Source organism: Conger conger, chromosome 2 (genome assembly GCF_963514075.1).
Source record: "Conger conger chromosome 2, fConCon1.1, whole genome shotgun sequence".
NCBI classification, from domain to species: domain Eukaryota; kingdom Metazoa; phylum Chordata; class Actinopteri; order Anguilliformes; family Congridae; genus Conger; species Conger conger.
In genome coordinates, this window is record NC_083761.1 from 77,294,943 (window position 1) to 77,366,366 (window position 71,424).

Sequence of the window (71,424 nt, forward strand, 5' to 3'; positions counted from 1 at the left end):
GTGATATTAGTGAGACAGGCTGATGAATTTACCTGCATCTTTCAGGTGCTGCAGAGGAGAATGGATGGCACTGTGAACTTCTACCGACCCTGGGCTCACTACAAGACAGGCTTTGGAAATATTTCTGGAGAACACTGGCTGGGTAAGGAATTTACACTCCCATTTAAATTACATAATGTGCTCAATGTGTTTCACAGAGAACATTCTGTATATACTATTGCCATAACTATCACTGAAGTCCATGCTAGAATGTTCAGTATTACGACTAAATCCTGTTTGATAACTCAGTATTATCACTGAAACCAGTTTTAACACTATTACCACTGATGCCTCTTCTAGAACTTTCAGTATCCTGTGTTGTTTCAAATACCAGCAGAATATTCCAGTCCTTTGGTTTTGGGTCTGATTACTTTGCTGTTATACAACTGTAGGACTGGAGCACATCTTTGCTATTACCTGGCAAAAAAAGTACATGTTGAAGGTGGAAATGGAAGATTTTGAGGGAGGAAACGTCCATGCCTGCTACACCTCCTTCTCTATCGATACTGAATCTGAAGGATACAGGCTGCATCTTGGCAAATACATAGATGGAGGTGCAGGTAAGCAGTGCAGCTGCTTGTGTGTGTGTGTGTGTGTGTGTGTTTTAGTGCGTGTGTGTGTGTGTGTATGTGCGCGTTGGTGTGTGTGTGTGTGTGTGTGTATGTGTGTGCATTGGTGGGTGTTTGTGTGTGTGAGAGAGAGAGAGAGAGAGAGAGAGAGAGAGGAGGACTACAGAAGAGAGAGGTCTGGCTACTGTGTAGTCTGATGATGCCATAGGAATGAACATGGAGCCTATGGCCTGGTGTGTCGTGTGATCATTATCTTGCTCTGTTTCTCAGGTAATGCTCTGATATATTCCGTTGGGAGTTCATTTTCCACCTTTGACCATGGACCTTATAGCTATTACGCTGAAAAATATCAAGGAGGATTCTGGCTCAACTACTATCCTTATGCAAACCCTAATGGCTTATACAAATGGGGGAGGCACTCAACTTCTAGTACAGGTGTCCTATGGAGCTTTTGGAAGTCGAAGTATTACTCTTTGAAAGCCATCACCATGAAGGTCAGACCTGTGTCTCTGGAAGACCTGACAGGGCAAGCCTCCCTAAACCTCCAAACCTCCTTCCCCTTTTATTAACTATCTCAAGGGGCCCCACTCTGGGTTTGTCAACAAGATTCATGCATTAGATTCCATACTGGGGTTATTTTGGGGGGTTGCAATTAACTTGATAAGATGACTTAATTTCTCTCCTATTTTATAATTATGCTCACCAAGGCCACTCTTGCCTTGGCTTCTGTTGTTGATGTTTAGTTTAGTTTGGCTAGGTAAGCAGTGTTTGACTAGATAAGTGGTTTGTTCATACATTTGCGTGTTGCGGTATTACGATTTAAAAAATTAAATAAAAATTAAATTAAATTCCGATGTTCAAATCCTTATCTTTGTTGTGCAGGTAGCAGTTGAAATTGTACTTCCCTCTAGGGTCTTTCAGCGCACTTATCCCTGGTTATGGGTATGCACTTTGCACTTTGTTGTACGTCGCTCTAGATAAGACCTTCTGCCAAATGCCATTCATGTAAATGTAATGTAATGTAATGTTGTAATCACCTGATCACCTGCTTCCAAATAAACATCATCCTGTTATGTTGTTTCCTGTATTTACTGTGTAGTCTTGCAAACATCATTGCACCTCAGCATTTGTACTTTTGGCCAAGAGAGGTAGCTTAGGATACACCTGTAAAAAGTGAATGCAACCTAAAGGGAACTGGTGAAAGTTATTGTGCTTGTTCCACAGGGGAAGATGATCCACAGGGGAAGATGATACACAGCACACAGAGTGCCACAAAGACCAAGCAACCAAAGACCAACAAAGACAGGAAAGCTTGATGTTTTGTGAGGGAGAAAATTAATCAGGGCTAATAGCAACCCTAGAGGTAGGAGAATAATTCTCAAAAAAACTAAACTGTGAAATCTTAGGACCAATTGTAAACTAATTAAGGGTAAAGACATGAGGATTAAACAATAGGTCTTGGAAGTATGAAAAAACACAAAGCAAAAACCTTTTCCCATATACAGATTTCTGGACCAAACTTGAAATTATCTTTGGAGAAAATGAATGGAGTTTCACATCGTCATCCTTGTCACAGTGATTTAAAAGCATAGCAATAACAAACAGGCTGATTATAACATAAAGAGAAATCAAGAAAGAAAGAGAGAGCGTGCGTGTGTGTGTTCAAGTTCCTTTTTAGTGTGTGTGTATGTGTGTCAGTGTCTGTAATTATATACTGCAAAAAAATAATTGTTCCTGTGGAGGAAGGGGAGGGATGGGGTGTACAGACCCAAAGATTAATCAACAGAGATTTGATCAACAGAGCTACAAACAACTTTTCAATGCTGCATGCCATACGACCAACAGCCAATATTCTCTGCCTGGTCATATTTAACCCCTAACACCACAGATAACAATTTATTTTAGAGACCTTCAGAATTGAATACAATGGTGACCATTTTGTCTTGTTTATGTAGCAATGTTTGAGGAGATCTTCCAATACAAAAAAAAACTGGTGTTCATTACACTTCTTAATTTGACCACAGTAGAAGGGTTATTTATGTTTTTGTTTTTATTTTATTGGGCGAGTGGGAGTTTCCTCAGTCTCCCAAACCCTGGCAGGCCTTCATGTCCTTGGACAGCAGCCCATCACCCCACAGGTGCTCATAGCTGTGGTTGACTAATCAGCTCAGTGTTTCTCAGGCCTGTTGTTCAGGCTTGGCCTGTTGTGTCTTTGGCAAAGGCTCACAAACTCACACAAAGGCTCACATGCTTCTGTTTAATACATACTGTAATAATCGGTATTTTGAATGATAATTAAATGATGACAAACCTGCTCCCTGTGCTAATGAAATGCTTCCTCCTGTGATACTTGTTTTCTTTTCTTCTTCTTTCAACTTAGGACACTCGCATGCAGACAGGTACATGCTATACACACATACACGCACACACATATGCAGACTGGTACATACTATATACACACATACACACGCACACACATATGCAGACTGGTACATACTATACACACACACATACGCACACACATGCAGATAGGAACATACTATATACACACACATGCAGACAGGAACATACTATATACACACACATGCAGACAGGAACATACTATATACACACACATGCAGATAGGAACATACTATATACACACACATGCAGACAGGAACATACTATATACATACACGCACACACATGCAGACAGGTACATACTATACACGTACACACATGCAGATAGGTACATACTAGTCACACAAGAGCGGAGAGACCATGAACAAGGACAACGAGGAAACGGCAGAGACAGCAAAGAGGCCAATGCACAACACATTGCAATTCAGGACTAAGAGATAAAAACTGGAATAAAATAGATAATAAGTAAAAGACAATGTTACATTCTTGGCCTAAAAGGACTAAAAACACCCTAGTCACCATTTAGCGCTAGTTTTTGGAATGGTTAAAAGGGCCCTCCCAGGGATTTAGTTGGTTCATACCTTAAAAGCAAACCGGTGAGTTTAGAGGTGGCAATACTTGCTGTACAGGTTCTTTCCATTATTAACATAACCCATGTCACCGGGACTCTGCATTACATGCCATGCAAATAAATTATATAACATTACATTACATTACAACATAATGGGGGCGTCATGTCTCAGGCAGTAAGAGCAGTCGTCTGACAGTCGGAGGGTTGCCGGTTCGATCCCCCGCCCGGTATCCGTAATCAAGACACCTAACCCCCAAATGTTCCTGACGAGCTGGTCGGTGCCTTGCATGGCAGCCAATCGCCATTGGTGTGTGAGTGTGTGTATGAATGGGAAGCATCAATTGTACAGCGCTTTGGATGAAGGCGCTATATAAATGCCAACCATTTACCATTTACATAACATAACATTAAATACTGTAACATGGAGTTGCATTCATTTAGCAGATGTTCTTATCCGAAGGAGGGGAGGGTAGGGACAGCAATCTGCTGGGTGAAGTGAGTGGACTCTTCCATCTGCGTTGCTATAGCACTCAGGGGCCAAAAAGACAGGCACTATGACTGGGAGAAGTGAGCATGCTGGGAGGGGAGACAGCCAGTTAATGGTAAATGGTTGGCATTTATATAGCGCCTTTATCCAAAGCGCTGTACAATTGATGCTTGTCCATTCACCCATTCATATACACACTCACACACTCACACACCGACGGAAATTGGCTGCCATGCAAGGTGCCGACCAGCTCGTCAGGAGCATTTGGGGGTTAGGTGTCTTGCTCAGGGACACTTCGACACAGCCCGGGCGGGGGAATCGAACCGGCAACCCTCCGATTGCCAGGCGACTGCTCTTACTGCCTGAGCCATGTGCCAAGTTCCCCTTGAGTTTGCAGAACTGACATCTCGCTGGGGTGCGGGGACTGAACTGGAAGTATTGCGTATTGCGTATTGCGTACTCACCAGTTGGCATCCTCGTCACCTTCAAGATGAGTCAGCTTCCACATCCCTCCTGCAGTAAATGTGCACTACATCACGGGACGGGTTCACAATGCGGTTACAGTTTTTGTCAATGGCTTTGGCCCAGTTTATGCACACAGCAACATTATGGTTCAGCTCCGAAAGCGCGTACCTGGCTCAAAATCTTTAACGCATAATTGTTTCAATGAATTTGTCAGTGCCCTCTAAATTAAAAGTCCCTTCATCATTGTTTGAAAGCAAGACAGACAGAATGGTTAGACATATTGTCATTATGACAGTGCACCCCACAAGAACGTTTCCCTGATCTTCAACGTGTTCAAATCTTTGTGCAGTACAATATTTCACACTGAAATATGAAAAAGCCCACTTGCAAGTGGAGAACAATCTTACTTGTTGAGATTCAATTTTATTGATACTCTGACACAATGCAACACAACAACACAAAAAGTAACATTGCAATGTACAGTTGAAATATGCCAATACAAAATGTGGGAACTGAATAACTATCAAGCAAAAATAAAGATACAGGGTTTTAATGTGTATTTAAATGAGTCATCGACTCCACAGGATGTCCTGCCACTCCTGTGCATGTGGCTACAGATTCTCATCCATGAAGTATCAGATATTCTTCTCTGGCAATGCAATGTGGAAAAAAAATCTTCATTCATGCCTCATCCAAGCCCTGTAGGCTTCTGCTGTGATGTCCTCACACACAGCATTATGATGGCTGGATGGACCGTTTGCATGTGATGACATACAGAAAGAGTAGTTGCACAGTAGTTGAGAGTAAACCTATTCAACAAAAACCAGCATAATCTATTTTGATCAACACGATTTATGTGATTGATAATTGGGCCATTTGTAGACAATTGGACTTAATAATTTGCAGGAATGTGCTTCACATTTGCAATTTGTAGAAAGCAAAGAGAAATGTCATTCATTCATTAATTGTCATTTGCAATTGGGCTAAAGCAAAGTTTTTCTCAATCACTTTGGCCCAATTGTCAAATGACAATTAACATTCTCAAAACAGCATGTGAAAACTTCTACACCATAACATCACTTGTTCACACAATCATATGCTGGGTTTTGCTGGGGTTTCAGCCATCAACCTTCTGGGTCCCAGTCAAGCAAGTTAGCCACAAGGATATATGCTACCCCACGAGGCTACCACATAGTAGGATTACTGAGTTAGCTGGATAACTGGAACAGGCTTTTTTTTTTTCTTTTTTTCTTTTTTTTTACTTCCGGCCATATTCCAGATTTGGGTTTTACTCAGTACAGTTATCCAGCAAATTCAGTAATCTTGCTTTGTGATACAGGTGATATAAAGCTCTTTGGGCATGCTTTATAAGAACATGCTCTCATATATGTGAATAAAACACATGTGAAGGTTTTCTTTACAGTTTGTATGTTTCGTATTTGGAGCAATTTCGGGACACATCTGAGTGCAGTCCTGGGAAAACTCATGTGGAATTTCAATGCCTATTGATGTTTTTACCAGTTGATGGCAGTGCGCGTGCATTTGATGAAAAGTGTCATTTTGAGGAAGGACAGAGTGTTACATTTCCGCAGAAACACGCTACTCATAAACACGTTTTCTTCCATATAAATTAAACCTTTCCTTCAGGTGGCACACAAAGGCCATTAGATACATAGACATGACTGAATTCTGAGGTAGTCCAGTTACTTGAGTGGTACAGGCCAGTTGCTAGGGTAATTTGGGTTGCTAGTTCTGAGGTGAGAACACACTTGCAATTTGAGAACACGACCACTCTTGAATTCCAACTTGGCTCGCCAATCATGGATGTAATTACAGCCCTTTAGAGCCCGTCACCATCTCTGGAGGGAATTTACATTTTCTCACATTAGTTGAATCCTTTGTAATGCATGCTGATGCAGTTCTAGATATCTACGACAATATATAGATATTAGGACATGCAACGATACCCACATCAAGTGGAGCTGAATTCAGAGGGAAGGAGAACTCTGACTAAGTCATCGGATGTGTTATTCATCTGTTAAAGGCAAGAAATGAAGCATATCCTACAAACACTCAGTAAGCACTTTATTCTGTATTTATTAGACCTATTTTGTAGACGTATTGAGTTTTCTGCTGCTGTAGCCTATCCACTTAGAGATTTGATACATTGTGTGTTCAGAGATGCTCTCCTGCATACCACTGTTGTAATGCACAGTTATTTTGTGTTACTGTCGCCTTCCTAACAGCTTTGACCAGTCTGGTCCTGCTGCTCACTGGATGTTTTTTGTTTTCCACACCATTCTGGAGACTGTTGTGCTTGAAAATCCCAAGAGATTGGGATTGGGACAGTTGTTCCTAATAAAGTGCTCAGCAAGTGTATATACAGTCAGCTCCAAAGCGTTTGAGACAAGGACATAGTTTTTCTTGATTTGGCTGTGTACTCCACAACTTTAATTCATTCACAATTTGTTCACATATGATTAAATGGCATTTGTCAGGAGACCATACTGTTTGGGACAAATGGCTTCACAGATGCTTCTAATGATTCACGTTTGTTCAATCGCTTCCTTAATGCAGACATGAGAGCTTTCATGCCCCCCAGTGGTATGAAATACAGACAGAGGACTTATCTCTTCAGACTATATGTTGGTTCTCCTCCCATCCCCACCCCCATTCCACTCCCACCTTTATTGCTAATTTGGGTTATGATCTTCTATGGTTTTAGGTTTTGATATTTATGGTTGCGTGTTTCTTTTCTTAGGGCTGAAAATGAATGTAATATGTATGCAAAAATACATTGTATGGTTCTTGGTTGGCATATTTGACTAGTGTTGTTCTACTCATATTACAGTTTGTCTCAATTGTTTGGATGCATTGTTAGAAACAACTGTGCAGGTTTTCAGAATAAGTGACACAAATACCAAATCTGTGTTTCATTTTGCGTAAGGCGGTAAATGCATGCAGAAGTTGACATTTTTTTCATACCATTCACAAAGACACATACTGGTGCCTAAAAATAAAATTTGATCACAAAAACCCCTCACTAAATGTAGTAAAAAGAAAACAGCCCTCTTTTGATTCAATAAACAGTATGAAGTCACACACAAACCGAAACACCAGGTTGGTCACCTACATCAAAGAAAATGGAAGCAGAGGGAGTAGGAGATGCAGCAGTGAGATGTATGGGTAGGGGTGTATGGATATGAGGTGGGAGAGCTGGCCAAGGCCTTGGCAAATTAAATAGCAATGACTTCAAACTGGTCAAATGTTCAGAGAATGCATTTGAATTTGTGATGACTGCATTTGCAGTCTTTGACCACAGTTGCCAAAAAAGCATCTGAACAATGGAGAAATACATCTGAATGCACTTACATTATTCTACAACAGGGAACATGAACAACAGGGAACTCCAAATCCAGCCCTGGTTCTCTTTTCTCCCGGGTAATTAGTGCTACTGATTGGCCAGACTGTCTTCACACCTGACTCCCAGGTAAAGGGAGGGTGGAAAACCAGCAGTTGTCAGCCATCAAGGAGTTGCTGATCCCTGTTCTACAAGGTACAGTTGCTCACTCTGGTTAAATTAATGCAATGTAATGTTATTTAATGTAATGTTATATTATGTAATGTTTGGTAATGTTATGTAATGTAATTGTACATGGTCACACTTTAAAATAAGGTTCATGAAATGTATTTGTTCACATGAATTAATGATCAGTATGTTAGTTAACACCAACATTAGTTATTGTCAATTCATGTGACCTTATTGTCAGGTGTGTCTGTGACATGGGCCACGTGGATGGTGGAGAAAAGCTGGCTTGTGAGTCACGTCACCTCTCAGATAAACTCACCTGGTGAGGGTCTCTTTCTTCCACAGCTCCTGATTATGTCTGGGAAACGCAGTGGAGAAGATGCTGGAGGTGAAGGCAGAGATGATGACGAAGGTGGAGGCGGGGATGATGATGGACGTGGAGGTGGGGATGATGATGGAGGTGGGGGCAGAGACAATGATGGACGTGGAGGCGGGGATGATGATGGAGGTGGAGGTGGGGATGATGATGGACGTGGAGGTGGGGATGATGATGGACGTGGAGGTGGGGATGATGATGGAGGTGGGGGCAGAGACAATGATGGAGGTGGGGGCAGAGACAATGATGGAGGTGGGGGCAGAGACAATGATGGAGGTGGAGGCGGGGATGATGATGGAGGTGGAGCCGGGGATGATGATGGAGGTGCAGATGAAGGCAAAGTCAGAGTTGGAGGTAGAGGTGGAGTCAGTTCTGGAGGTGGAGGCGGAGTACAAGGCATAGTCAGTGCTGTAGGCGAAGGCATAGCCTCTGAGGAGGGGGGGAGTTGTTGTCTCCTTTGCTGCTCAGCTTTTGCCCCGTGCGATTTAGAATGTTGTGTTGAGGCGTCGTGCGAGTTCTGTGCATCATGTTTCGAGGAATTATTATAAGTAAACAGTAACTCTTCGGGTTTGGTCTTTTTAAGTGGATTCATAAAGATTATTATATTTATATTTATTATTATTTATTTATTATATTTATATAACCTACTAGTGCTGAGCGACTGACTGACATTTTGGTGTTTTTTCCATGTTAAAATAATTAATCGATCGGTTCAATATTTGAATTGAATTAACTTGGTGAATAAACTCTATTTCCTCTGAGCTCGTTGTGCTAATTCTTTTCAGTGTCATTTTTAAAAGCCAGCTACTCTACCAGTTTGGAAATTTAGCATTGCAGCACCGAAGAGGTATACTAGTAACTTACTAATGTGTCTTGTGAGGAACACACAAAAAAGGTTGGCAGTGTTTGATGGTGATGGCTCGCTGGCTGCCTGCCATGGATGAGAAAATCAATTTCCTTCCACTCAGATCCCCACGCAGACATAGGGAGAACATGCAAACTCCGCACAGAGAGGCCCCGGCCGACGGGGATTCGAACCCAGGACCTCCTTGCTGTGAGGCGGCAGTGCTACCCACTGCACCATCCATGCCATTATTATTATTATTATTATTATTATTATTATTATTATTATTATTATTATTATTATTATTATTATTATTATTATACTACTACTACTACTACTACTACTACTACTACTAATAATAATAATAATAATAATAATAATAATAATAATAATAATAATAATAATAATAATAATAATGCAACACCTCACAGGTCTTACAGTACTATCTATTACAGTTTCTGGCTCTGTTGGTGTTAATAAAGAACTCTGATGAAGAAAAAGGCTAGAGGGCAGTTTCTGTGTTTTTTTTTAATACAATGTCAGTTTCAGTGAAAGAATGCCAAAGAATGACTCTAGGAAATATGACATGGATAAATGTTGGACAACCATCTCACCTTGAGTTTAAATATGTCAAAACAACAGTGTACCTGTTGGAAAAGAAAAGGCAGCATTGTTCCCATAGGGTAAAAAACTAATTTCAATACCTGAAAAGACAATAAACAACAAAGAATACCCTGTGTAGGAAATATCACATACAGAAAAGTAGGGCAACCAGCTCACTTTGATTAAAAATAAGGAAATAATACTATACCTGGAAAAGAAATGGTAGAATCATTCCCATAGGGCAAACAACACATTAGATGACTGCATTCCAGGAAAAGCTATGTATAAAAGTTCTGGAAAGGAGAGTTGGCTTTAGAGCAGAAGAAAAACCCCATCGCCAAGACGGCTACACAGTGCTTACAGAACCAACAAAGGTGAGCTAGACAATTATTTTTTTTATGTTGTTTTGAAGTCACTGTAGCATAAAATACTTTATTTTTATGTTTATTTTCCTAGTAAATGAGTAATTAATTTGTATGCATTTCTGCAAGGGACCCTTGTCCCAAAACACATTACGGCCTCATACATTTAAAACCACCATGAAATATTTCTCAATAATTCATATGAACAGATCTGGAGTTTAGCTTACACTATTTATCACATACGTTTTGCCACCAGAAACATGGCCTCTGTCTTCACAGGTTCACCGCTCAAACTCGAGAAATCGGAGAGAAATTGGACTGTAAACCATTCAGCAACGCTCTATCTGCATTCTGGCATGATGGTAAGAAGCATCATCCAATTGGAGCATGGTGTTGGTGTGAAAGGATTGGTGTGCTGCATGTTAAGAGATTATTTTCTGTATACCACTGTTGTAAAGTGATTATTTGATTACTTGAACCAATCTAGCCATTTTCATGTGTTTTACACCATTCTCTGTTATTGCGTGCATGAAAATCACTCAGTCTGGCAGCAACAATCATTACATGGTCAAAGTCACTGAGATTACATTTATTCCCTTTGACCATGTCTGCTGTTATGCATTGAGCTGCTGCCAACATTATCAGTGTCTAATGTCTTGCATGGTGCAACAGCTTGAAACAGAGGGAGAACACTGTTTTTTTGAGCTGAAAAAGCTAGCCGTACATTCAAGATGGTGAATGCCAGCTAACATTCACCAACATATTCAAACTTTTTTTTCTGCTCACCATGAACTTTAGCTAACAGTTTGAAAAGGGAATGTGTGGCCAATGTGTGGTTTATACTGGGTTTACAATGATTTGATTGTTTTAGTGTAATATGTGTTCGTACTTTTGTAAAGAAATCTCAGGTAGGCAGCTAATCAGCTAGCTAGCATTATTATACCTATGTCAGTCGTGATTATTGAAATGACAAACTCATTTAAAATCGAGCAACATTAACTGTTTGCCAAAAACATAATTTGCCACAAAACCTTCCCCATCATGAACGCTCGTCAGGGCTCCCTACCTTGACAAAGTGGTCATGTCGAGACTATGAGCTCAAGACGAAATGCTCAAGTAAATAGATCACAATCTCAAGGTTCCTCTCTCCTGTGTTCCAGCATAGTCTCAGTGCTCATTCCGATCCCTTATTTTCCTCCTTTTTCCTTTTCCTTTCTCCTTTTCTTGCCCCTAGCTCCACCCATCGGGAGAGGCGAGGTATAGAAGTAAGACAAATAAGTAAAGACCGGGAAATCGAGAAAGCGTGAATTACACAAATGGAATGCCCTTGCTCCTTCAAACGTCAGTTCAAAGCCACATCAGTTAGACACGTGGCAGGTGTGTGGCAGATGGGGAAAGGTCGATCCACAGGTCATTAATTTATACATCAGGTTTTCCGAATAAAAAACTTAGGAAGCGCTTATATTTTTGTGCTCAAAGGAAAGATTGGGAGTTCCTAACTTCTTCTCCTTACTCCTAGAAGGAACATTTAAGGGGTTGGAATGTCCTTAATGATGGCTGACCTTGAACGATTTCTGGGTCAGGAGCGAGGGAAGGAAAAGTAACCGATTGGAGCCTTCTGTGTTCCTCTCTCCTGTGTCCAGGTCTCAGTGCTCCTACATGTGCTACTTCCTGTGACAGCCCTCTCCGTTCCTGTTGTCCACAAAATCCTTCCTTTGAACTGTGAAGATATCTACAGAAATGGCTCCACACACAGTGGTGTGTACGCAATCTATCCTGGAGGAGACACCAAACCTGTCCAGGTGTACTGTGACATGGGCTGTGAAGATGACAATGAAGTCGATAGAGGAATGTGGACAGTAAGTAAGCTCACCTGCTGAGGGCCCCTCTCTTTTCACAACTGGAAACCATGTGGTAATTAAACTGCTCATGAGGACACCGAGGGTGGCACAGAAGGTGTTTGCGTGGGTTTTCTCCGGGTACTCCGGTTTCCTCCCACAGTCCAAAGACATGCAGGTTAGGCTGATCAGAGAGTATTCCTGCCTTTTGCCCAATGTATGCTGGGATAGGCTCCAGCCCCCCTGCGACCCTGTTCAGGATAATGGATGGATGGATGGATGGATGAATGATGACACCGAATATGGTGCTGGTGGCGATGGTTAATTATGAGGTCATTTCTAATGATGATGATAATGATGATGATGATGATGATATTAGTGAGGCTTGTGAATTTCCCCGCATCTTTCAGGTGATCCAGAGGAGAATGGATGGAACTGTGAACTTCTACAGACCCTGGAATCAGTACAAGACCGGATTTGGAGACCCAGCTGGAGAGTACTGGCTGGGTAAGGTCATAGTGGTCTTAAAAAAAGTGGTCTGACTTGCTATCCCATTTGATCTGCTTTAGCTTATAGTAAATTCGGACCGCCACGAGACGGACAGAAGGGACTCAAAAATGAATGGGGCCAGGAGTCTGAAATACTGTGCCTAATTTCTCCTTTATTTAAACTATTGACATGTCGAGAGCAGGTGCCCTCTTTTGCAAGTCTGCCGAATGTACACATAAATACTACGTATTTTCCTTTCAAATTGTTGTTGTATTAAGTTAAATAAATAAATCATTCTGATTCAAAATGAAAGAATAAAATGATTAAAAAAATATTTAAACTTCAAACTTTCAATTAAAATTATGTAAATGTTTTAAAACACTCACTTAAAACACTCACAAGTGAGGCTAACTAGATTATGTATTGTCACTTTAAATTCATTTATGGTCAGAGAGAGATAAAGCAGGTCGAAAATGAGAGTCCAGGCAATAGTTCGATAACCAGCCAAATGGGTACAACAAGGATGATCCAGAGAATGGTTGATGTCAAAGGGTCGAAAACACACAGACAGCCCAGAAAGAAAAGAAATCCAAAATCAAAATCCGAAAAGAAAAAAAGGGTGCAAGTACAGCAGGAAGGGAAACAGAAGGGGAATCCAGTAAAGAGAAGTCTAAAACAAAATGGGTTGGTACATGGGAAATCAGACAGGAAAAAATGCTGGAAAGTATGGCAAAGGCTCATGCCAATCCAGTAACTAACTACACAAACAGAGGGTTTTTTATTCATAGGTAATGAGAGGGAATTACAATTAATTCAGAAAAAATCAGGAAGTCAGAGACAGGTGAAACGAATGACAGGGAATAAATGAACTGACAAACAGAATACGGTGAGGGTAACAATGAACGAAAACGCTAGGGACTTAGATAAAGCAGATGACAGAAAACACAGAATCTGACACCTAACAGAAATTTATGGGCAGCCTTTCTGGTACTGAGCGCAGTGACGGGTGGCATAAGCATCACCTGTAATAGGCCTGTGGGTGAGCAGCATCCAGAAAATTCAGGCCAGACTCCCACACTTCTGTCTGACTGCAGGGCTGGAGAACATCTTCCTTCTTACTTGGACAAAGAAGTATGAGCTGCGGGTGGATATGGAAGACTTTGAAAGAGGGCGGGTCCATGCCCAGTACTCCTCTTTCTCAATCGACCCTGAGTCAGAGGGATACAAACTGCATATTAGCACTTACATTGATGGAGGTGCAGGTAAGTCACTGTACACTTTTTTTCATTATGGCTCATTTTGAATGTGACAATGTTGTTCTTGTGTAAAATGCATGTAGGGGCTTAATGGTATACTGGTTGCACTATGGAATATCTGCCAAGAAAAGTGGCTAGAAATAACATTAGTATGTTTTACGTAGGTTTGTCACATTCTCATCGTCACAAAATAATACAGCTGAACCACCATGTACTATTTTTTATATTAAGTTCCAAAATCGCTTCCTCAAAGGCCAGAAGGCAATAACCATAACAACCAAGCAATTACACCATATACAGTTGGGTCTAAACTGAGATTGCACTAGTTTTAACAACAGAGGGCCAGAACAGTGGCTGACCACTCTAGGTGACATTTGCCGCATGGCGTAGCCTACTTCAGAGAGAGCGCAGTGAGTTCCGAAATCGGCTACTTATCAGAAGCTCCTACAGCGTTGGCGACGGCACTCCAAGTAGCATATTCAGGGGCCGAGCAGTGACACCGTATGGGCGCCATAAAAGGTTTTGGAATTTGGCACACTCAATAGGTACAGTCCCATGATTCTTTCCACCAAGATTCATATCTCCACCTCGGGCGCTCTAGCGCCACCCATGGGTCAAATTTGTTTGTACGTTTATGCATGTAGCCTAAGAAGTTCTTAAAGCTTTTCTCAACCATCTCTTTATATAGCTTGAAATTGAATTCCATGGTCCTGATAAGGTATTTTAGGGGTCAATTTGTGCTCATCATAAGTTTTGTGCACGTATCTTTTTTTTGAATTTATTTTTTTACAATTGTTTGGTATTTCTCAACATACACATGTGGATATTAAAAATAAGCTGAGTCTATGTGTGTTGTGATCACACACAATATAAAATGAGGCCCATTGTGTCTTGTTTGTTTTGTTGCCGACTTTCAGGAGACTCCCTGGCTTACCACAATGAGAAGAAGTTTTCCACCTTTGACAAAGACCAGGATGCCTGGAGCAGTAACTGTGCCCTGACCCACCATGGGGGATTCTGGTTTGATCGTTGTCTTCATGCAAACCCTAATGGCTTGTACACATGGGGTCAAAGAGTGCGCTCAGTCGCTAATGTTGGCGTTTTGTGGCAAACCTGGAAGGGTACTTTGTACTCCATGAAATCCATCAGCATGAAGATCCGATCTCTGTCTCTGGAACGGTTGGAGGAGTAGAAAGAATCCTCTCCTCTGCCACACCCACTTCCTCACTCCATTTGGCTTACTTCCTGTGCCTGACATGGCAGCTTCCTGTCACTGAAAAATAACTGATTGCTTTCATGGTTTTGTGGCAATTTCTGTTTGGAATAATTTAACTTCAGATGTTCGTTACAAAGGACAACCTTGATTAATCAAGAATTTAATTCAAGAATTAAAGGTATCTTTCATGAAAAAGAGCAAAAATTGCTCCCACACAATGATTCATATGTTGGACTCAAACGTATGTGGGAGCTGTGCACTTTTAATAAACCTATTTTTCAAACACTGAACGTTTTTTTGAGTTGTACATGCTTTCTGTGAAACATAGCTTTCAAATTTGTTGGCTCACCAATGATTAATATTTTGTGAAGCTTCTCCAAAAGAGAATAACAGCACTGAACCTCTTCCTGTATGTCTGTCAAGTCTGGAGAACATCATTCAACAAGGCTGGAGACCACTCCAAGATCCCTCCAATTATTACCTTGACTGTCCATTGGAAAATCTGGTTGCCTCTGCTAGGTAGGTCTTAGATCAAAATGCACACAGAAATGCTGAAGTAAAAACAACAACCATGTTCTGCAATGGCCAACTCAGTCTCAATACTTAAAAACCATGAATAACGTGGTCTGAACTGAAGAGGGAGGTATCCCAAGGATATCAATTATTCTGATATATTATACCAGCCAAAAATGTTATTCTGTCAAAAATCCCTCCAAATGTGTTCTCACAAATTATAGGAAAAAACCTATGGCTGTCATCTTTGCCAGGGGTGTTTGCACAAAGTATTAAACCACGGGTGGTAATAATTGTGGAACCTGTTTTTTGGAGTTATATTTTTTTATTTGGAAAATAAAAGACTGGTTGATTACATTTAATCATGAATAAAGTGCACTACTTTAGGTATGTTGGAAAAATAAGCGTATATAAATAACTGCATTATTTTCTATTCTACAGCACTTTTTGCACAGATTTATCAAGGGTTAGGGTTAGAGTTATGGTTGGAGTCCACTCTAGTTGGTTGGTAGACCCTTGCAACTCGGTCATTACTAGGTGCCAGGTGGTTGCTAAGTAATAATAGGTTGTTGCTTGCGTGCTACTAGAGGGTTGCTAGGTATTCATAACAGCCAATCAAAGAGGTTGGATATGTGGCTTTTTATATGAGTAAGTAATCAGTATGTCTTTGAAGGTCATCTAAAACACTCAATAGATGTAGCTGATGTAATTTAAAATGGGAGGCAGTTAGAGAGCGTGGGGGCTAGAACTGCAAAGGCAGGGTCACCTCTGTTTTTTATTTTTTTTCTTAAAAATTTTTTTCCAGAATTTTCCCTTTTTCTCCCAATTTGGTAGCCAATTGTACCTCGTCTGATTCAATTGGAGGTAGTCGTATTAGATGTACCGCCCGTACCCCGTCCCTCGGCGGCCTGAATGAGAGCGAAACCCCTTCTTCAAGCCATCTCGTCTCGTGCCCGTTGCCGTGATTCCGAGGCGCCCAAGGTGCGGCGATCTAATAACCCTGCCAAGTCCCTCCCTCTGGAGCAGCGAGCCAATTATTGCTGCCCCACGTGAGCCAGCCAAACTTGGCTTTTGGCAGGACCGAGAATCAAACCCCGGTCCCCGGTGTGCAACTGCAGCAAACTGCAACCGCAAGTCTGCTGCGTCTTAGCCTGTTGCGCCACCGCAGCTCCCCCACCTCTGTTTTTTAACCTTGACAAAGGAACAAATAAAAGTCCTTGAGCAGAGAGCCTAAGAGGCATCACTGGGCTATAAGGTGTCAATAATTAAATTATGTATCTGGGAACTAAACCATGCAAAGCCTTGATTAAAAGTATTTTTAAATTAATCCAATAGGCTCCTGGCAACCCCAAATCGGTTGTGACAAATTATAGAGGAAATTAATACTTCTGAAAAAATGACATGATATTGTAGGGTATAAGTAGTATATTTAGGTATAGATGAAGGGTAATGCCTTCATAATCGACATATTTTGCTCTGAACACAATTTTGGGGTTGTAATCAAACAATTCACATGGCGTTAAATGATTTGTGAATGGGCAGGCACTGCTTATTTGTATAAATTTAGTTTAGTGAAGTTTTGTGACCTTAGCTATAGGCATGAGCTACTGGCTGCACGTTGCTAGTTTTTAAGTGGTGGTTATCCAGTTCTGATATGGATCCAATGAAAAAATCAGCGTGATCTAAAAATAAAGAAATTGATGGGAACTGATGGTAAAGCACAAGTATGCGGGTGTGTCTGGGGCTCGTTTTGGATGAATGTGTGGGCGTCTCTCAAACCCTGGCAGGCCTTCAGGTCCTTGAACAGCAGCCCAGCGCCCACACGCACTCATAGCTCAGGTGTTTCTGACAGAATTGTGATGTTGAGTACGTGACAGTATGTGCCCTTGCTTCATTTTACCACTAGATGGCAGCAGACTTCTGGTAATGTGGACACTGTCCATGACAGTTTTAAGTAAGCAAAATGCTGGATGTTTGCATGCCTGTGTATTTGTGTGTGGATGTGTGTGTATGGTTTACATAGGGCACAAAGCAGTGTGTGTATATATCTGCAGTTATTACCTGATCTTGGAGTTGTAAATATATTTGTACACAAGAACAAATCAGTAGCAGAGCAGACTGGTCTGGTAGGTAAGTGGGGTCCGATGATCTTTTGAAGCTATAACAGAGTTGTTCCTCTAGCTGCCCGATAGGCCAGTACCAAGGTTTTGAATGTGATGCAGCTGATATAGCTACCCAGCTGAGAGCGAAGAGAGGGGGAGTGCCGTGGCTGAGAGGGTGAGGCTGTAGTTCAGGTGAGCAGAGGCTCTCTGGAGGAGCTGCACAGGCCAGATGGCAGAGGTGGTTGCAGTAGGCCTAGTCCAGACTGGAAATGATCCGTAGCCTTCCTGGTCTAAGAGCTGGGTCAAGTAGGTGGTGAAAAAGGGGTGGATTCTCCAGATGTTTGAACACAAAATAATCTGCACACATGATTCACAGCAGCTTCAAGCATATTAAGACAAGCTAATATTTAAATTGTATTTAATAGCGGGTCAAAATGGCACCATAGCAATTCCACGCAGGCCAAAGATAGCCCTGGAGCGAACAAGTGCAGAGGACAAGGGTACCAATCCCATAAACAACCATGCAGGAAACGCAAACATCCACTCTCTATGACTAGATATACTGCAGTTCTGCCCCACCGTTTGTAGATACATACAAGCTCGTCTCTTTCACTTGTTCAATTATGACGCTGATAATGGAGAAAAAAAACGGACAATAAAATGTGCTGCATATGTAAAGTAAAAGATAGCATATGCGTTCTCTATGCAAACTTATGCAAACAATGAGCCATAAAGTACTAAAATATAACCCTGACTGGTTTTTATACAGAAGCCAGTTACAGAACAGTCTAAAATCGCTTCGTGACATTGTTCAAAATTTTAAAAGAAATGCGTTCAGCCTTTTAATGTAATTCAAAACCAATATCATCAATGTCCAGTGATTCCACAAAATTCGTAAATGTTGTTCATTACGACCCCCAAGATAAGTCCTAACATACGAGCAACCATAGCATCATCGAAATGATCTTGGAGGTTGGTTCAATCACAGCACGAAACATGCAACGCACACAGAAATACACACGAGAAATGACAGCAAAGACATTTCAATATAATTGGATTTGCACGTTCGTGTCACTTGGAGCTACATGTCCGGCCACACAATCTGCGGATACTGTCGAGTAGCGCCGCGTACAACAAGGGATGGACACACGGGCTGAGAGAGACCAGAGCTTTCGTAACTTGGTAAGGCCAGTACACGGTCCGGTTAAAGGCTGTTTCAGGATCCAGCTTCAGGTACCAGTTCAGGTTCAAGAGTACGTGATACGGAATGAACGAAATCGTATACATTGTCACCACCGTGGCGGCGACCTGAACGAGCTTCTTCTTCTCCAAATCTGTAATTGATGAGTTCTTCGAAGATGACCGGAGAATACCGATATAGGAGAAAAGCGTTGCCAGAAACGGCAGCGCGCACCCAAATGCTGCCAAAAACAGGCTGTAGGGAAAATATTGCATTTGGTTATCCTTTCCAGAGGCAGTTACGCATTCGGTGTAGTTCGTGATGTCGCTCTGTGAAGTTGAAGCAAATTTAAAAACTGGGACACAAATGGCGACGTTTACAATCCATACCACGAAACTCACGACGTATGCGTGCTTGAGGTTAGAGTAGCTATGCGTAAAGAAAGGATGCGCTATAGCCAGGTAGCGGGTGACGCTGATGCAGGCGATGAAAAACATGCTTCCGTACAGGTTACTTGTGAAAGTGAATCGTTGAATTTTGCAAAGTACCTCTCCGAAGACCCAGTGCTTGCCATTGAAGTAGTAGTGAGCCAAAAGAGGAAGAGTCAGAGTGCATAGCAGGTCACTCACGGCGAGATTCACGGAGAACACTAGCCCAGCGTGTCGGTCGTGCTGCCTTCGAGTCAACATCAACCACAGACTCGCCAAGGACCCAGCTAAAGCCAAACAGCATTCAACACTGTAAACTGGGGCTAAGAACGCAATTTCAACAACACCAAAATCATTTTCAGGCCTTTTTGCCATTGCTAGAGGACAATGGAATAGAACACTTTACCTATGCTTTTTCTCGGCAATTTATTGGTTCCCTGTTGAATAACAAACAATGCAAATATGTGGTATTTGTATCCAGCGGCAAGCTGATGCAAACAACTGAAACCATACATACACACCGCTTGGTTTACCTGTCAGCAATGCATGGGCAGGATATTGAGCATAGCTAGAAAGCTAGGAGTTTATTTATTAGGCAAAGAAAGGAAGAGAGTGATAGATGGAGTCAGGGACAGAAAGACAGGGAGAAAAGGAATTAGAAGAAGCAGAAGGAAAGAGAATGAAAGGTTTAAGGAGGGACAGTTAAAGAGCGACCCCAATATTATCACTGACTCTGTTCTCCACAATTTCATTTTTGTCATCAAACAATTCACATGTAGTTAAACGCTGCTGAAAAAAAACAGCACAAGCTATGTTTTGAAAGAGCTGGTAGCTGGTAATTTCAAGATCGTGATAGCTGGATTTTACACCAGGAAAGTCCACTTATACTCATTGGGTTCACCATGTAGGAACTACAGCCTATTTATACAAACAGGCACCAAAATGTTTGGGACATATTAATGTTATGTAATTGAAAGCAGTCATGTTGTTGCATATCCTTGGATTGTAGGGGATATACCTCTATATTTACAGAGGGCACCACTTATGTTGGCGAAGGAGGATAACTGCACAATTAGAAATCAGTCTCATTAAATGTCTATTATCTAGAATATCTAACCATAAATTTGGAACTTCAATGAATCTTTAAAATTACAAATATACGATCAACTGTAATTAAATCAAGGATTAACTAGATCGTCTTCGAGTGCAGAACCAAAATAACAAAAATGTGTCACTGTCCAAAGAATTACGGTGCTCACTGTATATCTTGAACTGTCTGCAGCGGAAAGATGTAGATGCCGTCTATGGCTGTATGTCTTCGTTCGGAAACTTTGCTTTTAAGTACGAGTCGCACATTTTCCATTTCACTTTGTTGTCATTCAGTCTCCCCAAGTACTTTCACATGTTATTTCCATGCCGCGCGCACCAGTATTTCACTCTCTTAATGTACTGTAGGTCATTTAAATCGCCACCAGATGGCAGTGTGAACCATTTGCGGATTATGTATTTTTAAAAAATTAATGCGAACTGGGCATGCTATTCGAATGTTTTAGGTATGTGCTCATTGTCGCAATATTGTGATTGCAGCAAATATATAAAGCATGCAAACATTGTGAAGACGCTTAGTTGTCGTTTGACCAAACATTAAGATTGGGCGAGATGGGTGATCTGAATGGCAGTTCTGTGGCTAAAAACACCAGAGCTTAGAGGAGAAAATGGGCTGACAAACAGGAAGACAATATTTATATTGCCTAAAAAGTATTAATGATGAAAGCTATCCAAAAGGAAATGTATTCATAAAAAAATTACAGTTTGGTCATCATCATGCTCTTCATGCATGATGAGCAATTTGAGTTCTTGTGCTATGATTAAGCTGTAATAGTTTGGTTCTGTTGAAATATTACATTTCATTTTTCGGGGACAGAAGTTGTTCTGTTGGTCATATGTTCTGTTTGGGTTCATATGGAGTTCTTGTGTTCAGGTTGAACTCTGTGCATCATCAGTAAAAACCCGTGGGTGTTTGTAAAAGTCATTACATTACATTACATTACTGGCATTTGGCAGACGCTCTTATCCAGAGCGACGTACAGTTGATTAGACTAAGCAGGAGACAATCCTCCCCTGGAGCAATGCAGGGTTAGGGGCCTTGCTCAAGGGCCCAACGGCTGTGCGGATCTTATTGTGGCTACACCGGGATTAGAACCACCGACCTTGTGTGTCCCAGTCTTTCACCTTAACCACTTACGCTACAAGTCCTCTCTCTTTCTTCACATGGGTGCTATGGGTGCTAATGGGGACCATTTCACCTTTCTGAAATCAACCACCGGCCCAGTTTTCTTTCATTTCCGCAGTCAATACATCCACAAATTAACAAGCACTTCATAACTGTGTCACAATCTCTGACTTTCTCCCTCAGAAACCAACATTCTAGAAAGCTCTCCTGTCTTTGCGACACTGTGTGCTGTGTATCATCTTCCCCTGTGGAACAAGCACAATAGCTTTCACCAGTTCCCTTTAGGTTGCATTGACTTTGATTGTAAGCTGTCTCTTTTGGCCAAAATTATGAATGCTGAGGTGTAATGGTGTTTGCAAAACTACACAGTAAATACAGGAAACAACATATCAGGATCATGTTTATTTGGAAGCTGGTGATCAGGTGATTACAAACACAGAAGCCAAGGCAAGAGTGGCCTTGGTGAGTGTAATTATGAAAAGGAGAGAAATTAAATCATCAAATCATGTTAATCATCTTCATTTGATATCCTAAAATTACCACAGTAAGGACTCCCATGCAATAATCTTCATGACAAAGCCATAGTTGGACCCATTGAGATTAGTTATGAATGTGGATGGGGTTGGAGGAGCGTATGTCTTCCAGAGACAGAGGTTTGATCTTCATGGTGATGCTTTTCATAGAGTAAGAGGACCCTTTCCAAAAGCGCCATATGACACCTGTATCTCGGTATGAGTGACGTCCCCATTTGTACAAGCCATTGGGGTTTGCGTAAACATGGTAGGTGAACCAGAATCCTCCATTATATCTTTCAGCATTATAACGATAATCTCCAAAGTCAAATGTGGAAAATGTTCTCCCGTTGGAAGCTATCAGATCATCACCTGAAAATCAGAGCAAGAGAATGACCATGTGGCACAGCAGATCTTAAAGGGACATCTCACTATAGTAGCACACAAGTGATTTAGTGGACCAGCATTTACTCACATTTTTTCCTTTTCTTTTAGTGAATACTAGCAACATCAGCTGTCCCTGCCAACCGTTAATGGCATCACCATATTTCCCATTTGTCTGGATCCCACTAATCTCCCATTCATTTCTGAGACCTCTCCAAAATCAAAGCACATACTAAGGAGGATGATAGATCATAACGATCATTTGACGTTTGTGCTGTCTTAGCCATCTTTTGTGCTCCGTACTTAGTGTGTGCTTTAAAATACATTTTGCAGAGGTCTCAAAACGTAATTGAAGGTAATTGGGTGCCGGACAAATGGGAGATATGGCGACTCTATTAACGGTTAGCAGAGATGACTGATGTTGCGAGCATTTTCTCAATGCAAACACAATGGGGTGAGCTCCACAAATGTACTAGTGTTGCAGCAAAGTGAAATACCCTTAAATCCCTTTGCTGCCACTTCCACTCTCTCATACACACACAGACACACACACACACACACACACACACACACACAGACACACACACACACACACACACCAGCAGCAACACTGCTCACCTGCACCTCCATCTATGTATTTGCCAATATGCAGCCTGTATCCATCAGACTCAGGATCGATAGAGAAGGAGTCGTAGCAGGCATGGACTCTTCCTCCCTCAAAATCTGCCATTTCCACCATCAACATGTACTTCTTTTGCCAACTAAAAGCAAAGATGTGATCCAGTCCTACAGTTGTATCACAGAAAGATAATCAGACCCAAAACCACATATGTACATATGTATGTAATATTGAATATTCTAGAATGGACTTCAGTGATGATGGCAATGGTATACATAAAATGTTCTCTGTGAAACACGCTGAGCAGATTATGTGGTCAGTTTGTAGATTTAATCATTTAAATGGGAGTGTAAATTACTTACCCAGCCAGTGTTCTCCAGAAATATTTCCAAAGCCTGTCTGGTACTGTTTCCAGGGTTGGTAGAAGTTCACAGAGCCATCCATTCTCCTCTGCAGCACCTGAAAGATGCAGGTAAATTCACCAGCCTGTCTCACTAATATCACCACCAATAACCATCATAATCTCTATCATCAGCAGTAATATCATCATATGTGCATGCGTTCCACACAGGCCTCTGAGCTGTGGAAGAAAGAGACTCTCAGCAGGTGAGTTTATCTGACAGGTGATGTTACTCACTGTCCATGCTCCTTTGTGCTCATCATTCTCACAGTCCATCTCACAGTACACCTGGACAGCCTGGTTGTACCCTCGAGGATAGACAGTGTACACCCCACTGTGTGTGGAGCCATTTCTGAAGACATCATCACAGTCCTCAGGAAGTGGTTGTGCCACGATTTCTTTTACCGTGTGTGGCGTGGCTCTAGTTCGTGCCACGATCGTAGGTATTGAAATGAGCACAAGAAGGAACACTGACACCTGGAAACAGGAGAGAGGAACACTGAGACTATTCTGAAATACAGGAGAGAGGAACACTGACACTATGCTGAAACACAGGAGAGAGGAACACTGACACTATGCTGAAACACAGGAGAGAGGAACACTGACACTATGCTGGAACACAGGAGAGAGGAACACTGACACTATGCTGAAACACAGGAGAGAGGAACACTGACACTATGCTGAAACACAGGAGAGAGGAACACTGACACTATGCTGGAACACAGGAGAGAGGAACACTGACACTATGCTGGAACACAGGAGAGAGGAACACTGACACTATTCTGAAACACAGGAGAGAGGAACACTGACACTATTTTAAAACCCAAGAGAGGAACACTGAGACTATGCTGAAACTATTTTTCCAATGAGTTTGAATGATGCTACCAGTCTTCTGGGAAGTAAATAAGGTTTTATCAGACATTTTTCAGACACAATGTAAATCAACAATCCAATCCAGTAATACACATTTCCCATTCCCTAATATAAATAATAAACATGCAGGCTTGAAATCACCAGTCAATGCAAAATGCATATTCATGATGTATACACTATCCACGTGCATTTGTATTTGCTTGACGTTCTGACTCAAAGCATAACTTCAGCATTAGTACAGCATGTCAGAGTGAGACTTACCATCATGCTGAATTCCAAAAGGTTGTGTTCAGGTGGGATGTCACACAATTAAAGTCAGGTTGAGTGAAAGTGATCTTAAAAAAAAAAAATATGTTAGTGTCCTTTTGCTCAGATTATCATTTGAATCAAGATAGCATGTACATGGTAATTTAATCAAAGCTTTTATCAAGTGTGACTGGGCATTAAGAATTTACTTTAATCAGAGTACATACATTTAAAATGAAAACACAGTGAGCGATAATTGATATAAAAAGAAGTACAGAGACAAATAAACATTCCAGCTCACCAAGCTTTGTAACCTCTTCTGAAGGAGTCTGTGATGTGCTGGGTGTTCCTTTCCTCTGACACTTTTATAATGTGCCTTTTCTGGAAGTAAGCCAGCTGAAAGTTTTTTTCAATGTAATTATGTACACTGATTCTTCTTATTATAATCATCATCATCATCCTCATCATCATCATCTTCAATAATATTAATTAATATTCAATAATAATGTTGGACTTTTTATATTTGCTTAAATATGTTCTTAGAAATGTGACACTTTACAGCACGGTTACACAAAGACCTGCAGATTTGGCTACTTCGGGGGACATTAGCAGGGTGCAGCTGCAAAAGACCATGCATGCTCAGTCTACCTAGTCAGTATATATCAAGGTTTTTGTTTAAAAAATATTCATTTTCCCCCCATGATAGTGCTGCACAATAAGTATTATGAGTGGTACAGTCGTTTAGCTGATGCTTCCATCAAAAGTGACTCGCATTTGATCAGACCAAGCAGGGGACAATCCCCCCGGAGCAAAATATAATGTCACGTAAATGTACGTCACATGTATGTTTAAAATTATTTCAATGTTTTGGCTCATTTGCAGAGTACTTAGCTGGAGTTTAAAACTCAGGTGTAAAGCCCTACTCTACCAAACTTGTTTAAACTGGAATGGCTATCCAAATCTGTGATATATGGATCATTTGTACCAGTTGCACTGCAGTTCTGTGGTCTAAGGATTTAAATCTGAGCAACTGATCGTGTTCACCTGATCACCATTGTGTTTTGCTTGTAATGTCTTGTTCCAGTCACACTTCCAGTCATACAATACGATATGTTAATTGCTATGATTATACTATTTCTAACATGAATTAATTCACAGACAATAATGTTTTGTTGCATACTAATAATGTTTTGACAATAATTACTTAATATATTTGTTATTTGCTTCTAACAAACTAGTTGCTTGAATATTTATACATTAGAAAACCATAGAATGATGTTATTAGGCTAGTTAACTATTAACAGGTACATTAACTGTTCATGCCAGTGTGCATGAAATACAGGTTTGGAGCCAGCCTGTAAAATAATCATACAAATGGGTGCTGTGCATATAGCTCAGTTTTGACCTAGATAAAGCCAAGCTACAGGAAAGCCAGTCAGGAAACATTCACTTTCAGTTTATAGGTGGGCTGGTTGGTAATTTGTTTGATGAAAGAAATCTCGGGTAGTTACATTTTTATGATTGCTTTGAACTTGGTATGTGTGAAATGATCCATAACACGTCATTTAAAAGGTCAAATCATTTAAAAACATAGCTTCCATGCCAAAGAACACAACCCATGTTAACTGGTATGTTGCACCGTATCATAAACAACACTGAGATCTTAACAGCAGAAGAGTAGATTCTTTACTGGTGACCTCACTGTGGAGGCCATTAGCAGTTTTTATTATTTTTTTTAAATCTCTTTTTGCTTTGTGAGGGATTATCTATGTTATTACGCATCTTCTAACATCTATGTGGCAGTCATATTAATTCATAATCTTCTAAAAAAATATGTTTATTATAACAGCATTTAGGCACGAAAGGAGTTAAAGAGAGAGATGCACATTAAAATGAAGAAAATATCCCAAAGCTAATGTCAAGGTGAGATGGGTCTACAACATTTTAACAAAGCCACTGTTTAAATTAGGTTTTTTTTTTTTTTTTTGAGAAACCATATTCAACTTGACAATGGTGAGGTGAGACTAAACTGGACGCCAACTGGGTTTGCCATCAGAATAATGACACTTGTGTGGATAAAGCCTACAATGGCTGGCTACACCATTGGCAGCTAGAAAACTTGTGCATGAAAACCAAATGTAGCCTGTTTTCACCTGACTGCCTAGCCAACATTTCATTTTATACCAAACAAAATGCTCACTGGGTGGCTTCAAAGAGCCTCACTTCACATCTGATTTGCTGTTGACAAGGAAAAAAGACATTCACTGCCAAAGCTCAAGTTGGCTACATTGGAGACACTTGAAGAACAACAAATAGTAGATTTATCATAGACATATACAGTCAATTCCAGCATTATTGCCACCCTTGATACAGCGGGCTCCAGATTATTGGTACCATTGATAAATATTCTGTTAAAAATACTGAAAATAATACTATTATTGAAAGAAACATAATTTGTACATCATGTGCAAAGTAGTTTTGACCATAGACATCAACATGTTTGGTGGCTAAATTGAATGCAGTGGTCCAGGGACACTGTTTAAGATCAATGGCTCAATGAATTAAACAAAGTACTGAGAAATCTTGGCAGAAAATCTGGTTGCCGCAGCTAGGTAAGTCTTGGATCAGAATCCACAAAGAAATGCTGAAGTAAAAGCAACAACCATGTTCTGCAATGACCAACTTAGTCTCAAGACTTAAATCCCATGAAAAACATGTGGTCTGAACTGAAGAGGGGGGTGTCCGAAGGATATCAATTCTGCACGGAGGAATGGTCAAAAATCCCTCCAAATGTGTTCTCACAAATTATAGGAAAAAACCTATGGCTGTCATCTTTGCCAGGGGTGTTTGTACAAAGTATTAAACCAGGGGTGGTAATAATTGTGGAATCTGTTATTGGGGTTATATTTTTTCATTTGGAAAATGAAAGACTGTGGTTGATTACATTTAATCATTAATAAAGTGCAATCCATCCATCCATCCATTATCTGAACGCGCTTATCCTGATCAGGGTCGCAGGGGGGCTGGAGCCTATCCCAGCATACATTGGGCGAAAGGCAGGAATACACCCTGGACAGGTCACCAGTCTATCGCAGGGCACACACACCATTCACTCGCACACTCATACCTACGGGCAATTTAGACTCTCCAATCAGCCTAACGTGCATGTCTTTGGACTGTGGGAGGAAACCGGAGTACCCGGAGGAAACCCACGCAGACACGGGGAGAACATGCAAACTCCGCACAGAGAGGCCCCGGCCGACAGGGATTCGAACCCAGGACCTCCTTGCTGTGAGGCGGCAGTGCTACCCACTGCACCATCCGTGCCATAAAGTGCAATAATAAAAGAATAATAACTTCTGTAGATTGGCCCATATACAGTTGGCTCCATAATCAACATATTTTATTTCATTTTGCTCTGTACACAATTTTAGGTTTGTAATCAAACAATTCATATGGTGTCAAATGATTTGTTAAAGGGTAGGCTATACTTATTTTTATACATTAATTTAGTGAAGTTTGGTGACCCTTGCAATAGGCATGAGCTACTCACTGCATGTTGCAAGTTTTTAAGTGGTGGATATCCATTTCTGATATGCATCCATATCAGCGTTAGCGCGATCTAAAAATGCGGGTGTGTCTTGGGCTGATGTTGGATGAACGTGTGGGCGTCTCCCAAACCCTGGCAGGCCTTCAGGTCCTTGAACAGCAGCCCAGCGCCCACACGCACTCATAGCTCAGGTGTTTCTGACAGAATGTTCAGTATGTGACAGTATGTACTCTCACAGTCATTGCGTAATCATGCCAGTTCATACAAACAACAAGGAAATAAGCAAAGACAGGGCAGGTGGAGCACAGATACTCTTCACTCAATTTTGTGCCAACATATTGTGCCAACATATTTTGCCAACACATAAGCCAAATGTTTCACAACCGAAAAAACTGGTACTGTTGTTGTAAGACTTGTGTGTCGATTCTTAAAGACAATAAATAGTGAAATAATCAACGCACATGTCTTTTTAAGATTTTCGGATTTAAAAATTCAACAATTCATTTGTCGTAATACAATTGTGCAGATAGAGAAAGCTACGGCCAGATCTCTCATTCTGCGAGTGTCAACAACTTGATTACAACATTGGACGGAAGTTAAAGGGCACTTTCCCAGCTTTTATTACACGGTTTTTAAAAGCTAGCTAGCTCCAGGAAGAACCAGTTTTTTAGTGCTTTTAATAGAATTGTTTATGTAAATTGCACGTATGATGAGGACTATATGTTTAGAACAGCATTCCATGTGTATTTTCCTAGTTCTGGATGAGATGCTTTGACTTGTGGTAGAACCTATGCACTTGTAAGTCGCTTTGGATTAAAAGCGTCTGCCAAATGACAAAAATGTAAAATGTAAATGTAGTTATGGCATGCATGGTAATAAACACTAACAATAGCTAGCCATCAAATGGCTAAATTTGCTATTGATAGCTAGCTAGCTAGCGAGTGATGTGAGCAGAAAAACTGATTGACTTAGCTAGCTGCCTAAATCTATCATATGAAAATATTCGTTTGTTTATTTGTAAAAACGACTGCAGGTACACTGCATAGTAAATGAGGAGTAGTGTTAATTATAATTATTATTAACATATTCCTTTGTAAATACAAAAACCAAAAACACTGTTCATTTCGCAAATGATATCAGTGGCGATCTGTCCTTGGAATCATGTTGAGTCTGCGCTCCTTCATGACGACATAGCAACAGTAACTAAGCCGGGGCCCCCACTCTTTGTCACGTCTATCAGTCTCTGGCCACTTACATTACGTTGTTTTTTTGTTTAGTGATTTTCCATTATCTTAGTATGTATATTCATCAAGTCAAATCAAGATTTGTTGTGACCACCCTAAAACTGCACCCATTCTCTTTGGTACACTGTCCTACAGTTCTATAAGAAAATCAGCAGGAAGGTTGTACCAAATGTACTGGGGAACTTGCCACAGTTCTGCACTTTTGGCTTTCTCGTTTGCTTCTCCAAGGTATCCAAGTAATCCAGACAGCCTCAATCAAGTTTACATCTGAAAAGTGGTCTGCTACTTGATACTTTATATAACATTACATTAGAGCGACGTACAGTTGATTAGACTAAGCAGGAGACAATGCTATGCTGGAGCAATGCAGGGTTCTGGGTGTTGCTCAAGGGCCCAATGGCTGTGCGGATCTTATTGCGCCTACGCCAGATTCGAACCCCCGACCTTGCGCGTCCCTGTCATGTACCTTAACCACTACACTACAGGAAAAAAAAGGACTAAAAACAACAGGCAGAGGGTGAGTCAACATGTCAGTGAGCCTTTTTCAATGATAGGAAAGGATTTACAATGGTCTTGTAACAATGTTTTAATACAAAAATCTTACCTATTGTACCTTTAACTAATGTAGTTGTTCACATGAATTAATGATGAAGAAATGCATAAAACATCTGTACAGATGAACTTTTCAGTAGTTAGTTAACAGCTACATTAGTTAGTAACATATTTCTTATTTATTAACCTTTATTTATACACTCATGCTCAATGCCATGTTAATGCTAAAGGGGTGGATTCTCCAGATGTTGAACACAAAAGAGTCTGCACACATGATTCACAGCAGCTTCAAGCATATTAAGACAAGCTAATATTTAAAGTGTATTTAATAGGTGGTCAAAATCGCACCATAGCAATACCACGCAGGCCAAGGATAGCCCTGGAGCGAATAAGTGCAGAGCACAAGTGTACCAATCCCATAAACAACCACACAGGAAACGCAAACATCCACTCTCAATGACTAGATATAGGCTACTGCAGTTCTGCTCCACCGTCTCTAGATACATACCAGCCCGTCTCGTTCACTTGTTGAATTATGACGCTGATAATGGAGATTATATATGCAGTATATTAAATATGCTGCATACGTAAAGTAAAAGATAGCATATGCGTTCTCTGTGCAAACTGATGCAAACGAAGAGCCTAAACTCGACTTTATGTCAACTTCCCTCTTTAGACATACACTACAATTTAGTATTCGCAACAACAAAAAATATTAAGTGCTAAAACATAACCCTGACTGGTTTTTATACAGAAGCCAGTTACAGTTAAAATCGCTTCGTGACATTGTTCAAAATTTTAAAAGAAATGCGTTCACCCTTTTAATGTAATTCAAAACCAATATCATCAATGTCCTGTGATTCCACAAAATTCGTCAATGTTGTTTATTACGACCACCAAGATAAGTCCGAACATATGAGCAGCCGTACCATCATCGTAATGATCTTGGAGGTTGGTTCAATCACAGCACGAAACATGCAACGCAAACAGAAATACACACGAGAAATGACAGCAAAGCCATTTCAATATAATTGGATTTGCACGTTCGTGTCACTCGGAGCTGCATGTCCGACCACACAATCTGCGGATACTGTCGAGTAGCGCCGCGTATAACAAGGGATGGACACACGGGCCGAATGAGAGCAGGGCTTTCGTAACTTGGTAAGGCCAGGAGGCTACACGGTCCGGTTAAAGGCTGTTTCAGGATCCTGCTTCAGGTAACAGTTCAGGTTCAAGAGTACGTGATTCGGAATGAACGAAATCGTATACATTGTCACCACCGTGGCGGCGAACCAAAATAACAAAAATGCGTCACTTTCCAAAGAATTATAGTGCTCAGATGCCGTCTGTATGTCTTCGTTCGGAAAATTTGCTTTTAAATGCGAGTCGAACATTTTCCATTTCACTTTGTTGTCATTCAGTCTCCCCAAGTACTTTCACATGTTCTTTCCATGCCGCGCGCACCTGTCCAGTATTTCACTCTCTTAATGTACTGCAGGTAATTTAAATCGCCACCAAATGGCAGTGTGAACCATTTGCGGATTATATATTTTTAAAAATTAATGCGAACTGGGAATGCTATTCGAATGTTTTAGGTATGTGCTCATTGTCGCAATATTTTGATTGCAGCAAATATATAAAGAATGCAAACATTGTGAAGACGCTAAGTTGTCGTTTGACCAAACATTAAGATTGGGCGAGATGGGTGATCTGAATGGCAGTTCTGTGGCTGAAAACACCAGAGCCTAGAGGAGAAATGGGCTGACAAACAGGAAGGCCACACAATATTTATATTGCCTAAAAAGTATTAATGATAAAAAGCCATCAAAAAAGTCTCTCTTTCTTCACATCCCTGCCATGGGTGCTAATTGGACCATTTCACCTTTCTGAAATCAACCACCGGCCCAGTTTTCTTTCATTTCCGCAGTCAATACATCCACAAATTCACAAGCACTTCATAACTGTGTCACAATCTCTGACTTTCTCCCTCAGAAACCATCATTCTTGAAAGCTCTCCTGTCTTTGTGACACTGTGTGCTGTGTATCATCTTCCCCTGTTGAACAAGCTTTCACCAGTTCCCTTCATGTTGCATTGACTTTGATTGTAAGCTGTCTCTTTTGGCCAAAATTATGAATGCTGAGGTGCAATGATGTTTGAAAAACTACACAGTAAATACAGGAAACAACATATCAGGATGATGTTTATTTGGAAGCAGGTGATCAGGTGATTACAAACACAGAAGCCAAGGCAAGAGTGGCCTTGGTGAGTGTAATTCTGAAAAGGAGAGAAATTAAATCATCAAATCATGTTAATCATCTTCATTTGATATCCTAAAATTACCACAGTAAGGACTCCCATGCAATAATCTTCATGACAAAGCCATAGTTGGACCCATTGAGATTAGTAATGAAGATTGATGGGGTTGGAGGAGTGTGTGTCTTCCAGAGACAGAGGTTTGATCTTCATGGTGATGCTTTTCAAAGAGTAAGAGGACCCTTTCCAAAAGCGCCATATGACACCTGTATCTCGGTATGAGTGATGTCCCCATTTGTACAAGCCATTGGGGTTTGCGTAAACATGGTAGGTGAACCAGAATCCTCCATTATATCTTTCAGCATTATAACGATAAACTCCAAAGTCAAACGTGGAAAATGTTCTCCCGTTGGAAGCTATCAGATCATCACCTGAAAATCAGAGCAAGAGAATGACCATGTGGCACAGCAGATCTTAAAGGGACATCTCACTACAGTAGCACACAAGTGATTTAGTGGACCAGCATTTACTCACATTTTTCCCTTTTCTTTTAGTGAATACTAGCAACATCAGCTGTCCCTGCCGACCGTTAATGGCATCACCATATTTCCCATTTGTCTGGATCCCACTAATCTCCCATTCATTTCTGAGACCTCTCCAAAATCAAAGCACATACTAAGGAGGATGATAGATCATAACGATCATTTGACGTTTGTGCTGTCTTAGCCATCTTTTGTGCTCCGTACTTAGTGTGTGCTTTAAAATACATTTTGCAGAGGTCTCAAAATGTAATTGGAGGTAATTGGGTGCCGGACAAATGGGAGATATGGCGACTCTATTAACGGTTGGCAGAGATGACTGATGTTGCGAGCATTTTCTCAATGCAAACACAATGGGGTGAGCTCCACAAATGTACTAGTGTTGCAGCAATGTGAAATACCCTTAAATCCCTTTTCTGCCACTTCCACTCTCTCATACACACACAGACACACACACACACACACACACCAGCAGCAACACTGCTCACCTGCACCTCCATCTATGTATTTGCCAATATGCAGCTTGTATCCATCAGACTCAGGATCGATAGAGAAGGAGTCGTAGCAGGCATGGACTCTTCCTCCCTCAAAATCTTCCATTTCCACCTTCAACATGTACTTCTTTTGCCAACTAATAGCAAAGATGTGATCCAGTCCTACAGTTGTATCACAGAAAGATAATCAGACCCAAAACCACATATGTACATATGTATGTAATATTGAATATTCTAGAATGGACTTCAGTGATGATGATGGCAATAGTATACACAGAATGTTCTCTGTGAAACACACTGAGCAGATTATGTGGTCAGTTTGTAGATTTAATCATTTAAATGGGAGTGTAAATTACTTACCCAGCCAGTGTTCTCCAGAAATATTTCCAAAGCCTGTCTGGTACTGTTTCCAGGGTTGGTAGAAGTTCACAGAGCCATCCATTCTCCTCTGCAGCACCTGAAAGATGCAAGTAAATTCACCAGCCTGTCTCACTAATATCACCACCAATAACCATCATAATCTCTATCATCAGCAGTAATATCATCACATGTGCATGTGTTCCACACAGGCCTCTGAGCTGTGGAAGAAAGAGACTCTCAGCAGGTGAGTTTATCTGACAGGTGATGTTACTCACTGTCCATGCTCCTTTGTGCTCATCATTCTCACAGTCCATCTCACAGTACACCTGGACAGCCTGGTTGTACCCTCGAGGATAGACAGTGTACACCCCACTGTGTGTGGAGCCATTTCTGAAGACATCATCACAGTCCTCAGGAAGTGGTAGTGCCACGATTTCTTTTACCTTGTGTGGCGTGGTTGTAGTTTGTGCCACGATCATAGGTATTGAAATTAGCACAAGAAGGAACACTGACACCTGGAAACAGGAGAGAGGAACACTGAGACTATTCTGAAACACAGGAGAGAGGAGCGCTGACACTATTTTAACACAAGAGAGGAACACTGAGACTATGCTGAAACAATTTTTCCAATGAATTTGAATGATGCTATCAGTCTTCTGGGAAGTAAATAAGGTTTTATCAGACATTTCTCAGACACAATGTAAATCAACAGTCCAATCCAGTAATACACATTTCCCATTCCCTAATATAAATATGCTGAAGTAAAAACAACAACCATGTTCTGCAATGGCCAACTCAGTCTCAAGACTTAAAACCCATGAAAAACATGTGGTCTGAACTGAAGAGGGGGGTATCCCAAGGATATCAATTATTCTGAAATGTTCTGCATGGAGGAATGGTCAAAAATCCCTCCAAATGTGTTCTCACAAATTATAGGAAAAAACCTATGGCTGCCATCTTTGCCAGGGGTGTTTGCACAAAGTATTAAACCACGGGTGGTAATAATTGTGGAACCTGTTTTTTGGGGTTATATTTTTTAATTTGGAAAATGAAAGACTGTGGTTGATTACATTTAATCATTAATAAAGAGCACTACTTTAGGTATGTTGGAAAAATAAGCGTATATAAATAACTGCATTATTTTCTAGTTTACAGCACTTTTTGCGCAGATTTATCAAGGGTTAGGGTTAGAGTTAGGGTTGGAGTCCACTCTAGGTGGTTGCTTGGGTCTACTATGTGGTTGGTAGACCCTCACAACTTGGTCATTACTAGGTGCCAGGTGGTTGCTAAGTAATAATAGGTTGTTGCTTGCGTGCTACTAGAGGGTTGCTAGGTATTCATAACAGCCAATCAAGGAGGTTGGATATGTGGCTTTTTATATGAGTAAGTAATCAGTGTGTCTTTGAAGGTCATCTAAAACACTCAATAGATGTAGCTGATGTAATTTAAAATGGGAGGCAGTTAGAGAGCGTGGGGGCTAGAACTGCAACGGCAGGGTCACCTCTGTTTTTTAACCTTGACAAAGGAACAGATAAAAGTCCTTGAGCAGAGAGCCTAAGAGGCCTCACTGGGCTATAAGGTGTCAATAATTAAATTATGTATATGGGAACTAAACCATGCAAAGCCTTGATTAAAAGTATTTTTAAATTCATCCAATAGGCTCCTGGCAAGTAGTATATTTATGTATAGATGTAGGGTAACACGTTATAAAAAAATGTTTGGATCAAAAATGCATCCAAAAAATAACTTCTGTAGATTGGCCCATATACAGTTGCCTTCATAATCGACATATTTTGCTCTGAACACAATTTTGGGGTTGTAATCAAACAATTCACATGGCGTTAAATGATTTGTGAATGGGCAGGCACTGCTTATTTGTATAAATTTAGTTTAGTGAAGTTTTGTGACCTTAGCTATAGGCATGAGCTACTCGCTGCATGTAGCTAGTTTTTAAGTGGTGGTTATCCATTTCTGATATGGATCCAATGAAAAAATCTGCGTGATCTAAAAATAAAGAAATTGATGGGAATTGATGGTAAAACACAAGTGTGCGGGTGTGTCTTGGGCTCACGTTGGATGAACGTGTGGGCGTCTCTCAAACCCTGGCAGGTCTTCAGGTCCTTGAACAGCAGCCCAGCACCCACAGGCACTCATAGCTCAGGTGTTTCTGACAGAATGTTCAGTATGTGACAGTATGTACTCTCACAGTCATTGCGTTGCCATGCCAGTTCATACAAACAACAAGTAAATAAGCAAAGACAGGGAAGGTGGAGCACAAAGACCCTTCACTCAATTTCGATCTCATGCACAATTGGCCCTGTTTCTGATGCAAAAGGAACTGTGGATATATTGATAATCTGACTACCTTAAAGTCCTGAAAATAATTAGCCTTCATACCCCAGCCCTCCTGTGGTTTATGAACGGCCTCTCAGATGATCAATACATTCATTGGTAATAGCAAAGATAAAGGTCTCAGCAGCATAGAAACATCTAGGGATTTACCAGATTCTCAAAATTATATATTACTTCAAAGAGTGATGTGAAATAGTGCACCTACTTTAATTCCACCTGTTGTTAATGTTTTTAGGTCATTGTGCTATGATTGACAAAGTATTCCTGTTGGAAGAAAACTAGTGCTGGTGTGCTTGCTAAAACTTTTGTGCCCAAAAATAAGCCACATTTTTCACAACCGAAAAAACGGGTACTGTTGTTATAAGACTATTTCAGTTGGATACACTTGTGTGTCGATTCTGAAATAATCAACGCACATGTCTTTTTAAGATTTTCGGATTTAAAAATTCAACAATTAATTTGTCGTCATACAATTGAGCAGATAGAGAAAGCTACGGCCAGATCTCTCATTCTGCGAGTGTCAACAACTCGATTACAACATTAGACAGAAGTCAAAGGGCACATTCCCAGCTTTTATTACACGGTTTTTTAAAGCTAGCTAGCTACAGGAAGAACCAGTTTTTTACTGTTTTTAATGGGATTGTTTATGTGGCTTTGAATGTATCTCCCTGTTGATAATAAACGCGCTGCTCAGAAGAAAATTGAATTGTGTATTTTTACACTTTGGATGGAAAGTTTGTTAAGGTTAATGCAAGTCTAGTTATGGCATGCGTGGTAAAAAAACACTAACAATAGCTAGCCATCATTGATAGCTAGCTAGCTAGGGAGTGATGTTAGCAGCAAAACTGATTGACTTAGCTAGCTGCCTATATCTATCATATGGAAATATTAGTTTGTTTATTTGTAAAAACGACTGCAGGTAGACTGCAGAGTAAATGAGGAGTAGTGTTAATTATATTTATTATTAACATATTCCATTATAAATACAAAAACCAAAAACATTGTTCATTTCGATATGATGAATTCAGTCCTTGGAATCATGTTAAGCGTCATGCGCTCTTTCATGACGACAGAGCAATAATAACTAAGTGGGGGTGGCCTACGGTTTGTCACGGCTATCAGTCTCTGGCCAGTTTCATTACGTTGTTTTTGTGTTTAGTGATTTGCAATTATCTTAGTATGTATATTTAATGAGACCGGAGGAAGGTTGTTCTACCGGTGAAACCGTGTTTCTCTTACAAGCTTTTGTTTTACCTCTCCTTTGTTAATTTCTTGGAAAGCATTCACAACCTGGGCCAGGAAGGCATACAGTACAATGAAAAGTCTTAGGCATAGGTAAAATCAATAATAAAACATAAATAAATCAAATAAATCAAAGATTCTTTCATGAATAATTCAATTAACATTTTTTATACATCTAACAATTTCTTATAAAAGAGCAGTGAACAGTTAGAAAAACTAAATCAAATCAAGATTTGTTGTGACCACTCTAAAACTCAATCAAGCCTCAATCAAGTTTACATCTGAAAAGTGGTCTGCTACTTGATATGATACTTTATTTAACATTACATTAGAGCGACGTACAGTTGATTAGACTAAGCAGGAGACAATGCTATGCTGGAGCAATGCAGGGTTCTGGGCGTTGCTCAAGGGCCCAATGGCTGTGCGGATCTTATTGCGGCTACGCCAGGATTCGAACCCCCGACCTTGCGAGTCCCTGTCATGTACCTTAACCACTACACTACATGAAAAAAAAGGACTATAAACAACAGGCAGAGGGTGAGTCAACATGTCAGTGAGCCTTTTTCAATGATAGGAAAGGATTTACAATGGTCTTTTAACAATGTTTTAACACAAAAATCTTACCTATTGTACCTTTAACTAATGAAGCTGTTCACATGAATTAATGATGAAGAAATGCATAAAACATCTGTACAGATGAACGTCTCAGTAGTTAGTTAACAGCTACATTAGTTAGTAACATATTTCTTATTTATTAACCTTTATTTATACACTCATGCTCAATGCCATGTTAATGCTAAAGGGGTGGATTCTCCAGATGTTGAACACAAAAGAGTCTGCACACATGATTCACAGCAGCTTCAAGCATATTAAGACAAGCTAATATTTAAAGTGTATTTAATAGGTGGTCAAAATCGCACCATAGCAATACCACGCAGGCCAAGGATAGCCCTGGAGCGAATAAGTGCAGAGCACAAGTGTACCAATCCCATAAACAACCACACAGGAAACGCAAACATCCACTCTCAATGACTAGATATAGGCTACTGCAGTTCTGCTCCACCGTCTCTAGATACATACCAGCCCGTCTCGTTCACTTGTTGAATTATGACGCTGATAATGGAGATTATATATGCAGTATATTAAATATGCTGCATACGTAAAGTAAAAGATAGCATATGCGTTCTCTGTGCAAACTGATGCAAACGAAGAGCCTAAACTCGACTTTATGTCAACTTCCCTCTTTAGACATACACTACAATTTAGTATTCGCAACAACAAAAAATATTAAGTGCTAAAACATAACCCTGACTGGTTTTTATACAGAAGCCAGTTACAGTTAAAATCGCTTCGTGACATTGTTCAAAATTTTAAAAGAAATGCGTTCACCCTTTTAATGTAATTCAAAACCAATATCATCAATGTCCTGTGATTCCACAAAATTCGTCAATGTTGTTTATTACGACCACCAAGATAAGTCCGAACATATGAGCAGCCGTACCATCATCGTAATGATCTTGGAGGTTGGTTCAATCACAGCACGAAACATGCAACGCAAACAGAAATACACACGAGAAATGACAGCAAAGCCATTTCAATATAATTGGATTTGCACGTTCGTGTCACTCGGAGCTGCATGTCCGACCACACAATCTGCGGATACTGTCGAGTAGCGCCGCGTATAACAAGGGATGGACACACGGGCCGAATGAGAGCAGGGCTTTCGTAACTTGGTAAGGCCAGGAGGCTACACGGTCCGGTTAAAGGCTGTTTCAGGATCCTGCTTCAGGTAACAGTTCAGGTTCAAGAGTACGTGATTCGGAATGAACGAAATCGTATACATTGTCACCACCGTGGCGGCGAACCAAAATAACAAAAATGCGTCACTTTCCAAAGAATTATAGTGCTCAGATGCCGTCTGTATGTCTTCGTTCGGAAAATTTGCTTTTAAATGCGAGTCGAACATTTTCCATTTCACTTTGTTGTCATTCAGTCTCCCCAAGTACTTTCACATGTTCCTTCCATGCCGCGCCCACCTGTCCAGTATTTCACTCTCTTAATGTACTGTATGTCATTTAAATCGCCACCAGATGGCAGTGTGAACCATTTGCGGATTATATATTTTTAAAAATTAATGCGAACTGGGCATGCTATTCCAATGTTTTAGGTATGTGCTCATTGTCGCAATATTGTGATTGCAGCAAATATATAAAGAATGCAAACATTGTGAAGACGCTTAGTTGTCGCTTGACCAAACATTAAGATTGGGCGAGATGGGTGATCTGAATGGCAGTTCTGTGGCTGAAAACACCAGAGCTTAGAGGAGAAAATGGGCTGACAAACAGGAATGTAGCGGCCCCTTGTCTTGACTTAGCAAAACGCAGTGTGTTTCAAACGGGTGTTTATTTTTCCTTCTTCTTTTTCTTATTGAGCACCGTGAAAACTACAGAATAAACAAACACAATACTTTCTAATTTCTAATTTCACATTTTACTTATAAATCATATATGAAATCAACTGACAATACAATGTATTGCCTATAAGCCTTTGATATATGCTTCTATACGAAATAACAAACAATGATAATGTAATGCAATGATGAAACGTATTACATATACATTCACAATTAGAAAAATACATCATCTCCAAGCTAGCCAATGTATGCAGTTATATTCCTATAAACAAATTAAAGCAATCAGATGCACTCTTTCCTCGCATGAACATAAATCACATTTCTGACAGCAATGTCCATAAACAATGTTTTCATACCTTGTTCCGCTTACCAAGGGCGCTAATTTAAGTTCAAATGTCAGCCCTCCTGGTTAGTATGCTCGCTAGCTTGTCACATGCATCCTCTGTAAATGCCCAGAAACGGTGTTCACATTATTTGGCTCTGTGTCTTCCCTTCGTGTGTATCAACGTGGTGGCTAAATACTTTATCTTCCAAGTGAGCAGCTGGTGTCCGTAATAACTCCCGAGATGCTCCGATATCCACTCCGACATGCCGTTAGCTAGGCCTGGATGTGTCAGCACGGGCCTCTCTCGTTAATCGGACCTCCATGTCTGCCCAGCCCGTATCGCTACGGTGTGCATCCTAGTTTAGCCGATACGAATAGATACAACCACAAAACAACTAAGTAAATTACAAATAAACTTGTCTCTTACAGGATATGAACAGGATACATGACCAGTTTAGTTTGCATGTTTTTTAACCGTACCTTCGACGATGTCTAAAATGCCCTTATGTCGGGAGAGGAAAAGTTTTCCCCCCAAAATGCACCGGGAAAAGGCGAAGCCCTTTCAAAATGAAACACAGAAACAAAAGAAAACGCCACAAGGGGGCATGGTAACGCTACATCGTCTGGCATGATACACATGTAAACAATCACTATTATTAAGTATTAAATAATTAATGCCCAATTCACCAGCCATTTACAAGGAAGGCCACAAAATATTTATATTGCCTAAAAAGTATTAATGATGAAAGCTATCAAAAAGGAAATGTATTAATATAAAGAATTACAGTTTGGTCATCATCATGCTCTTCATGCGTGTTTTGCTATTTACGGCTTTTACAGTCTAGTTGAGTTCTTGTGCTATGATTAAGCTGTAATAGTTTGGTTCTGTTGAAATATTGCATTTCATTTTTCAGGGACAGAAGTTGTTCTGTTGGTCATATGTTCTGTTTGGCTTCATATGGAGTTCTTGTGTTCAGGTTGAACTCTGTGCATCATCAGTAAAAGCCCTCGGGTGTTTGTAAAAGTCCTCTCTCTTTATTCACCTCCCTGCCATGGGTGCTAATGGGGACCATTTCACCTTTCTGAAATCAACCACCGGCCCAGTTTTCTTTCATTTGCGCAGTCAATACATCCACAAATTCACAAGCACTTCATAACTGTGTCACAATCTCTGACTTTCTCTCTCTTTCTCATCATTCTTGAAAGCTCTCCTGTCTTTGTGAGATGGGTGATCTGAGTGGCAGTTCTGTGGCTGAAAACACCAGAGCTTAGATGATAAAATGGGCTGACAAACAGGAAGGCCACAAATAAAAACAGTAAATACAGGAAACAACTTATTAGGATGATGTTTATTTGGTAGCAGGTGATCAGGTGATTACAAACACAGAAGTCAAGGCAAGAGTGGCCTTGGTGAGTGTAATTATAAAAAGGAGAGAAATTAAATCATCAAATCATGTTAATCTTCTTCATTTGATATCCTGAAATTACCACAGTAAGGACTCCCATGCATTTATCTTAATGACAAAGCCATAGTTGGACCCATTGAGATTAGTTATGAAGATTGATGGGGTTGGAGGAGTGTAGGTCTTCCAGAGACAGAGGTTTGATCTTCATGGAGATGCTTTTCAAAGAGTAAGAGGACCCTTTCCAAAAGCGCCATATGACACCTGTATCTCGGTATGAGTGACGTCCCCATTTGTACAAGCCATTGGGGTTTGCGTAAACATGGTAGGTGAACCAGAATCCTCCATTATATCTTTCAGCATTATAACGATAATCTCCAAAGTCAAACGTGGAAAATGTTCTCCCGTCGGAAGCTACCAGATCATCACCTGAAAATCAGAGCAAGAGAATGACCATGTGGCACAGCAGATCTTAAAGGGACATTTCACTACAGTAGCACACAAGTGATTTAGTGGACCCACATTTACCCACATTTTTTCCTTTTCTTTTAGTGAATACTAGCAACATCAGTTTTCCCTGCTGACTGTTAATGGCATCACCATATTTCCGATTTGTCTGGATCCCACTCATCACCCATTAATTTCTGAGACCTCTCCAAAATCAAAGCACATACTAAGGATGATAGATCATAACGATCATTTGACGTTTGTGCTGTCTTTGCCATCTATTGTGCTCCGTACTTAGTGTGTGCTTTAAAATACATTTTGCAGAGGTCTCAAAATGTAATTGGAGGTCATTGGGAGCCGGACAAATGGGAGATATGGCGATTCCATTAATGGTTGGCAGAGATGACTGATGTTGCGAGCATTTTCTCAATGCAAACACAATGGGGTGAGCTCCACAAATGTACTAGTGTTGCAGCAATGTGAAATACCCTTAAATCCCTTTTCTGCAACTTCCACTCTCTCATACACACACAGACACACACAGACACACACACACACACACACACACCAGCAGCAACACTGCTCACCTGCACCTCCATCTCTGTATTTGCCAACATGCAGCCTGTATCCATCAGACTCAGGATCGATAGAGAAGGAGTCGTAGCAGGCATGGACTCTTCCTCCCTCAAAATCTTCCATTTCCACCTTCAACATGTACCTTTTTTGCCAACTAATAGCAAAGATGTGATCCAGTCCTACAGTTGTATCACAGAAAGATAATCAGACCCAAAACCAAAAGACTGGAATATATAGCTGGTATATGAAACAACACTGGTAAACATGAACATACTTTAGAGATATTGATTCAAACGGAAAGTTCTCGAACAGGATTTAGTTATATGTACATATGTATGTAATATTGAATATTCCAGAATGGACTTCAGTGAGAATGATGGCAATAGTATACACAGAATGTTCTCTGTGAAACACACTGAGCAGATTTTGTGGTCAGTTTGTAGATTTAATCATTTAAATGGGAGTGTAAATTACTTACCCAGCCAGTGTTCTCCAGAAATATTTCCAAAGCCTGTCTGGTACTGTTTCCAGGGTTGGTAGAAGTTCACAGAGCCATCCATTCTCCTCTGCAGCACCTGGAAGATGCAGGTAAATTCACCAGCCTGTGTCACTAATATCACCACCAATAACCATCATAATCACTATCATCAGCGATAATATCATCATATGTGCATGCGTTCCACATAGGCCTCTGAGCTGTGGAAGAAAGAGACTCTCAGCAGGTGAGTTTATCTGACAGGTGATGTTACTCACCAACCATCCTCCTTTGTGCTTAGCATCCTTACAGTCCATCTCACAGTACACCTGGACAGCCTGGTTGTACTCTCGAGGATAGACAGTGTACACCCCACTGTGTGTGGAGCCACTTTTGAAGACATCATCACAGTCCTCAGGAAGTGGTGGTGCTGTGGTTGTAGTTGTATTTGTATTTGTAGTTGTAGTTGTAGTTGTAGTTGTAGTTGGTGTTGTGGTTGGAGTCGGTGGTGTCTTTGGAGGTAATGTAAAGATCATAGTTTTTACAAAATTTGGCGTGGTTGTAGTTGGTGCCACGGTTGTAGTTGGTGCCACAGTCGTAGTTGGTGCCACAGTCGTAGTTGGTGCCATGGTTGTAGTTTGTGCCACGATCGTAGGTATTGAAAGTAGCACAAGTAGGAACACTGACACCTGGAAACAGGAGAGAGGAACACTGACTATGCTGGAACACAGCAGAGAGGAGCACTGACACTATTCTGAAACACAGGAGAGGGGAACACAGACTATTCTGAAACACAGGAGAGAAGAATACTGACACTATTCTGCAACACAGGAGAGAGGGACACTGACATTGTGCCAGAACACAGACTGATTTGGTAGAACTAGTAGGGTAATGGTACATTGATACAGATTGCAGAAGTGGTATGCTATTGTGGTGAGGCACACCCCTCTCGGGAACACAGCAGAGAGGCACGCTGTGACTGTGCTGGAATGTTGAACAAAGACAAGAGAAACACTGAAACGTTTTTGTATCTATAAAACGCTTCCATTGATTTAAAGTATGTCTAATCTACTCAACAAACCAACACGTCTGATGGCATTTTTAATTTTAGAAAAACAAGGAAATACAATATTATCAGAAATTTTACTTATCACACACATTTCAGACACAATCAGTAATCCAATCCAGTAATACACATTTCCCATTCCCCAAAATTAATAATAGAAATACAGGCCTGAAAACATCAGTCAATGCAAAATGCATATTCAAGATGTATACACTATCCACATGCATTTGGATTTGCTTGTCTTTCTGACTCAAAGCATAACTTCAGCATTAGTACAGTATGTCAGAGTGAGACTTACCATCATGCTGAATTCCAAAAGGTTGTGTTCAGGTGGGATGTCACACAGTTAAAGTCAGGTTGGGTGAAAGTGATCTTAATAAATAAATAAATAAAAAAGTTAGTGTCCATTTGCTAAGATTATCATTTGAACCAAGATACCATGTCCATAATGTGTAGTCATTCAGTCAAAGCTTTTATCAAGTGTGACTTATACATTTCATTAAGCAGTCAGTTTAATCAGTGTAGATACATTAGAAATGAAAACACAGTGAGAGATAATTGATATAAAAACAAATACAGAAACAAATTCACCAAGCTTTGTAACCTCTTCTGAAGGAGTCTGCGATGTGCTGGGAGTTCCTCTCCTCTGACACTTTTATAATGTGCCTTTTCTGGAAGTAAGCCAGCTGTCAGTTTTTTCAATGTAATTATGTACACTGATTATTCTTATAATCATCGTCGTCATCATCATCATCTTCAATAATAATATTAATTTATATTCAATAATAATGTTCAACTTTTTTCCTCGGACATCCTTTATATTTGCAAACCAAAGTGCTTAAATATGTTCTTAGAAATGTAACACTTTACAGGTTAGGGTAACCAAAGTATTAGTTATATACTGTTATATTCTAACAAACTAGTTTCTTGAATATTTATACATTAGCAAACCATGGAATATTGGGCGAGTTAAATATTACCAAATACATTAACAGTTTTTTCATGCCAGTGTGTATGAAATAAAGGTTTGGAGCCAGCCTGTAAAATAATCATTCAATGGGTGCTAAACCATGCATATAGCTCAGGTTTGACCAATATAATGTCAGGCTACAGGAAAGCCAATCAGGAAACATTCACTCTCAGTTTATAGTTGGGCTTGTTGGTAATTCTTTTGAATTGCTTAGAACTTGGTATGTGTGAAATGATCCATAACACGTCATTTAAAAGGTCAAATCAATTAAAAACATAGCTACCATACCAAAGAACCCAAGCCAGGTTAACTGGTATGTTGCACTGTATCATAAACAATACTGAGATCTTAACAGCAGAAAAGTAGATTCTCCACCGGTGACAACATTAGCAACATTTTTATTGAAAAAAATATCCATTTTTGCTTTGTGAGGGGTTATCTATGTTATGCTTTGAGACTCGAAGGGCACTGTGACAAAAGCTTCACAAATAAAGAATTGTAGTGAGACGGGTGCGTGGGGGTTGGACCCAAAATGCACGACTCAGAAACAATAGTAATATAAAGACCCCTCAGGGCTTTATTCGGGACGAATCCCAGGAGAGTAGTCAACACAAGCAAAGTCCATCGCGAGCGAGACAGACCTGAAACGTGACAGGACCCCCCCCTTAACGACCGACTCCTGGCGGTCCTTGGAATTTATCAGGGTGGTCACGATGGAAGTCTCTGATGAGTGATTTGTCCAGAATGAGACTGGGAGCGACCCAGGAACGCTCCTCAGGGCCATAGCCCTCCCAGTCTACCAAGTATTGCACCCCACGGCCCCTCTTACGAATGTTCAAGAGTTTGTTAACAGTAAATGCAGGGTGGTTGTCAATAATGCGGGGGGGAGGTGGTGGGGGATCCGGGGGACATATGGGGTGAGAGGATACAGGTTTAATACAGGAGACATGGAATGTGGGGTGAATCTTAAGGGAAGCAGGGAGTAACAGTTTAACAGAGGAAGGGTTGATGATACTGTGGATCTTAAAGGGACCAATAAAGCGGGGTTGCAGTTTGTGGGAAGTGGCTTGGAGGGGAATGTCCTTCGTGGACAACCAGACGGAGTCACCTGGTTTGTAGGCCGGAGCTGGAGTGCGGTGGCGATCAGCAACACGCCGATTACGGTCTGCCGTGCGTAAGAGCGCGGCCTTGGCGTCCCTCCAAATCTTGGCACATCGCTTCATGTGGGTGGCGAGGGAGGGAACAGCGATCTCGGCTTCTTGGTCAGGGAACAGTGGAGGTTGGTAGCCCAGGGAGACCTCAAATGGAGATTTCCCGGTGGCGGCGCAGGGTAAGGTGTTGTGTGCGTACTCAACCCAGGTGAGCATCTTGCTCCATGAAGACGGATTCTGGGCAGAGACACAACGTAGCGCGGCTCCCAAATCCTGGTTGGCCCTCTCGGTCTGCCCATTGGATTGAGGGTGGTAGCCGGATGAGAGGCTGGCTGTGGCACCGAGGGCCAGGCAGAAAGCTTTCCATACTTGAGAAATGAATTGTGGACCCCGGTCGGATACAATGTCTGAGGGAATTCCATGGATGCGGAACACTTCCTTGATAAGTACGTCCGCAGTCTCTTGGGCAGTGGGTAACCCTGGCAGGGGGATGAAGTGGGCCGCCTTACTGAATCGGTTCACCACAGTGAGGATGGTGGTGTTACCTTCGGAAGGGGGAAGTCCGGTAACGAAGTCCACGCCGATGTGGCTCCAGGGTCGGCTGGGCACAGGCAGGGGTTGGAGTAGACCAGCGGGGGCTTGGTGGGAGGCCTTGCTTCTGGCACAGGTGGTACATGCCTTGATGAAGCGCCTGGTGTCAGGGATCATGGAGCTCCACCAGAATCTCCTCTTCAGCACCGCCAAGGTGCGGGTAAAGCCGGGATGGCAGGAAAGGAGGGATGAATGGGCCCATTGCAGCACCTGTGTCCGAGCGGCTGAGGGAACGTATAGGCGTAATCCGGGGTTGGACCTGGGATCGGGATCCTCCCGTAGAGCCCTCTGGATCACCGCCTCGATCTTCCATGTGACAGATCCGATAGTGCAGGAGGCAGGAAGGATGTTCTCGGGAACCTCACGCTCAGAACAGGTGTTAAATTGACGGGACAGGGCGTCGGGCTTAACGTTCTTCGAACCCGGGCGGTAGGTCAGAGAAAAGTTGAACCTCCCGAAGAACAGCGCCCATCTCGCCTGTCGGGAGTTCAGCCTCTTGGCTGTCTGGAGGTATGCCAGGTTCTTGTGGTCGGTCCAAACGATGAACGGCTTCTCGGCCCCCTCCAGCCAATGTCTCCACTCCTCCAGCGCCAGTTTGACTGCCAGCAGCTCTCGGTTTCCAATGTCATAGTTCCTCTCAGCCGGGGACAGCTTCTTGGAGAAGAAGGCGCAGGGGTGTAGTCGGTTGTCCGCGGCCGCCACCTGAGAGAGCACTGCTCCCACCCCTGTGTCGGAAGCATCCGTCTCGACCACAAACTGGCGGGTCGGGTCGGGATGTACCAGGATGGGAGCGGAAGAGAACAGTCTCTTGACCTTGGTGAAAGCCGTCTCAGCTTCGGGGCTCCACCGGAATGGCACCGCAGGGGACGTGAGCTTGGTTAGGGGGGAGACCACTTGACTATAGGAACTATAGTCTACCTTCGGTAGAAATTGGCGAATCCCAAGAAGCGCTGGAGTTGCTTGCGTGAGGTGGGTGTGGGCCAGTCGGTGACCGCCAGAATCTTCTTGGGATCCGCCCTGATCTGTCCCTTCTCAAGGATAAACCCAAGGAACTCAACTGTGTCGGAGTGGAAGACGCACTTCTCCGCCTTGACAAATAATTTGTTCTCTAGAAGTCTCTGTAGAACTTGTCTGACGTGGTTTTCATGATCCTTGGCATTAGTGGAGTAGATCAAGATGTCATCCAGGTAGACGAACACATGGCGGCCCAACAAGTCCCGAAGAACATCATTCACCAGAGCCTGGAACACAGCAGGAGCATTGGTGAGGCCGAATGGCATGACCAGGTATTCGAAGTGTCCGAGAGAGGTGTTGAAGGCGGTCTTCCATTCATCGCCCTCACGGATCCGGACCAGGTGGTAAGCGTTGCGAAGATCCAACTTGGTGAAGATGGTGGCCTCGTGAAGTGGGTGGAACGCGGAGTCCATCAGGGGCAGAGGATACTTGTTCCTCACCGTGATGTTGTTCAGCTCCCTGTAGTCGATGCACGGGCGTAGAGAGCCATCCTTCTTCTGAACGAAGAAGAATCCCGCACCGACGGGAGAGGAAGATGGGCAAATTAGTCCATTAGCCAGGCAGTCACGGATGTATTTCTCCATAGCCTCCCTTTCTGGTCTGGAGACGTTGTATAGGCGACTAGAGGGGAGTGACGAACCGGGAAGGAGCTCGATGGCGCAGTCGTAGGGTCGATGGGGCGGCAGTGACTGAGCTTGAGTCTTGGAGAACACCGTGGCCAGGTCATGGTAAGGTGTGGGAACCCTTTCCAGGGAGGGCCTGGGAGTCTGTGGTGGGGCTAGTGCTCCCTCTGCTGGTGGTGGGGCGGAACACAAGCAGGACAGATGACATTTAGAATCCCAGGCTTGAACTTGATTAGAACTCCAGTTGATCGTGGGGTTGTGTTTCTGGAGCCAGGGTAATCCCAAGATGAGTTGGTCATTGGGGGACTGGATGACGCGGAACTGGATCATCTCCCGATGGTTCCCAGAAATGATCAGTTGTACGGGAATAGTGATGTGCGTCATGCGGCAGAAAGTCCTTCCATCCAGCGACCGCGCATTCTCAGGGTGGGGTAGAGGGAGGGTGGGAATGTTCAGTTCAGACACCAGAACTTCGTCGATGAGGTTGGCGTCCGCTCCAGAATCCACCAATGCGTTAACCCTGGTTGTTCCGTCGGGAAGAATCAGCAGGGTGGTGAGCGTGGGACGATGGTTGTCTCTGTCAGAACCCTCATGCCTGTCGACTGCTCTCACCTCTACTGGTCGCCTGGTCCTGAAGGAGCACCGAGCCTGGGTGTGACCCGGCCTCCCACAGTAGAAGCACGAGCCGGTGGTTCTGCGGCGTGCTCGTTCCTCAGTGGAGATCTTGGTACCGGCCCGGGACAGGTCCATGGGTTCGGGTCCCTCCGACTGCTGCTCCTCTTGTCGAGGATCTGGCCCCTGCCTGGGGTACGGGTTGCCGGGAAGGATCGGTCTCTCCGACCGGCGTTGTCTGGCACGGTTGTCCAGGCGGATCGTGGTGCGCACGAGTTGGTCGAGCTGGGTGATGGGGTCCAGTCGCGCCAACTCGTCCTGGAGAGTCTCACTCAGGCTGGCCAGGAAGAGATTCGCCAACGCCGCATCGTTCCAACTAGTGGCCGCCGCGAGGGTGCGGAAGTCGATGGAGTGGTCTGCCGCGGTCTTCCGTCCCTGGCGCAGAGCAATCAGTCTCTGGGATGGCTCCTGGTCGCTGGATGCATGTTGGAAAACCTTCCGAATCTCCTCGACGAAGGCCGGGTAACGAGGAGGAGATGAACCCCTGGTCCACACCGCAGTAGCCCAGTCCAATGCCCTCCCCTTCAGCAGTCCCATCACACGGTCGTCACTGTTGTAGGTCTGGGGCTGTTGCCTGAATACGAAGTCACATTGGAGTAGGAAAGCCTTGCACCTCTCAGTTTCTCCACCGAACCTCTCCGGGGGGGGTTGTTGGGGCTCCCGGAATTGCCAGGTTTCCATGGGGTTGAACGCTGGGGATGCGGGTGGGTGGGTAGGCTCCTCCCGTGGTTGTAGCAGGACCGCGACAGCAAGCTTCTTCATCTCCGCACACAGTTCACGAATCTCCAGGTGAAGCTCGGAGATTCCTTGTGAATGCTGCTGGACGATGGCTCCTTGTTCCTGGAGGGCGTGGAACATGGCAGTAGAGTCAGCAGGGTCCATTGTGGCGAAATTGTTCTGAGACGGGTGCGTGGGGGTTGGACCCAAAATGCACGACTCAGAAACAATAGTAATATAAAGACCCCTCAGGGCTTTATTCGGGACGAATCCCAGGAGAGTAGTCAACACAAGCAAAGTCCATACACGTAGATCCAGCCAAACAAAAAGTAAACAAACAAAAAGCACGGTGCCGAGGGAAGAGGCAAACTCGTAGTCGGTAGACGAGCAGGGAGGTCCGGTAGCAGGAGAGCTGTCAGCGGGGCAGATGAACAGACGGACGGCAGGCAGAGGCGTAGTCGTGGGCGATGCGGAAGTCAAAACCATAAAACAAACAGCGAGGCAAAAGTACAAAATCGGTAGGCGAGGACGTGGTCAAAAACAAACGATGGTCAACAAAACAGAAATCAATGTTCAATGGTCGGTAAAACAGGCTTGGATCGTAACGTGTAATCAAATAATGTAAATGCTCAAGAGTTGCTTTGATAACAAGAGGCAGACAATTTCGCGAAGAACAGTTGCGCGACTGGGCTATAAATGCGGGTGTAGACAGGTGTAGACAATTAGTTAGAGCGTAGCAAGGAAATGGAAAACAGGTGCGATGGATGACAAGTTTAACAAGGAGATTAGTAATCGTTAGTAATAAACCTATCCTGCCCTAGCATTAGTAAATTAGTAAATGACATGCACGAGAAACGTAAGGTAACATGAACACATGATTAGTCTTGTTAGTTTCTACCCAATCCTGATCTAGCGTTAGTCGTTTTAGTAAATAGACAAATGGAAATAATTAGGGAGTGAATGACAGAAGGAGCGAGAGAGAAAAGGTGGAACGCAAGGTTTGCGGAAAAACATGTAAAAGTGTACGCATAAACCGTGACCAGTTAACGTAACAATAAACATAAATCAAAACATGACACAAAGCGAAACTAAGACGATAACCACTAAACATAACCAGGAATATAATCGTACGAAAACATAACTAGACATGACAAGAAAATAAATCGTAACGAAACATAACTAAACAACATGACGAACCTAGACTAACATAATACATGAAGACACTACGTGACTAAGACAACATGAATAAACATAAAACATGGCGAGACAGACCTGAAACGTGACATGTAGTGAATTATAAAATACTGACTGTGCCATCCATCCATTCATCCATTATCCTAACCCGCTTATCCTGAACAGGGTCGCAGGGGGGCTAGAGCCTATCCCAGCATACATTGGGCGAAAGGCAGGAATACACCCAGGACAGGTCGCCAGTCCATCGCAGGGCACAAACACCATTCACTCACACGCTCATACCCACGGGCAATTTAGACTCTCCAATCAGCCTAACCTGCATGTCTTTGGACTGTGGGAGGAAACCGGAGTACCTGGAGGAAACCCACGCAAACACGGGGAGAACATGCAATCTCCACACAGAGAGGCCCCAGCCAACGGGGATTCGAAATCAGGACCTCCTTGCTGTGAGGCGGCAGTGCTACCCACTGCACCATCCGAGCCCCCTGACTGTGCCAGGAATGACTGTTCTATTGTTGGGGATCTTATAAACCTCGCAATCTTTCACTCAACTATTCAAACTTATGTGCAGCAGTTATTTTAAGGTGATGTATACTGGGGTGTATGGGTGCTATAGGATGCATATAGCTGGAGAAAGCCTACGCTGGCTGGCTACACCATTGGCAGCTAGAAAACTGTATGTAGCCTGTTTTTCACCTGAATGCCTAGCCAGCATTTCACCAACTTTATACCAAACAAAATGCTCACTGGGTGGCTTCAAAGAGCATCACTTCACATCTGATTTGCTGTTGACAAAGAAAAAAGACATTCACTGCCAAAGCACAAGTTGGCTACATTGGAGACACTTGAAGAAGTAGAAATAATAGATTTATCATAGACATATACAGTCAATTCCAGCATTATTGCCACCCTTGATACAGCGGGCTCCAGATTATTGGTACCTTTGATAAATATTCTGTAAAAAATACTGAAAACATGAAAATAATACCAATATTTAAAAAAACATTATGTGGTAAGTAGTTTTGGCCATAGACATCAACATGTTTGGCGGCTAAATTGAATGCATCCCAGGAGAAGCACCTCATACCTACTGTCAAATAGGGCGGTGGGTCATTGATGTTTTAGAGATGTTTTGCTGCTAGTGGTCCAGGAGCACTGTGTAAGATCAATGGCACAACGAATTCAACAAAGTACCGGGAAATCTTGGCAGAAAATCTGTTTGCCTCTGCTAGGTAAGTCTTGGATCAAAGTCAACACAGAAACGCTGAAGTAAAAACAACAACCATGTTCTGCAATGGCCAACTCAGTCTCAAGACTTAAATCCCGTGAAAAACATGTGGTCTGAACTGAAGAGGGGGCTATCCCAAGGAAATCAATGATTCCGAAAAGTTCTGCACGGAGGAATGGTCAAAATCCCTCCAAATGTGTTCTCACAAATAGGAAAAAACTTTTAGGTTTAGGATTGGAGCTCACTTGTCTATTATGTGGTTGCTAGACCCTCGCAACGAGGTCATTGCTCGGATGTGCTAGGTGGTTGCTATGTAATAATAGGTTGTTGCTTGTGTGTTATTAGGGGGTCAGCCAATCAAGGAGGTTGAATTCGTGGCTTTTTATATAAGTAAGTAATCGTCTAAAACATTCAACAGATGCAGCAAATTGACACTTTTTTCCAACCCTCAATTTGCATAACGTCTGTAGATTGGCCCATATATAGTTGGCTCCATAATTATCATATTTTATTTCATTTTGCTCTTTTAGGTTTGTGTTATTTGTTAAAGGGTAGGCTATGCTTATTTTTAATACATTAATTTAGTGATGTTTTGTGACCTTAGCTATAGGCATGAGCTACTCGCTGCACGTTGCTAGTTTTTAAGTGGTGGTTATCCAGTTCTGATATGGATCCAATGAAAACATGGCAGCATTAGCGTGATCTAAAAATGCGGGTGTGTCTTGGGCTCGTTTTGGATGAACATGTGGGCGTCTCTCAAACCCTGGCAGGCCTTCAGGTCCTTGAACAGCAGCCCAGCGCCCACAGGCACTCATAGCTCAGGTGTTTCTGACAGAATTATGATGTTGTGTACGTGACAGTATGTACTCTCACAGTCATTGCGTAATCATGCCAGGTCATACAAACAAACAAGTAAATAAGCAAAGACAGGGCAGATGGAGCACAAAGAACCTTCATTTAATTTCCCTCTGATACACAACTGTGGATATGTTGATAATCTGACTGTCCAGAAAAGAATTAGCCTTCATACCCCGGCCCTCCCGTGGTTTAAGAACTGCCTCTCAGATGATCAATACATTCATTGGTAATAACATAGAAAAAGGTCTCAGCAGCATAGAAACATCTAGGTATTTACCAGATTCTCAATGTGAGTCTTTACTTTTAAGACTTTACTTAAGCAACAAGGTCATTGCTAAGGTGTGCCAGTTGGTTGCCAGCTGGTTGCTATGGTATATTCATATAATGCAAGGCATTAGATGCCACATAAGTACTGGAAGTGCGAAAGCCTGAGGCAGCAACGGAAAGTTAAAAATTAAAAAGTATACTCATTGCTTACACTATCTACCAAAGAACAAAGTAATGCTTAAAATAATAATAATATTTTATTATTATTAACATATTCCATTATGAATACAAAAACCCCAAAACACTGTTCATTTCAATATGATTTCAGTGGTGATCTGTCCGTGGAATCATGTTGAGTCATGCTGGCCAGTTACCTTACGTTGTTTTTGTGTTTAGCGATTGAGTCGAACTTGCAGTTATCTTAGTATGAGTAGTAATATGATATTAGATGTCCGAGTTTATGTTTTTGGACAAAATTCTAGCTGGTGCTTTGGGCCATGGCACCACTAACTTTTTCCCAGCACTCTTTCCGGTGTCGTTGGTCCTGGCACAATTCATTCAGTTATTCCAGTTGAGTTGTGATGGCCACTGCTATTTCTGATGGTGATGTAGTTATGAGGGTGCTATTTAGTTCTGCAGCCCCACAATGGGCACTCTCTGACATCCTGCTCTCAGTTTAGAAACAAAACCATAGACACAGAAACAAAAACAAAACCATTCATGTCAAAGTCAATTATATTGTATTATTGTATTATGCATTTTGAAAAAAATATGTTTGCACCTTTATCTTATGGTGGTTACACAGTGTCTAAGTGAAAGATGCATAATATAGATTCATATTAACACTTGATGAAGTTTAAGAATGAACAATGACTCATTTGATGAGACCGTATGAAGGTGGTTCTACCAGTCAAACCGTGTTTCTCTTGCATGCTTTTGTTTTACCTCTCCTTTGTTTATTTCTTTCAAAGCATTCAGAACTTGGGCCAGGAAGGCATACAGTACAGTGAAAAGTCTTAGGCATGGGTAAAACATTTTTTAAATAAAATTCTTTAGATTCTTTCATAAATAATTAAGTCTGCACTATTCGGGTGTTTACGGTAGTTCCAGGGTTCAACCTTCCTTCCAATCTTGCATTGCTTACTTCCGGCTTCTTTTGATAGTTAAATGTTGTAAAGCAAGTCTTACTAACTACTACTAATCTAGATATTGTACAGTACTAATCTGATTAATACCCTTACTGTCTGTCTAACTAACTAACTAACAGTCACTTTAATTGGGTAGTTTAGATTTATCACGTAACAAACTCACTGACGCAATCTCTTAGTTTTCCGCACTGTTTTATAACTCCGCCTCCCTTTGCTATCCCTGATTACTTGCTGAGTTTCAGCTAAGTGTTTGCATCTGTCTCTGACTATTACTATGTCTTCAATCTATGCTAGTGTATACTCCCTAATCCAGAGCCGTATGTTTTACATGTGTGCTATCGTGCATCCAGTCCGCGTTTTCTTCTCCCCCCGTTATTGTATTATTACCCTATTATGTTTCCCACCTGTTGTCTATTTGTTAGCCCACCTTTCTCTCCTAGATTGTCACCTTCCCTCATGTATTTAAACCTCAGTCTCTGCTTTGTCTCTATGATTGCGATTCCATCCATCCATCCATCCATCCATTCATCCTCTTTGGTATACTGTCCTGCAGTTCTATAAGAAATCATCTGGAAGGTTGTCCAAACGTACTGGAGAACTTGCCACAGTTCTGCAGACTTTGGCTTTCATGTTTGCTTATGGGTATCCAAGTAATCCCAGACAGCCTCAATCAAGTTTACATCTGAAAAGTCTGCTACTTCAGATGATACATTATATTACATTGGAGCGATGTACTGTTGATTAGACTTAGCAGGAGACAATCCTATGCTGGAGCAATGCAGGGTTAAGGGCCTTGCTCAAGGGCCCAATGGCTGTGCGGATCTTATTGTGGCTACACCGGGATTACAACCAGCGACTTTGCGGGTCCCTGTCATGTAGTTTAACCACTTCACTACAGGCCACATGTTAAATTTGAGATGAGAAGTATAACATACGACTTGCAGCATAGTTGTTTTGTCCTGACACATTAATGGAGGAGGGTAAAAAAAAATGACTATAAACACAGGCAGAGGGTGAGTCAACATGTCAGTGAGCCTTTTTCAATAATAGGAAGGGATTTACAATAGTCTTGCAATGTTTTAACATAACAATCTTACCGATTGTACCTTTAACTAATGTAGCTGTTGACATGAATTAATGATGTAGAAATGCATAAAACAGCTGTGCAGATGAACTTCTCAGTAGTTAGTTAATAACTGCATTAGTTAATGCAAATTCATGTAACATATTTATTATTTATTAACTTTTATTTATACAGGGTAGGTAGACTGAGCACGTATACTCAATGCCATGTTAATCAGTCAGGTGCAATTGGGGATTAGGCGTCTTGCTGAGGGCAAACACAGGGCGGGATCGCACCAGCAACCCTCCGACTGCCAGAAAACTTATCGATTAATTTGTTTGTGCTGTTTCTAACTAAGTTTAGTAGTCACTGTAGTGTAGTGCTGTTTATTTTTTAGTTAGTTAGTAGAAGTGGTGTTTATTTAGATTGCAGTGATTAGATTGTGTGTTTATTTCTCTCAGGTGGGCTAGGCTATTGAGTTAGGCTATTGTCTCCAACTGGCTGGCAGGCCACAGCTTTTGTTGTAGGAGAGCCAATAGTTTGCATCCTGTTCAGGGTATAATTACTGGCACAGCTGAGCTCAGTTCAGTGTGTATTAGTGTTCTCCTGTGGGTTTGTAGCATTTTCTGTGATTCAGTATCAGCTAGTTATTTAAGCAGTCGTATAGCGCACCAGCGGCACCTCGTCTACTTGCCTCCGCGAACGAAATCGCAGGCTTACAAAGTCGACGGGTGTCTATCTACGGGTGTCCATCGAGGCCGTCTGAGGCTGCAACTCACCCTCTCGGCCACGGCACTCCCCCTCTCCTCACTCTCAGCCGGGTAGCTATATCAGCTGCATCACATTCAAAACCTTGGTGCTGGCCTATCGGGCAGCTAGAGGAACAACTCTGTTATAGCTTCAAAAGATCATCGGACCCCACTTACCTACCAGACCAGTCTGATCTGCTACTGATGTGCTACCCGTGGTCTAAAGTATGCTATGGTTTGTTCTTGCTTACAAATACATTTGCAGCTCCAAGATGAGGCTATAACTGCAGATATATACACAAACTGCTTTGTGCACTATGCACACAAACACACAAGCATGCAAGCATCTAGCATTTTGCTTACTTAAAACTGTCATGGACAGTGTCCACAATACCAGAAGTCTGCTGCCATCTAGTGGTAAAATGAAGCAAGGACACTAACGACTGACACCTCACCAAGAAAGAAACAAGGCTCAGGAAGTTTTAATTTGACACGTGAGAGAACTTAGGGATCAGTACTCATCTTAAACATATCACAGCTCATGACAGCCAGTAGAATTAAACAGGATCAGCAATAGGACCACCAAGGCAACATTGTGAGCAGGGAGTGGCAACTCTAATCCCCGCAAACTGTTTTCAACCTTCTCCTCTCTTCTTCCCCCCCCCCTCCCCCCCAACTCCCTCATCACGCAGGGCTCAGTTCTTGGTCCTCTCCTCTTTTCTCTATACACCGTGTCTCTTGGTTCTGTTATCTCATCCCATGGCTTTTCTTACCATTCTTACAGTGATGACACGCAACTCTTTCTTTCCTTCCTCCCCAATACCAAGGTCACCACACAGATCTCTGCCTGCTTGGCATATTTCTGCATGGATGACTTCCCACCACCTGAAGCTTAACCTTGCCAAGACTGAGCTTCTCTACATCCCTGCTAAGTCCTCTCCGATAATTGACCTCTCACTGATTGTTGAGGACTTTGTAGTATCCTCCTCCCATAAGGCCAAGAATCCTGGGGTGACTCTTGATAACCACCTCACCCTCGCTCCACAAGTATCCTCCACTGCCAGAACCTGCAGGTTCTTTCTGTATAATATACGCCGCATCCGTCATCTCCTGACAGAGAAAGCCAGCCGGCTCCTAGTCCAGGTGCTCGTCATTTCCGCCTGGATTACGGCAACTCCATCCTAGCCGGTCTCCCAACTTGTGCCATTAAGCCCCTCCAGCTGGTCCAGAATGCTGCGGCCCGCCTGATCACCAGGTCGGCTCATGTCACCCCGCTCCTCATTGGCCTCTACTGGCTTCCTGTTGCCGCACACATCTGCTTCAAGGCCCTAGTGTTGGTATTCCAGGCTGCTAAGGGGTCTGCCCCACCTTACATGCAATCCTTAATCACGCCCTACTCCCCAGCTAGACCACTCTGGTCTGCCAGCTCTGGTCGCCTTATGGTTCCCTCACTACGAGCACCTACACCTGCTAAATGCCACGTAATGTAACCTGGTGGTTGAGCTGCACGTTCACGCCTGTTTTTCATTCTGGTTCCCCCATGGTGGAATTACTTGCCTACCACTGTCAGGACAGCAGAAACCATCCCCCTATTTCAACGCAGACTAAAAACACACCTTTTCAAACTGTGCTTTAGTCCTCCCTCCTGATCCCCCCCCCCCCTTCCGATATCCCTCTTGTCTAACCCCGCCCAAAAAAAAAAAAAAAAAATTGGCACCTATGTTCACTGTATTTTTTGTTTAGAATAGCACTTCATGTGTACTTTACTAATTATGGATTTAATGCTTTAACTTCTGGAAGAACCTATGCACTTTGGATTAAAAGCGTCTGCCAAATGACTAAAATGTAAATGTAAAACAATGTCGCCATGGTGATCTTATTGCTGATCCTGTTTAATTCTGCTGGCTGTCATGAGCTGTGATATGTTTAAGATGAGTACTGATCTCTCAGTTCTCTCACGTGTCAAATTAAAACTTCCTGAGCCTTGTTTCTTTCTTGGTGAGGTCAGTGTCCTTGCTTCATTTTACCACTAGATGGCAGAAGACTTCTGGTATTGTGGACACTGTCCAAAATGCTGGATGCTTGCATGCTTGTGTGTTTGTGTGCATAGTGCGCAAAGCAGTGTGTGTATATATCTGCAGTTATAGCCTCATCTTGGAGTTGTAAATGTATTTGTACACAAGAACAAAGCCACAGCGTGCTTTAGCCCACGGGTAGCACATCAGTAGCAGAGCAGACTGGTCTGGTAGGTAAGTGGGGTCCGATGATCTTTTGAAGCTATAACAGAGTTGTTCCTCTAGCTGCCCGATAGGCCAGTACCAAGGTTTTGAATGTGATGCAGCTGATATAGCTACCCAGCTGAGAGCGAAGAGAGGGGGAGTGCCGTGGCCGAGAGGGTGAGGCTGTAGTTCAGGTGAGCAGAGGCTCTCTGGAGGAGCTGCACAGGCCAGATGGCAGAGGTGGTTGCAGTAGGCCTAGTCCAGACTGGAAATGGTCCGTAGCCTTCCTGGTCTAAGAGCTGGGTCAAGTAGGTGGTGAACACCTCCAGATGTTGAACACAAAAGAATCTGCACACATGATACACAGCAGCTTCAAGCATCCATCCATCCATCCATCCATTATCTTAACCCGCTTATCCTGAACAGGGTCGCAGGGGGGCTGGAGCCTATCCCAGCATACATTGGGTGAAAGGCAGGAATACACCCTGGACAGGTCGCCAGTCCATCACAGGGCACACACACACAGCATTCACTCACACACTCATACCTATGGGCAATTTAGACTCTCCAATCAGCCTAACCTGCATGTATTTGGACTGTGGGAGGAAACCGGAGTACCCGGAGGAAACCCACGCAGACACGGGGAGAACATGCAAACTCCACACAGCGAGGCCCCGGCCGATGGGGATTCGAACCCAGGACCTCCTTGCTGTGAGGCGGCAGTGCGACCCACTGCACCATCCGTGCCGCCAGCTTCAAGCATATTAAGTTAATATAAAAAATCTTAATATAAAATATAGTATATGCGTTCTCTATGCAAACTGATGCAAACAAAGAGCCTAAGCTAGACTTTGTCAACTTCCCTCTTTAGACATACACTGGTAAATTTAGTATTCGCAAAAATTAAACGTGCTAAAACATAACCCTCATTTGCAGAACTGATCACTGCCAAGGGTACCACATGAAGTCTGTTTGCTGATGCAAACAACTGAAACCACACATACAGTGGGAGCAATAATTACTTGATCCCTTGCTGATTTTGTAGGTTTGCCCACTTACAAAGAATGGAACTGTGTAGAATTTTAATCATAGGTACATTTTAACATTGAGAGACAGAATGTCACAAAATAATCCACAGTAACAACATCATATACATTTTATAAATTTATTATCGTATTTTTGCATGAAAAAAGTATTTGATCCCCTACCAATCAGCAATAATTCTGGCTCCCACAGACCAGTTAGTTTTCCATTAAGAAGCACTCCTAATCTCAACTCATTACCCAAAACACCTGTATCAACTCGTTACATCATTATGTAGCTGTATAAAAGACACCTGTCCACACAATAAATCAGATTCCAACGTTTCCACCATGGCCAAGACAAAGGAGCTGTCTAAGGACATCAGGGACAAAATTGTAGACCTGCACAAGGCTGGGATGGGCTACAAGAAAATAAGCAAGCAGCTTGGTGAGAAGTTAACAACTGTTGGAGCAATTATTAGAAAACGGAAGAAACACAAAGTCACCGCCAAGCTCCCTCGGTCTGGGGCTCCACGCAAGATCTCGCCTCATAGGATATCAATGATCATGAGAAAGGTCAGGGATCAGCCCAGTACTACACAGGAGGAGCTTGTTAATGACCTGAAGGCAGTTGGGACCACAGTCACGAAGAGAACCATCAGTAACACACTACACCGTGATGGATTAAAATCCTGCTGCGCGCGCAATGTTCCTCTGCTGAAGAAGGCACATGTACAGGCCCGTCTGAAGTTTACCAAAGAACACCAGGATGATCAAAGGAGGCTTGGGAGAAGGTGATGTGGTCAGATGAGACCAAAATAGAGCTATTTGGCATCAACTCGACTTGCCGTGTTTGGAGGAAGAGAAATGCTGAGTACAATCCCAAGAGCACCATCCCCACTGTGAAGCATGGAGGTGGAAACCTTATGCTTTGGGGGTGTTTCTCAGCTAAGGGGACAGGACGACTTCACCGTATTGAGGGGAGGATGAATGGGACCATGTACCAGGAAATTTTGGGCGACAACCTCCTTCCCTCAGTGAGAGCACTGAAAATGGGTCGTGGATGGGTCTTCCAACATGACAATGACCCAAAATATACGGCCAAGGCAACAAAGGAGTGGCTCAAAAAGGAGCATATTAAGGTCCTGGAGTGGCCTAGCCAGTCTCCAGACCTAAATCCCATCGAAAATCTGTGGAGGGAGCTGAAGCTTCGAGTTGCCAAGTGACAGCCTCGGATCCTTAAGAATTTGAAGAGGATCTGCAATGAGGAGTGGACCAAAATCCCTCCCAAGATCTGTGCAAACCTGGTGAAAAACTACAACAAATGTCTTACCTCTGTGCTTGCCAACAAAGGTTTCTCAAACATGGCACCAAAATGTTTGGGACATATTAATGTTGTCAGGTTCTGTGTTTTTCATTGTCAATTTTTCTTCTAAGTGGTTAGCGTTTCTGTGTATTCATTCCCTCTGTACTTACCATTGTCTGTTTCCTGGTTGTTCCTGTCATTCATTCGTTTAATCTATGTCTCGTTTCATGTCTCCGCCTTTCCACTCCTTATATGTACTTCCTTCCTGTCAACTGTCATCGATTCCACCTCCAGTCTCATTTTGATTCTAGTTCAGTTACGTGTATTTAAAGCCCTTTGTTTCTGTCTTTCATTGCCGCATTGTTATGTGTCCCGACCATACACACCAGCATTATTTTCAGATTGATTTCTGTTATGACCTGTTTTGTCCTAGACTTGCCCTAGACTTGCCTCTTGAATTATCCTTCTGTTCTGATTTGACCCATAGTTTTTCGACCCAGTTTGGCTTCTCATGTTCTGTTTCTGGATTATGTTTTTGTTTGGACTGCCCGTGTGTTATCGACCCTTTGCCTGTGACTTCGACTTCATATTGGATTATCACTGACATATCTGCTTGCTGGTGTACCGACCCATTGCCTGGACTCTCCTTAACAATCTGCCTGATGTCTATTGCTACCATTTGCCGGTTATCGACCTTCACCTGTTTACTGTGCTACAAAGAAAATAAATACTTGAAAACATAGTCCTGTGGTCTCGCTACTATAGTTCTGAAACCTGATGAATGTTATGTAATTGAAAGTAGTCTTGTTTTGTACATTGCATGTCCTTGGGTTGTAGGGGATATACAGCACTGTGCAGAAGTCTTAGGCACCCTAGACTTTATTATATTTATGTTTATTTTTTTGTGTGTGTTAGTATAAAAGGTCACATTTGAGATTTCCAAATATTAATTTTCCAAAAGATTTAATTTTACAGAGACATTTTTGTATTTAATTAAAAAAGTAACATATTACTGTAAGCAATTTACTACTTTTTACATAACTTGATCAAGGCTGTCTGAGATCAGAAGCAAGGAGCCAACCAAAGTCTGCAGAAGAACTGTGAGAAGTTCTCCAACGTGCTTGGAAGAACCTCCCTGCTGATTGTCTTAGCCAACACTGTACTGCAGTTATATATCTCAGTTTTTAACTATTCGGCCAAATTACAAAAATGTAATGTAAAATGTATAGGACATTTATTTAGGACCTTTCATTTAATTATTTTTGAAAGAATCTTATCTCTACAGAATGTTATACAGGTGCCTAAGACTTGCAGAGTACTGTACTCCTATATTTACATAGGGCACCACTTATCTTGGCAAAGCAGGATAACTGCACAATTAGAAATCAGTTTCAGGAAATGTCTATTATCTAGAGCATCTAACCACAAATTTGGAACTTCAATGAATCTTTAAAATGACAAGTATACGATACAAATGTAATTAGATAGTCTGAAGGACGGAGTTATTTGTTGTCAAAACAGACCTCGAAATAAGAGTACATAACCAAAATAACAAAAATGTGTCACATATGTCCAAAGAATTATTGTGCGCACTGCATATCTTGAACTGTCTGCAGTGCAAAGATGTAGATACCATCTATGGCTGTATGCTTTCGTTCGGAAACTTTGCTTTTAAATGCGTTGCTTGGTGAAAGTACCATCTGCCTTCTTCTTGTGGCTCACTGTCGCTCATTTCAGCAAATAATGTGGCTGCATTATTGCCACATTATTATATCTATATGGTCACGCTAGGACTTGGAACCGTACTGTCCTCTAGGGTCCTCATCACACTTGTCTCTGTGTTCGATGTGCACTGTGTTGTACGACACTCTGGATAAGATTCAGCGTCTGCTAAATGCCTGTAATGTAATGTAATATAATGTAATGTGTAATGCTGCAACTCGATATATAAAGAATGAAAACATTGTGAAGATGCTTAGTTATCGTTTGACCAAACATTAAGATTGGGCGGGATGGGTGATCTGAGTGGCAGTTCTGTGGCTGGAAACACCAGAGCTTAGAGGAGAAAATGGGCTGACAAACAGGAAGGCCACAAATAAAAACAGTAAATACAGGAAACAACTTATTAGGATGATGTTTATTTGGAAGCAGGTGATCAGGTGATTACAAACACAGAAGCCAAGGCAAGAGTGGCCTTGGTGAGTGTAATTATAAAAAGGAGAGAAATTAAATCATCAAATCATGTTAATCTTCTTCATTTGATATCCTAAAATTACCCCAGTAAGGACTCCCATGCGATAATCTTCATGACAAACCCATAGTTGGACCCATTGAGATTAGTAATGAAGATTGACGGAGTTGAAGGAGCGTATGTCTTCCAGAGACAGAGGTTTGATCTTCATGGAGATGCTTTTCAAAGAGTAAGAGGACCCTTTCCAAAAGCGCCATATGACACCTGTATCTCGGTATGAGTGGCGTCCCCATTTGTACAAGCCATTGGGGTTTGCGTAAACATGGTAGGTGAACCAGAATCCTCCATTATATCTTTCAGCATTATAACGATAAACTCCAAAGTCAAACGTGGAAAATGTTCTCCCGTTGGAAGCTATCAGATCATCACCTGAAAATCAGAGCAAGAGAATGACCATGTGGCACAGCAGATCTAAAAGGGACATCTCACTATAGTAGCACACAAGTGATTTAGTGGACCAGCATTTACTCACATTTTTTCCTTTTCTTTTAGTGAATACTAGCAACATCAGTTTTCCCTGCCGACCGTTAATGGCATCACCATATTTCCGTTTGTGCTGTCTTAGCCATCTATTGTGCTCCGTACTTAGTGTGTGCTTTAAAATACATTTTGCAGAGGTCTCAAAACGTAATTGGAGATAATTGGGAGCTGGAAAAATGGGAGATATGGCGATTCCATTCACTGTTGGCAGAGATGACCGATGTTGCGAGCATTTTCTCAATGCAAACACAATGGGGTAAGCTCCACAAATGTACTAGTGTAGAAGCAATGTGAAATACCCTTAAATCCCTTTTCTGCAACTTCCACTCTCTCATACACACACAGACAAACACACACACATACACACCAGCAGCAACACTGCTCACCTGCACCTCCATCTCTGTATTTGCCAACATGCAGCCTGTATCCATCAGACTCAGGATCGATAGAGAAGGAGTCATAGCAGGCATGGACTCTTCCTCCCTCAAAATCTTCCATTTCCACCTTCAACATGTACCTTTTTTGCCAACTAATAGCAAAGATGTGATCCAGTCCTACAGTTGTATCACAGCAAAGTAATCAGACCCAAAACCAAAAGACTGGAATGTATGGCTGGTGTATGAAACAACACTGGTAAACATGAACATACTTTAGAGATATTGATTCAAACTGAAAGTTCTCAAACAGGATTTAGTTACATATATACACATTTATGTAATACTCTAGAATGGACTTCAGTGATGATGATGGCAATAGTATACATATAATGTTCTCTGTGAAACACGCTGAGCAGATTATGTGGTCAGTTTGTAGATTTAATCATTTAAATGGGAGTGTAAATTACTTACCCAGCCAGTGTTCTCCAGAAATATTTCCAAAGCCTGTCTGGTACTGTTTCCAGGGTTGGTAGAAGTTCACAGAGCCATCCATTCTCCTCTGCAGCACCTGAAAGATGCAAGTAAATAAACCAGCCTGTCTCACTAATATCACCACCAATAACCATCATAATCCCTATCATCAGCAGTAATATCATCATATGTGCATGCGTTCCACACAGGCCTCTGAGCTGTGGAAGAAAGAGACTCTCAGCAGGTGAGTTTATCTGACAGGTGATGTTACTCACCAACCATCCTCCTTTGTGCTCAGCATCCTTACAGTCCATCTCACAGTACACCTGGACACCCTGGGTGGTCCTTTGAGGATAGACAGTGTACACCCCACTGTCTGTAGAGCCACTTTTGAAGACATCATCACAGTCCTCAGGAAGTGATGGTGCCATGATCTTAATTGGTACCGCGATTTCTTTTACCGCATTTGGCGTGGTTGTAGTTTGTGCCACGATCGTAGGGATTGAAAGTAGCACGAGTAGGAACACTGACACCTGGAAACAGGAGAGAGGAACACTGACTATGCTGGAACACAGCAGAGAGGAGCACTGACACTATTCTGAAACACAGGAGTGAAGAACACTGACACTATTCTGAAACACAGGAGAGAGGAACACTGACACTATTCTGAAACACAGGAGTGAAGAATACTGACACTATTCTGAAACACAGGAGAGAGGGACACTGACATTGTGCCAGAACACAGACTGATTTGGTGGAACTAGTAGGGTAATGGTACATTGATACAGATTGCAGAAGTGGTATGCTATTGTGGTGAGGCACACCCCTCTCGGGAACACAGCGGAGAGGGACGCTGTGACTGTGCTGGAATGTTGAACAAAGACAAGAGAAACACTGAAACGTTTTTGTATCTATAAAACGTTTCCATTTATTTAAAGTATGTCCAATCTACTCAACAAGCCAACATCCATCCATCCATCCATTATCTTAACCCGCTTATCCTGAACATGGTTGCAGGGGGGCTGGAGCCTATCCCAGCATACATTGGGTGAAAGGCGGGAATACACCCTGGACAGGTCGCCAGTCCATCGCAGGACACACACACCATTCACTCACACACTCATGCACTCATACACTCATACCTATGGGCAATTTAGACTCTCCAATCAGCCTAACCTGCATGTCTTTGGACCGTGAGTACCCAGAGGAAACCCACGCAGACACGGGGAGAACATGCAATCTCCGCACAGAGAGGCCCCGACCGACGGGAATTCGAACCCAGGACCTCCTTGCTGTGAGGCGGCAGTGCTACCCACTGCACCATCCGTGCCGCCTTACAAACCAACATGTCTTATGGCAATCTTAATTTTAGAAAGACAGATGCAAATTGAGTTATAAAAATGTAGCAATCAGTTTGAATGATACTACCTGTTTGCTGGGAAGTAAATAAGTTTTCATCAGAAATTTCACTTATTACACACATTTCAGACACAATCAGTAATCCAATCCAGTAATACACATTTCCCATTCCCTAATATAAATAATTGACATACAGGCCTGAAAAGACCAGTCAATGCAAAATGCATATTCATGATGTATACACTATCCACGTGCATTTGGATTTGCTTGTCTTTCTGACTCAAAGCATAACTTCAGCATTAGTACAGCATGTCAGAGTGAGACTTACCATCATGCTGAATTCCAAAAGGTTGTGTTCAGGTGGGATGTCACACGATTGAAGTCAGGTTGGGTGAAAGTGATCTAAATAAAAAAAATGTCCATTTGCTAAGATTATCATTTGAACCAAGATACCATGTCCATAATGTGTAGTAATTTAGTCAAAGCCTTTATCAAGTGTGACTTATACATTTCATTAAGCAGTCAGTGTAATCAGTGTAGATACATTAGAAATGAAAACACAGTAAAGATAATTGATATAAAAAGAAGTACAGAGACAAATAAACATTCCAGCTCACCAAGCTTTGTAACCTCTTCTGAAGGAGTCTGTGATGTGCTGGGTGTTCCTCTCCTCTGACACTTTTATAATGTGCCTTTTCTGGAAGTAAGCCAGCTGAAAGTTTTTTTAATGTAATTAAGTACACTGATTATTCTTATCGTCATCATCATCATCATCATCATCATCATCATCATCATCATCATCATCATCATCTTCAATAATAATATGAATTTATATTCAATAATAATGTTAGACTTTTTTTGCAGAGCATCCTTTATATTTGCAAGTGCTTAAATATGTTCTTGGAAATGTAACACTTTACAGTACGGTTATACAAATACCTGCAGATTTGGCTACTTTGGGGGGCATTGACCCTTGTGTGGCGGACATATTTCTGTTACTCAGGACGTTTTCGCGGGTCTGGTGGACCCATACCATTATTGGGGTCTTAAAACAATACAGTCATAACAATTTATGTAAAAATACTTCACAGATGTTGACCTTAACTTAATTACAAGCAATATAGACCATAACATATAGGATATATGGTTAATATGTGCCATTTACCCCTGCTAAATCACATTCATTAGTATTTGTTTTTTGTGATGAAATGTGATTTTGGTCAAACAAATCAATAATAATCAAAACTGGGAGGAATAAATCATGTTTTTCTTCAACAAATATAAAGGAGAGAAGGCTGTCTTCAATATTGGTGTTTATTAATTTAAATAAAATTGAAATTAGGATACAGAACACAAATTTAACAATGAACACATGCCCACAATAAGGCGGAAAACAGCAAAGCTTTCTGGGGCCCAGCCACAAGGAGGGGGCAAATGCAGTCCAGTCATAAAAAACTGGAGGGCCCTTTCACTGGACTTTTGTTCAGAGACCCAGTCATTACTCAAACGGCCCTGATTGAACACAGTATCTACACACCACACAAGGGGCACAGTCTGACAGTGTGGATCTAAATCTAAATCTAATATTCTAAAAGAGAAAGTACACACGCACGCTGGCAAGCATGCATGCATGCATGCACGCACGCACACACACAAACACACACACACACACAATAGTCCAAGGTAGGAGGAAGACCAGGTAAAGGTACACAGCAAACCTTATACTTATAAAACATATAAACCTCATACTTATAGCCTGTATGTAATGTAAATGTGTAGGGGGGTGCACAGTGTGTACTCAATGAAAATGAGTTCATTTACATGTTCTTCACAGAAAATGAGCCAAGGGTTATGAGTCAAAGGTTGAAAAAAATATTTGTTGTATTATTTTTATTTTAGTAAACATTGAAAACGGGTCCCATAGACCCAAACCTCTTTAGAGGGTTAACAGGGTGCAGCTGCAAAAGACCATGCATGCTCAGTCTACCTAGCCAGTATTGGTTATATACTGTTATATTCTAACAAGCTAGTTTCTTGAATATTTATACATTAGCAAACCATATAATATTGGGCTAGTTAACTATTACCAAATACATTAACCGTTTTTTCATGCCAGTGTGTATGAAATAAAGGTTTGGAACCAGCCTGTAAAATAATCATCCAAATGGGTGCTGTACCATGCATATAGCTCAGGTTTGACCAATATAATTTCAGGCTACAGGAAAGCCAATCAGGAAACATTCACTCTCAGTTTATAGTTGGGCTTGTTGGTAATTATTTTGAATAGCTTTGAACTTGGTATGTGTGAAATGATCCATAACACATCATTTAAAAGGTTAAATCTTTTAAAAACATAGCTACCATACCAAAGAACCCAAGTCATGTTAACTGGTATGCTGCACTGTATCATAAACAATACTGAGATCTTAACAGCAGAAGAGTAGATTTTTTTATTTTTTTTTGAGAAACGCCACATTCAGCTTGACAATGGTAAGGTGAGACTAAAATGGACACCAACTGTGGGTTTGCCATCAGAATAATGACACTTGTGTTGAAAAAGAGGTCATACCAACACAGTGAAATTTGGGAGCTCTTTGGTATTGTGGTGTTTCTTTGCTTTGAGCAGCAATTCTTTTAAGGTGATGTATACTGGGGTGTATGGGTACTATAGGATGCATATAGCTGGATAAAGCCTACGCTGGCTGGCTACACCATTGGCAGCTAGAACACAAGTGCATGAAAACCAAATGTAGCCTATTTTTCACCTGAATGCCCAGCCAGCATTTCATTTTATACCAAACAAAATGCTCACTGGGTGGCTTCAAAGAGCATCACTTCACATCTGATTTGCTGTTGACAAAGAAAAAAGACATTCACTGCCAAAGCTCAAGTTGGCTACATTGGAGACACTTGAAGAAGAAGAAATAATAGATTTATCTTAGCCATATATAGTCAATGATAAATCCAGAATTATTGCCACCCTTGATACAGTGGGCTCAGATTATTGGTACCATTGATAAATATTCTGTAAAAAATACTGAAAACATGAAAATAATACCATTGAAAGAAACATAATTTTTACATCATGTGCTAAGTAGTTTTGGCCATAGACATCAACATGTTTGGCGGCTAAATTGAATGCATCCCAGGAGAAGCACCTCATACCTACTGTCAAATAGGGCGGTGGGTCATTGATGTTCTAGAGATGTTTTGCTGCTAGTGGTCCAGGAGCACTGTGTAAGATCAATGGCACAACGAATTCAACAAAGTACCGGGAAATCTTGGCAGAAAATCTGTTTGCCTCTGCTAGGTAAGTCTTGGATCAAAGTCAACACAGAAACGCTGAAGTAAAAACAACAACCATGTTCTGCAATGGCCAACTCAGTCTCAAGACTTAAATCCCGTGAAAAACATGTGGTCTGAACTGAAGAGTGGGGTATCCCACGGATATAAATGATTCTGAAAAGTTCTGCATGGAGAAATGGTCACAAATCCCTCCAAATGTGTTCTCACAAATTATAGGTAAAACTCATGGCTTTCAGCTTAGCCTGGGGAGTTTGCACAAAGTATTAAACCAGAGGTGGTAATAATTGTGGAACCTGGTTTTTGGGGAAATATTTTTTGTATTTGGAAAATTTGAGACTGTGGTTGATTTCACTTATTCATTAATAAAGTGCACTAGTTTAGAAACAAAACCATAGACACAGAAACAAAAACAAAACCATTCACGTCAAAGTCAATTTGTCTTATGTTTTTTTTTTTTTTAATATGTTTGCACCTTTATCTTGTGGTGGTTACACAGTGTGTAATTGGGAGATGCATAATATATATTCATATTAACACATGATGAAGTTGAAAAATGAAGAACGAACTGTTCAGCCTTTAGAACAGCATGTGCTGCTATGACTCATTTAATGAGACCGGAGGAAGGTGGTTCTACCAGTCAAACCGTGTTTCTCTTACAAGCTTTTGTTTTACCTCTCCTTTGTTTATTTCTTGGAAAGCGTTCACAACCTGGGCCAGGAAGGCATACAGTACAGTGGAAAGTCTTAGGCACGGGTAAAATAAATAATAAAACATAAATAAATTAAATAAGGCAAAGATTCTTTCATAAATAATTAAATTAACATTTTTTATACATTATATCTACCAATTTCCTATAAAGAGCAGTGAACAGTTAGAAAAACTAAGTCAAATCAAGATTTGTTGTGACCACCCTAAAACTGCATCCATTGTCTTTGGTACACTGTCCTGCAGCTCTGTGAGAAAATCATGTCTAATAAATACCTAATAAAGTGCTCAGTGATTTTATATATATATATATATATTTTTAACCAAATTTGTATTTAAAAACATCTAGGGTGCAGGGTACACACAAATACTTTATTGCTTGTAAGCACATACTGTTGAAGCAATGTTTTAGTAAAGTATTTAACTGTAGAAGTACCCAGCTAAAAGTGTCCTGGCATGATTAATTCTGTTTGTTGAGCTGAGTTGTGAAAGCCAACTTTATATATAAAGTTATAAACTTTATCTATTTCTATAAAGTTATGATTGTAAATGGTTTGTTTATGGCACCTTTATCCAAAGTGCTGTGCAATTAATACTTCCCATTCATGCACACACGCACACATAAACAGTGATTGGCTGCCATCCAATCCAGTAATACACATGTCCCATTCGCTAATATAAATAATAGAAAAAAACAAAACACCAGTCAATGCAAAATGCATATTCATGATGTATACACTATCCACATGCATTTGGATTTGCTTGTCTTTCTGACTCAAAGCATAACTGCAGCATTAGTACAGCATGTCAGAGTGAGACTTACCATCATGCTGAATTCCAAAAGGTTGTGTTCAGGTGGGATGTCACACAGTTAAGGTCAGGTTGGGTGAAAGAGATCTTAATACATTTTTTTTAAAGTTAGCGTCCATTTGCTCAGATTATAATTTGAATCAAGATAGCATGTGCATAGTCATTTAATCAAAGCTTTTATCAAGTGCGACTTTTATCAAGCAGTTACTTTAATCAGTGTACATACATTAAAAGTGAAAACTCAGTGAGAGATAATTGATATAAAAAGAAATACAGAAAGAAATAAACATTCCAGCTCACCAAGCTTCGTAACCTCTTCTGAAGGAGTCTGCATTGAGCATGCGTGCTCAGTTTACCTACCCTGCATAAATAAAGGTTAATAAATAATACATATGTTACATGAATTCACATTAACTAACGTAGTTGTTAACTAACTACTGAGAAGTTAATCTGTACAGCTGTTTCATGCATTTCTACATCATTCATTCATGTCAACAGCTACATTAGGTACAATAGGTAAGATAGGTAAGGTAATAGGTAAGATTTTTGTGCTACAACATTGCCCAGGTATCAGCCAGTATTTGAATGCATGTGCACAGTAAAGGCTTCCCACCTACTGTCCCATTCTGAAGACTCACCTTTTAAAATGGTACTTTTCACCCTCTCCACCACTTCTGCCAATGCATCGACAACTGCGGCTGCCATTCATTACAATCAATTGCACTTCTATTCTGTTATTGATATTCTTTGCATTGTTATTATTATCTTGTTATTATTTTGCATGCTCAGACTGAGTGGTTAAGTTGGGCCTTTATAGTCAGATTGAGTGCCTGCGCTTTACTATTATTGCTGTACTATTATGGTTTTATTGAAACATTAGGTTTAGTTCTTGCAGACAGACATTGTTTTGTTGGTCATGTATTGTGTTCGGTTTTATGTGGAGTTCTCCTGGTCAGGATTAGCTCTGTGCGTCATCATTAAAAACCCTTGGGTGTTTGTAGAAGTCCTCTCTCTACCATGGGTGTTTAATGCGGCCTATTTCACATT

General features: G+C 41.6%; 7 protein-coding genes across 8 annotated transcripts in view; 2 read left to right on the top strand and 5 right to left on the bottom strand.

Annotated features, from left to right (window-relative positions):
• The window catches only part of LOC133112484 (microfibril-associated glycoprotein 4-like), a 4,405-nt gene extending 2,724 nt beyond the window's left edge, over positions 1-1,681 (top strand). For both annotated transcript variants that reach the window (XM_061222891.1, XM_061222892.1), the window contains exons 4-6: positions 46-142; positions 432-599; positions 879-1,681. In XM_061222891.1, coding sequence (XP_061078875.1) covers positions 46-142; positions 432-599; positions 879-1,177 — 564 coding nt within the window. In that variant the 3' untranslated portion in view covers positions 1,178-1,681. The remainder of the gene's footprint in view (positions 1-45; positions 143-431; positions 600-878) is intronic.
• Positions 1,682-8,439: 6,758 nt separating this feature from the next.
• LOC133121344 (microfibril-associated glycoprotein 4-like) lies at positions 8,440-15,020 on the top strand. The gene is made up of 6 exons (XM_061230544.1): positions 8,440-8,837; positions 11,480-11,510; positions 11,889-12,104; positions 12,494-12,590; positions 13,667-13,834; positions 14,746-15,020. The coding sequence occupies exons 1-6, from the start codon at positions 8,440-8,442 to the stop codon at positions 15,018-15,020; spliced, it is 1,185 nt and encodes a 394-aa protein (XP_061086528.1).
• A 3,479-nt stretch (positions 15,021-18,499) lies between these two features.
• Positions 18,500-19,528, bottom strand: LOC133121345 (P2Y purinoceptor 11-like). Its single transcript, XM_061230545.1, has one exon. It carries the CDS (start codon positions 19,526-19,528, stop codon positions 18,731-18,733), a length of 798 nt encoding a protein of 265 aa, XP_061086529.1. The 3' UTR covers positions 18,500-18,730.
• A 2,359-nt stretch (positions 19,529-21,887) lies between these two features.
• On the bottom strand, positions 21,888-24,866 carry LOC133112468 (microfibril-associated glycoprotein 4-like). The gene is made up of 6 exons (XM_061222890.1): positions 24,836-24,866; positions 24,550-24,623; positions 23,653-23,892; positions 23,378-23,474; positions 23,015-23,182; positions 21,888-22,384 (listed from the first exon to the last, which is right to left on the bottom strand). Exons 2-6 carry the CDS (start codon positions 24,553-24,555, stop codon positions 22,101-22,103), a joined length of 795 nt encoding a protein of 264 aa, XP_061078874.1. The 5' UTR covers positions 24,556-24,623; positions 24,836-24,866; the 3' UTR covers positions 21,888-22,100.
• Positions 24,867-32,100: 7,234 nt separating this feature from the next.
• Positions 32,101-40,356, bottom strand: LOC133112511 (microfibril-associated glycoprotein 4-like). Its single transcript, XM_061222893.1, has 6 exons — positions 40,057-40,356; positions 39,891-39,976; positions 33,803-34,042; positions 33,528-33,624; positions 33,162-33,329; positions 32,101-32,565 (listed from the first exon to the last, which is right to left on the bottom strand). The coding sequence occupies exons 3-6, from the start codon at positions 34,004-34,006 to the stop codon at positions 32,282-32,284; spliced, it is 753 nt and encodes a 250-aa protein (XP_061078877.1). The 5' UTR covers positions 34,007-34,042; positions 39,891-39,976; positions 40,057-40,356; the 3' UTR covers positions 32,101-32,281.
• An 849-nt stretch (positions 40,357-41,205) lies between these two features.
• LOC133112436 (microfibril-associated glycoprotein 4-like) lies at positions 41,206-44,460 on the bottom strand. Its single transcript, XM_061222888.1, has 6 exons — positions 44,418-44,460; positions 44,125-44,198; positions 43,039-43,449; positions 42,764-42,860; positions 42,297-42,464; positions 41,206-41,691 (listed from the first exon to the last, which is right to left on the bottom strand). Exons 2-6 carry the CDS (start codon positions 44,128-44,130, stop codon positions 41,408-41,410), a joined length of 966 nt encoding a protein of 321 aa, XP_061078872.1. The 5' UTR covers positions 44,131-44,198; positions 44,418-44,460; the 3' UTR covers positions 41,206-41,407.
• Positions 44,461-62,774: 18,314 nt separating this feature from the next.
• On the bottom strand, positions 62,775-66,198 carry LOC133112452 (microfibril-associated glycoprotein 4-like). The gene is made up of 6 exons (XM_061222889.1): positions 66,174-66,198; positions 65,885-65,958; positions 64,473-64,730; positions 64,198-64,294; positions 63,736-63,903; positions 62,775-63,238 (listed from the first exon to the last, which is right to left on the bottom strand). Exons 2-6 carry the CDS (start codon positions 65,888-65,890, stop codon positions 62,955-62,957), a joined length of 813 nt encoding a protein of 270 aa, XP_061078873.1. The 5' UTR covers positions 65,891-65,958; positions 66,174-66,198; the 3' UTR covers positions 62,775-62,954.
• Positions 66,199-71,424: the final 5,226 nt, after the last annotated feature.

Coding starts and splice junctions, on each gene's coding strand:
- LOC133121344 (XM_061230544.1), top strand. CDS start 8,440: ATGCTGGAGGTGAAGGCAGAGATGATGACGAAGGTGGAGGCGGGGATG. Junction 11,511..11,888: donor GGGAGAGGCGAGGTATAGAA/GTAAGACAAATA, acceptor TCCTGTGTCCAG/GTCTCAGTGCTCCTACATGT. Junction 12,591..13,666: donor AGCTGGAGAGTACTGGCTGG/GTAAGGTCATAG, acceptor GTCTGACTGCAG/GGCTGGAGAACATCTTCCTT.
- LOC133121345 (XM_061230545.1), bottom strand. CDS start 19,528: ATGTTGACTCGAAGGCAGCACGACCGACACGCTGGGCTAGTGTTCTCC.
- LOC133112468 (XM_061222890.1), bottom strand. Junction 23,183..23,377: donor TTCTGGAGAACACTGGCTGG/GTAAGTAATTTA, acceptor ATACAACTGTAG/GACTGGATCACATCTTTGCT. Junction 22,385..23,014: donor ATACATAGATGGAGGTGCAG/GTGAGCAGTGTT, acceptor TCTGATTTTCAG/GTGATGATCTGATAGCTTCC.
- LOC133112511 (XM_061222893.1), bottom strand. CDS start 34,006: ATGATCGTGGCACAAACTACAACCACGCCACACAAGGTAAAAGAAATC. Junction 33,330..33,527: donor TTCTGGAGAACACTGGCTGG/GTAAGTAATTTA, acceptor ATACAACTGTAG/GACTGGATCACATCTTTGCT. Junction 32,566..33,161: donor ATACATAGATGGAGGTGCAG/GTGAGCAGTGTT, acceptor TCTGATTTTCAG/GTGATGATCTGATAGCTTCC.
- LOC133112436 (XM_061222888.1), bottom strand. Junction 42,861..43,038: donor AGCACAAAGGAGGATGGTTG/GTGAGTAACATC, acceptor TGCATCTTCCAG/GTGCTGCAGAGGAGAATGGA. Junction 42,465..42,763: donor TTCTGGAGAACACTGGCTGG/GTAAGTAATTTA, acceptor ATACAACTGTAG/GACTGGATCACATCTTTGCT.
- LOC133112452 (XM_061222889.1), bottom strand. Junction 63,904..64,197: donor TTCTGGAGAACACTGGCTGG/GTAAGTAATTTA, acceptor ATACAACTGTAG/GACTGGATCACATCTTTGCT. Junction 63,239..63,735: donor ATACAGAGATGGAGGTGCAG/GTGAGCAGTGTT, acceptor TCTGATTTTCAG/GTGATGATCTGATAGCTTCC.